Source organism: Rutilus rutilus (assembly GCF_951802725.1).
Source record: "Rutilus rutilus genome assembly, chromosome: 2".
NCBI lineage: Eukaryota > Metazoa > Chordata > Actinopteri > Cypriniformes > Leuciscidae > Rutilus > Rutilus rutilus.
Window position 1 is genome coordinate 29,614,527 of NC_140210.1, and position 72,089 is coordinate 29,686,615.

The 72,089-nt window shown below is 37.7% G+C and overlaps 1 protein-coding gene and 1 long non-coding RNA gene across 2 annotated transcripts; one reads left to right on the forward strand and one right to left on the reverse strand.

The window, feature by feature from the left end:
• The first annotated feature begins 13,784 nt into the window (after positions 1–13,784).
• On the forward strand, positions 13,785–60,167 carry prkx (protein kinase X-linked). Its single transcript, XM_084402022.1, has 8 exons — positions 13,785–14,516; positions 28,355–28,523; positions 31,742–32,005; positions 46,123–46,242; positions 51,989–52,084; positions 54,420–54,477; positions 55,961–56,038; positions 57,234–60,167. Exons 1-8 carry the CDS (start codon positions 14,354–14,356, stop codon positions 57,357–57,359), a joined length of 1,074 nt encoding a protein of 357 aa, XP_084258148.1. The 5' UTR covers positions 13,785–14,353; the 3' UTR covers positions 57,360–60,167.
• LOC311286024 lies at positions 40,089–42,786 on the reverse strand. The gene is made up of 6 exons (XR_014626466.1): positions 42,265–42,786; positions 41,818–41,869; positions 41,556–41,620; positions 41,394–41,455; positions 41,213–41,310; positions 40,089–41,006 (listed from the first exon to the last, which is right to left on the reverse strand). It is a non-coding gene; the product is annotated as an uncharacterized lncRNA (long non-coding RNA).
• Positions 60,168–72,089: the final 11,922 nt, after the last annotated feature.

Consider the following 72,089-nt stretch of genomic DNA (forward strand, 5'->3'; position numbering starts at 1 on the left):
AATTGTGACCAGCTTTTGTGTGTAACACGTCAAGTGAATTGACCTGTAGGTAATATAGCCTCGGTGGATGACGTCATCGGCACACACCCGAGGTTATAAATAGGTGAGCCAAAGGTGCATCGTCAGGATATTTTGTCTGAAGAGCAGTCCTGGGACATCTTCAGCACGGTAATGCAGCGCAGCATCTCATTCTGCTTTTTCAGGGAACAGGTTTACAGTCAAGTAACCCGGATGGTTCACTTTCAAAAGCTACAATCGATGCTGCGCTGCTTAGCTCATTGGGAACGAGAATACCCACGCCGCCATGCTTGAAGGTGTCTGGACCCCTTACGGTTTCGTAGGTGTGCTCACAAGAACACAAGAAGGCCTCTGACATTAGCTTGTGATGTCGACTCAAGGACATGAGAGCCCGGAGTGGCATGAACATCCAAACTATAAAATCTCATGAATGTGTGCAGAGAGGACCAGCCCGCATCACAAACAAGTTGTAAGGGGGCACCCCTTGCCAGAGCACTAGAGGAGGCAACCCCCCTGGTGGAGTGAGCCCTAAGACCCGTTGGCGACCCAATGTGCTGGTTCAGACAATCCCTGACTGCTTGGTGGCGGCCGCCCCTTTGTTATGGCCCCCATAACAGACGAACAGTTGCTCTGACTTACGCCACTGGCTAGTGCGGTGGACGTAGGCCCGAAAAGCACGGACTGGACACAGTCTGTGAGATCTCTCCTGCTCCGGCGTTGTGAATGGCGGAGGGCAGAAGGTCACGAGAGTGACCGGAAGTGTAGTCAAGAAAGGAACCGTAGGCAGGTAGTCAGGATGAGGATGCAAAATCACTTTCGCCATTCCTGGGGCAAAGTCTAAGCAGGATGGCGAGATCGACAGAGCCTGCATATCTCCGATTATTTTTAAATAAGTTAAAGCCATAAGTAAAAACATCTTTAGAGTCAGAAGTTTGTCAGATGCTGATTCTAGAGGTTCAAAGGGGGTCTCAACCAGACCCTCGAGGACTATAGCTAAGTCCCATGAAGGGATCTTGGTTCTTACTGGAGGCCTCAGTCATCTGGGCCCACGAGTGAAATGAGCGAGCAGAGGATGTCTCCCGAGTGGTACCCCGTCAACCAAGGCGTGGCAAGCCGAAAGAGGGGCCACATAAGAGTGAGAGTGGTGGGGCATGTGCCTGTTGATAATTTGTCCTGCAGAAAGTCCAGAACTGAAGCAATCTGGCAGTTGACTGGATCTGCATTATGTACAACACACCACCTTTCAGAGACTCCCCATTTGCTGGTATAACTCTTTCTAGCGGAGGAAGCCCTAGCACTTAGAATGGTCTCAATAACGTCAGGCGAAAGCCCAGTGTCTTTCAATTGGTACCCATCAGGAGCCAAACATGAAGGTTCCACAGGTCTGGTATGGATTATCGTGCCCTCTGCCTGAGACAGAAGGTCCCTCCTCTCCAGAATCGCCCATGGCAAGCCGTCGAGGAGAGATATTATCTCTGAGAACCATACTCTGTTCGGCCAACGTGGTGCTATCAGTAAGAGGCAAGACCCTTGTTGGCGAACTCTGGCTAGAACTCCTGGGAGCAGAGAAACTGGAGGAAATGCATACAGGCACATTTTGGGCCATGTGTGCGCCATCGCGTCCAGACCCAGGGGGGCTGGGTGACTCAGAGAGAAGTAGAGAGGGCATTGCGCTGTCTGATGGGAGGTGAAGAGATCCACCTCCGTTTCATAAAATCTGGTCCAAATCTGTTTCACTACTTCTGGGTGGATTTTCCATTCCCCCATCGATAGTTTCTGTCTGGACAGTAAATCCACTCCCACATTCAGATGTCCTGGAATGTACACTGCCCTGAGTGACAGGAACTTGTCCTGGGCCCAGAGAAAAATCTGCCTCGCTATTCTGTTCAGATTGCATGAGCGCAGAACTCCCTGGTGATTTTTATGTAAGAGACTGCTGCTGTGTTGTCCACCCGCATTAGGACATGACACCCCCTCAACTGATGGAGAAAGTATTTCAGGGCCAGAAATACAGCCATCAGCTCGAGGCAGTTGATGTGCCAATCGAGCTGATGACCCTCCCATTCCCCTTGAGCTGGACGAGCTGCTGGACGAGCTGCTGTAATAGCCCGACTCTCTCTCTGGAAGAGGAACATGTTCTATGGCCTCTTTGCTCAGAAGAGTTTGTAGCTCTTGTGACAGTACATGCATCAGCTCCGGTCTCACGGAAGTGGAGACCACGCCGTTGAAACGCGGAGAATGACGAAAAATAAAAAGCTGTATCCTATTTGTACTGTGCTTAATACCCACGCAGAAATGCCTGGCAGAAGTTTCCACGCTGCCAGACTCTCTGAGAGTGGTATAAATTTTAACACTTCCTTTTGAGGGGATGTTAGATGTTCCGTGTCCTGGATGACAGCAGGAAGCAACGGAACATCTAACATTTCTCTGGAAACCGCTGCCCCCCGAAGCACCAGAGGTGGCGGGGATGGAGAGGTTTTGTGGGGGTAACAGAAAGGGGCGATTAGTTGTTGTACGCGCCCTGTCCCGCGAGGGGCTACCCCCAACAGACTGGGCGCCAGACCATCGGGACTTCCTCTTTCTATTAAAAATAGTCCTGAGGTCTGGCTTGGGAGGTTGCTGAGCGCAACGAGCCTGTCCCCAATCCTTACGAGGGGAGCGTGGCTCGCCACGCTCTGCTTTTTCACCTCCCTGGCTTTTGAAGGACCGGGGAGAGGTTGGGTGGCCGATGGCCCCTCCCCTTGAGTGCGGCGAGGAAGGAACTGAACGAATGCTTCTTGCTTCTTAACCTCCCTGAACCTGGTGACAACAGTATTGACAGAGTCGCCAAACAGGCCAGAGGGTGAAACAGGGGAATCTGACAGAAACACACGATCTTTCTCTTTTTCTCTTGTCAGATTAAGCCACAGGTGCCTCTCTGTGCTGACTAAAGCCGACATTGAACGGCCGATAGCACAGGCCATTTGCTTGGTCGCACGGAGAGACAGATTTGTGCCTTGACGAGGCTCAGAGAACTTCCGAGGCTTTTCGAGGCTTCCTCGTCGATCGTACTGCCCGCACTCAAGTCCTTCAACAGGTCAGCCTGGTACGCCTGTAACACTGCCATAGTGAACAGCGCAGCACCAGCCTGACCTGCAGTTTGGTAAGCTTTACCCACAAGAGCCAAAGTTGTTCTGCACGGCTTTGTGGGGAGGGTAGGTCTCTTTATCGAAGATGTCGACCCAGGCGAGAGATAGCTCACGAGCGTCTCTTCAACCTGTGGCATCTCCGTATACCCCTGCGACTTCGCACCCACGATAGTCGAAAAAGTCGACGTCGAGGGCACAAAGACAGGGGAAGTATATGGTTTACTCCATGACTTAGACAGCTCGTCATGGAGGTCCTCGAAGAAGGGGAGAGACTGATGTTGTGGTCCCCCCTGCCAATGGACAGATACCTATCCTCTAGCTTACTACGTTTGGGGGTCTCTTGTTCGCGTGGCCAGTCAAGCTGTAACCTGGCCACAGCGTGAGTAACCACCTCGAGCAATTCCTCGATAGATTTACTGAGGAACGCTCAGAGTTAGGCTGCTCAAAGTCCGCAGACCCAAGAGATATATCGTCATCCCCCTCGTGAACCGAAGAAGCACCGGAGCGCGCTTCGGGATCACGAGAGGGGATGTCTGGATCTGGTGATACAGCAAGCGATAGGGAAGGACCTGTCTCTTGCTCATCATTCAGGTCCATGCGGGAGCCCCACGATGGTAATGTGGGTGCAGTTTGGAAATAATTCAGGCGAGCACGCAGCATCTTAACAGTAAATAGTTCACAATGCTCGCACTCGCCCTTCCTCAAAACCAAAGCCGCATGCTCCTCCCCCAAACAAACAAAACAGGAATCGTGTGTATCCAAGTCTGACATAGGACAAGAACATGGAGGGACACAATGCTTACTCTTTTGTTGACAATTTTTTTTACTTGTATAAACTCTTTTAGAGACGTTCAGAGAAAATGAGAATTTCTACACACTGCCAGTTGAAAACAAACTCCTCACAAAGATCTGTAGTCAGATATAAAGGTAAGAGAGAGAGAGAGAGTTTCAATTCTATTGACATGTTACACACAATATTCACAGCTGGTTACGATTAATGACGTTCCCAATGCACCAAGCAGCGCAGCATCGATTGTAGCTTTTAAAAGGGAACAAAGGAAGCACATGACAAACAGTAAGCAGGAAACACGACTATGAGAATTTCAAAATAAGTCAAGTCACCTTTATTTATATAACGCTTTTTACAATACAGATTGTATCAAAGCAGCTTCACAGTGATAACATGAATATAATACAATAAAGTTTGTTTCTAGAAGAAAATTGCGTCATCGTCCACCTTAAGTAAGGCAGATCAATAATATTGTTGAATAGGAAATATCCCCAACTAAGCAAGCCAAAAGCCAAGGCAACAGTGGCAAGGAACCAAACCTCCAGAAAAAAAGCTTGGGAGAACCCGGGCTCAGTCGGGGGGCCAGTTCTCCTCTGGCCAACGAGCGAACAGTGTATGATTATGATTCAGGCAGCATTACAGGTCAGAAGTCAGATTGGATCAGAACATTCAGAATATTAATCCAGTTCCATCTGGTTGGAAGTCGGAGTCATCACGCCGGTATGGGGATGAGTTTGTTGAGGATCAATGCCGATGGCTGTTGTGTCGATGAGTCCTTCACAGGGCTGATGAGGCTGGCATCTCAGGGATGCGTCATGGATGGTCCAGGCGCAGGTCCACCATCTGATCTGGATACGGCCTGGATACGGCTGACTTCAGTAAACATTAGCGTAGATGCCATTCTTCTTATGATGTAACGAGTACATCAGGTATTAAAGGAAGTGTGTGTCCCCGGTTCCGGCTGACCTAATCTATGCAGCCTAATAATCATTTAACTGATCTGAATAATAAAAATGTATAATGTTCTATATGAATGCCATGTAAAAGAGATGCATTTTTAGTCTAGATTTAAACTGACAGAGTGTGTCTACTTCCCGGACAATGTTAGGAAGACTGTTCCAAAGTTTATGTGCTAAATAGGAGAAGGATCTATACCATCTGCAGTTGTTTTTGATATTCTAGGTATTATCAACTGGCCGGAATTTTGAGATCGCAGTAGACGTGAAGGACTATAATGCGTTAAGAGCTCGCTCAAGTACTGTGGAGCTAAACCATTTAGTGCTTTGTAAGTAGTCAGCAATATTTAAAAATGTTACCGATGTTTAATAGGGAGCCAATGCGGTGTTGACAGAACCGGGCTAATATGGTCATACTTCCTGGTTCTAGTAAGAACTCTAGCTGCTGTGTTTTGGACCAACTGGACTTTGTTTATTATGCATGCAGGGCAACCACCCATAAGAGCATTACAATAATCTAGCCTTGAGGTCATGAACGCATGAACTAACTGTTCCGCATTTTTCATTGAAAGCATATGTCGTAATTTAGATATATTTTTAAGATGGAAGAATCCGGTTTTACAGATGCTAGAAACGTGGCTTTCAAATGAAAGATTGGTATCAAAGAGCACATCCAGGTTCCTAACCGACGACGAAGACTTGACAGAGCAGCCATCAATTGTTAGACAGTATTCTTGGTTAATACGTGCAGAGGTTTTTTGCCCAATAATTAGAAACTCAGAATTAGTATACTCAGTTTTTTCAGAATTAAGTAGTAGGAAATTACTAGTCATCCAAATTTTTATATCAGCAATGCATTCCGGTAATTTTGTGAATTGGTGCGTTTCATCGAGGCGCAAAGAAATATAGAGCTGAGTATCATCAGCATAACAGTGAAAACTAATTCCATGCTTCAACAACGAACAACAACGGTCCTAGTAATGAGCCTTGTGGTACTCCATATTGAACTTTTGATCGATATGACATCTCTTCATTTACTGCTACAAACTGATAATGGTCAGATAAGTATGATTTGAACCATGCTAGTGCAATTCCACTAATGCCAACATCATTTTCGAGTCTATTCAAAAGAATGTTGTGGTCGATGGTATCAAATACAGCACTAAGATCCAGTAACACTAATAGAGAGATACAACCACGATCGGATGATAAGAGCAAATCATTTGTAACTCTAATGAGAGCAGTCTCAGTACTATGAAATGGTCTAAATCCTGACTGGAAATCCTTGCAGACACCATTTCTTTCTAAAAAGGAACATGGGTGAGAGGATACTGCCTTTTCTATTTATTTTGACAGAAAAGGTAGATTCGAGATCGGCCTGTAATTGACTAATTCTATAGGATCAAGTTGCTTTTTTTTTTTAATAAGAGGTTTAATAATAGCCAGCTTAAAAGTTTTCGGTACATATCCTAGTGACAAAGATGAATTAATGATATTAAGAAGAGGATCTACGAACTCTGGAAGCATCTCTTTTAATAGCTTAGTCGGAGGGTCTAACATACATGTTGTTGATTTAGATGATTTAACGAGTTTAGACAATTCTTCCTCTCCTATAGCAATGAATGAATGACATTTTTCCTCAGGGAGACTACAATGCACTGCCTGATGTGATACTGTAGTAGACGGTAGCATAATTATAATTTTCTCTCTAATATTATCAATCTAGTAAGTAAAGAAGTTCATAAAGTCATTACTGCTGGGCTGTTTGGAAACGTCCGGTGTTGAAGCTTTATTTTTCGTTAATTTAGCCACTGTTTTGAATAAATACCTAGGATTGTGTTTGTTTTCTTCTAAAAGTGTTGAAAAATAAGCAGATCTAGCAGTTTTTAAGGCCTTTCTGTACGCAATCGTGCTCTCTCTCCACAAAATGCGAAAAACATATAATTTTGTTTTCTTCCAACTACGCTCCATTTTTCTGGCTGCTCTCTTTAGGGCCAGAGTGTGCTCGTTGTTGGACTATTTCCTTTAATCTTCTTTAAGCGCAATGGAGCAACTGTGTCCAAAGTGCTGGAAAAGAGAGAGTCAATCATTTCTGTTGCAACATTGAGTTCTTCTAAGCTATCTGGGATGCTGACGAGATGAAACTGATCAGGAAGATTATTTATAAAGCAATCTTTAGTGGCCGAAGTGATAGTTCTACCATATTTATAACACAGAGTTGGCTTTGCAACCTTGGCTAAATTAAGTATACATGAGATTAAATAATGATCTGAGATGTCATCGCTCTGCTGCAGAATTTCAATGGCATCAACATTGATTCCATGTGACAATCTTAGATCTAATGTATGATTACGACAATGAGTAGGTCCTGACACGTGTTGTCTAACTCTAATAGAGTTTAGAATGTCTGTAAATGCTAATCCCAATGCGTCTTTTTCATTATCTACATGGATATTAAAATCATCAACAATTAGGACTTTATCTGCAGCCAGATATCTCTTATAGAAAATCAGCAAATTCTTTGATAAAATCTGTATGGTGCCCTGGTGGCCTGTATACAGTAGCCAGCACAAATGTTAAATGGGATTTATCACTTACACTAGATAACATTACAGAAAGCACCATCACTTCAAAAGAATTATATTTTAAACTAGACTTCTAGAGTAATATTGAAGATATTGCTATAAATTACAGCAATACCTCCCCCTTTTCCTTTTAAACGAGACTTGTGTTTATAGCAGTAATCTTGCGGGGTGGACTCATTTAAATTAATGTAATTGTCTGGTTTTACCCAAGTTTCTGTCAAACACAGCACATCTAGGTTATGGTCTGTATTCCGTAATCATATCATTAACAATACGTGCTTTTGAAGAAAGGGATTGAATATTCAGCAAACTGAGCTTTAACATTTGTTCATCTGCATTATATTTGTTTTTTTATTAGTTGAACATCAAGAAAAAATGTACCCTTAAATGGGTTTGGGAGTTTTTTGTATTTCCTAATTCGGGGAACAGACACAGTCTCTATGTTGTGATATCTAGGTGAAAGATTCTCTATGTGATGGGATTTATCTGACCTCAGTGACGTGAGACAGCTAGCAGAAGGTCGGTTTAGCCAGTCTGTCTGCTGAGCCCCAGATTGTCATGTTTGAGCTAATAAAAGACATGAACGCCAACAAAACCCAAACCAACATGACATTATGTTGAAACACCATCTACATAAGAACCTGCAGCAAATTCCCGAAGGACTGGCCAAGATAAAGTTATTCACAGAGGGTACATGAGCTCTGAATGGCCACTGACGGTCTGGAGTTCAGTCTCTGAAAATGTCTAAACACATTGTCAAATATGCTCTGTGTTTACGTACAAGTCACATATTTGAAGTCTAAATAACTACATTCTTGCCTAAAAAAAACTCTTAAAACTACATTCCGTGACACAACAGCAGTAGTATTTGAAAAAGTATGGTGGTGCCACCATGACACACTAGGTTCCTAGGTATGATACAAAGGTTAGTGCTGATACTGGGGAAATATCACACGGCTAGAAAAGGCTCTCAGCCAATTACATTCGAGAACCAGAACAAACTGTTTTGTGTGTGTGTGTGTGTGTGTGTGTCTTTTGTCTCATTTTAAAGTTTATTTTGTCTTATTTTAAATCATTTTTAAGTCATTTAAGTCACTGCTCTTTACCATCTCTGATATTGCGTGATTGGTACTGCTCAGCCAATGATGTGAGATAATAATGGAACCCTGCCTCATCCACATCACCCATTAATTATATAATTCCTGATACACCATGACCATATTAAATACGATGTAATGTGGAGGACCCTTTGTCCAAGAGCTGTTTCTCTAAGGCTATACGAATATATTTGAAAACGGCGTTTTCGTTTTAAAACGCTCTCTGTCCACACTAGCGTTTTCAAGAGTTTTCCAAAGGTTTCTCATCCACACTGAAACGTCGGAAAACGTTGAACTCACCTTATTGTGCATTCATAAAAGCTCATTGAGATAATACAGACAGAACAGACATAATACAGTTTAAATGCTATTCTTCTGGCAGGATCATTTTATTTATTAAAATATCTCACCACTCACTGATGGGACTAAACCAGTTGCCGTAGTCAGCTGCGCTGTGCATTATGGGATGAGGAGAAATATTTGTTGACAGTTTGCACTTTAAGCATGGCAGCTCGCAGACAAACTTGGAGTTGTGAGGAGGTGCGGAGCCTGATCGAAATTTGGTCTGATGACCATATTAGGTCCCAACTGTCAAAAACCCACAAGAACAGTGAAATCTTCGCTTTGTTTAGCAAGCAGCTCAGGGAAAGGGGACTTAATAGATCTGGGGAACAGTGCCGGGTTAAGACAAAGAAACTTCGCCAGCAGTACATACAAGTGCGGGATGCACTTAATAAAACAGGTAGCTCAGGTAAGGAGAAAGACAAGTTCCCCTGGTACGATGACCTCGACAAAATACTTGACGTTGATCCGGTCGATGTTGTTGAGTCCCATGATAGTTCAACATTGCCATCGTCAGATTCCATTTCGTTTTTGCACTTGCCAATGCCAACCACTTGTTTCAGAAGTTATGGTGTGACTTTAGGCATATATAGTAGTATACTTTGCCTTGCCAATATGACAGCCAGTTAGGTTACTTCACATTAACCAAAAGCAGCTAAATAAAACTGTTGCTTGTTTTCATGTTATATTCTCTTCGTTATACTCACTCTCACACACACACACACACACACACACACACAAACACACGTACACACATAAAATATGACCAGAGATACAATCGTCTCTCCATAGTAAACAGCGGCATGTTGTCTGCCAGATTTTCCACCTCTTTGTTTACTTCCGGGAGTTCTGTTGGAATTTTCCTGCACGTTAATTCTGACCAATCGAAGTGCAGTTATGGAAATGTGTTCAAGACACATCTGGCCAACGAGTGATGTGGATGTTGTCACGTGACTGCATTTTGGTTCGTTTTATCAACTCATAAACTGATTCGGACCAGATCAGTGTGGTGTGAAAAGGAACCTGAATTGTAGCCTGAAAAATGCTACAAAGCATAATTTTTCGCCCTTGGTCTGGACCAAATGAACCGAACTACAGATGTGAAAGCACCCAAAGGCTTGCTATGCCAGTTTCTGTGAGTATGTAAGATTACCAGCCATTTATGTTGCAGCAGTGTCTCAGAATTCTACAGATTGTAAATGTTAGAGCTGACATTGTGTGTGCATGCACTGTAGCTGATTCTAACACTCAGAAATGCAATGTTCCAAGGGCAATGGTGGCGGCAGCGGCTGTTACCCTGTCAGTGAATATGATATGTACTCAGACTGACAGCCTCTGAAAGGCTTAATGGAGTTCTGCAAGCTAACCATGCAAGCCAGCAGTCTATTTCCTCCCCCAAAGACGGCTGAATGATATGACATTGCATTACTTGCTACACAGAAAAGACTCAATCATAGGTTGCAAAATACATACATCAAAAAGACTGAAAAATACGGTTAGTGATGAGCCTAAGCTGAAGACATGCTTTACTTTGATCTGCAGGAATGGTACGTAACAGCTTTCACAGAACCCATCTATAATAAAAATACACTGAGCTGGTTTGAGCTTCTGTGCTTGAGAGATAATAAAAGGCACTCTCTATAGAGTACAAAATGGGCCTGAAAACTCTTTAAATGTAGTTTATTTACAACAAATGTTCACAGAAATGAGGATCTTCAGAAAATGTCAACATAATAATGTCAACCAAAACTTTCATATTAGCTGTTTTATTTTCTGTTTTTCTAATAACATTATTCTAATAACATTTCATTAGTAACACACAACAAACTTTTTTTTTAAACTAGAGAAAATTAAATGCTTTTTTTTTTACTTCCACTATGCTGTAGAAATTTAAAAACTATTATGGGGCTAATATCATATTGTATCATATAATAAAACATCACATCATACAAAACTAGACAATAAGGCATTGGTAATTGATTGAAACTTCTTTTAAAACTAAGTTTTATGTTAGGTTAATTTTATGTTTGATAATAGTTTAGCTAACATATTAATGCATTTGTGCCTCCAACGCAAATGGCAAGAGGCATGACAAAATTGGGAGAGATGCTTGTTTCATGTAACAGGATAAAAACACATTTTTGAAATTCTAAAGAGAAAGTTCATGGTGCCTGTAAACTGGCTTATATCATTTCCCTTAGGCTGTTCAGAGAGCACAGTGCATAAATAGACACTTAAGGTTTGCACATGGGTCAGTGAGTCCATAGCAGTGAGTGTGTGAGTGAGTGGGTCGTAAGTTTTGTCTAGGGTCTAAATGAGTATTCTATTAAGAGCACATGAGTTAAAAAAACTTCATTCAAATTCCCTCCTTACAACCTCCATTTTCAATAAAAGTTGTGCATATAAGCTCTGTTATCATTCAAAATAGATAGGTTGTGGTCATAAAGGTTTACAAACCCCTTGCAGAACCTGCTAAATGTTTCTTTTTAAAGGGGTCATATAATGCCATTTTTGTACAAGCTAATATGATTCTTTAGGGTCTAAATTAAAAGTTTGTAATATACTTTAATTTAAAATTCTCATTAGTATTGTAAGAAAACACTCATTTTACCTGGTCAAAAACAGCTCTGTTTTCAGCACGCCGTTTAAGTGCATGTGTCTTTAAATGATAATGCGCTTTGCTCACACCGCCCCTCTGTTCTGTTCTGTGCGTACACCGTTTTTAATAATAACACAATAACCATAACACGTTGTTCATTATAAACATGGGATTATGAATTATATTGAGAACGTCGTACATAGAAAACATGCCGTAATGTACCCTGAGTGTAAACAGATGCATTCATCGTGAAGCGTGCAGCAAGCGATTTGCAAAAATTTATATAAATATTAATATAAAGGTTAATAAAACGTTACACTCACTTCTTCTTCTGGAGGTGCAGCAGGAACACAAATAGTTGGTACTGATCCTTTTTTCAGGAGCAGCTTCTTAGCAAAACCAGCTTTATACCATGGGCGTCGGAACCATTGTATATGGGTGGGACAAGACCCACCCACTTTTTAAGACCAATGATATTATACCCACTCACTTTTACCGTCTCTAATTCAGCGCATTTGTCTGTTCGTTTTTCAGAGCGCCGTCAGTCAAATCCATTCCACTTGAGGAATTAAAAAAAAAAGTAAAAATTTTTTTAATTAAAATGAATAAATTAAACTACATTTACGCTAAATCGCTACATTATATTTCTCAACGAGCCACAACTGACGAAAGTAACCGCCCGTTGTACCCTTCCAGTCAAATATTGCGTTGCAAACATCAATAACAGAAGTTGTCATTGCTGGCAAATGACCATGGTATTAGGGGGATAATCCTCGGATAGCTGTGCATTTAATGCACGACATGGAGGCAAAGAACCGCCCGACGTGAAGTGGAGTTTAGTTTACTTGTTTAATTAAAAGGCACCAGAATACATGAAATGGTATTTACTCCAGTAACATTTTTTTCTGGGGGACGCCCATCCTTTATACTGACCTCGTTTGTAAAGCAGTCTGGTGTGTGAAATGATTCGCGCAAACATGAAAGCATTGACGTTGATCGTGGGGAATATTCCCTTTGAAAACAAACTCAGCCACTGCGTCTTCAGCGGTTCGGATTTAGGAATATCAAAATGACTGCTGTGTGCCTTATTACACCCAAGAACAGAACACCACAATCGCTTAGACGCCATTCTGCTCAGTGCTCCAGCGTATGCGTATCAACAATGACGCGCGGGCTATGATTGGCAGCTCGCTCACGAGCGAGGGCGGGTCTGTGTTGAAACGCTGCTGTCAATCAACAATCGTGGGAGGTGCGTCGATTTTGTGACGTCACAAAATCGAACGGCTTGATTTGAGATGGGGGAAAACAAATAAGAAGATTAAAAAAAAAAAAACACTGGCTGGATTTTTATCATTATATGATGGTTGTGTACAGGCACTGCCAACACACATTTCAGTACAATCAACTTGTAAAAGTGCATTGTACCGAATGACCCCTTTAAGAAGGATCATAAAAATGACATGTTTATTTATTTTTTTGTAGTATTAGCCTACCCCGAATAAGCTATTCCACATATCAGATGTTTATAGGCTATAGTCCAAATAATAATAATAATAATTATCCATTCATAAGTTTATATAGACTCCATTTTGATATCTTCATGAGTCCCTTTGTCTTGAGCAGTTACAGTTAACACAACAGATAGATAGATAGATAGATAGATAGATAGATAGATAGATAGATAGATAGATAGATAGATAGATAGATAGATAGATAGATACTGTACTAAACTCTAAAGGGTACTGCAAGTAATTTTTAATAATTTATGAAATCGCCATTATAGCAACACTAACAGCTCAGATGAAGGACTGCACCTAGCCTATCTAATGTCAGCTCAGCTCTCTCTATCTATCATTCTTGTATAATTTTGTTTTGTATTATGTTCAGTATTAGACATCTTCTTAGATGCGTGAGAATTACAGTGCTGTGCTATAATGAACGGATATAGTTGGCTAATAGCAAACACGTGTTTTGATTATGTTCAAGAAAAAAAAATATTAAAATGAAATTTATAAATATCCTAGATCTTATCTGAAAGGTGAAAATTCTCATGTCAAAAAGACTCAAGCTACAACGTGTCCTCCTCCCCCAAAATAGCATCCAGTAACCTAGGCGTGGTGATGTCTACGTTGTCTACATGTGCTACAAACCACAGGGAAAATACGTACACTCAAGCTGTCAGTCAAACAGTGCTCCGCCTTTTCTAACGTTCGATTGGACATTGCCGCAAGCGTGCTGAATATGATTGGTCAACACCGCTGCCTGTCTGTTTTCAAGCGTTTCTGTGTTTCCTTGCCGCTGAGCGATGTTTTGAAGGGGAAATGGGTTCCGATTTCTTGATGGGTACGGAAGGGGGAAGTAAATAATTTAAATGTCTCTGTTATCTGGCAATTTACATTGGGGGACCATTAACCAGCGTTTATACCGCATCCTTGCTCCTGAAAATGTTCGACTGGATAAACCGCCTGGATTCGTAAGACTTGAAGTTTGAATCTTGTCCACTCCTGTCTTTGTTAACGTGCAGTAGTCGCACAGGGGACGTCCGTAATAAAGTAGAGAATAAATGACAGTCCCGTTGACATGAATCGCTGAACATTTTAATAACAAGACTGTTTACTAGACTAGTCTATATTCTTCTGATACATTTCTGTTTGCCAAGCGATGGAAAGCAGAGGGTCACAGTCTGGTTTGTGCGAACAAAGGATATGTTAACTTGACCAAAACAGATCAATGTGTATGTTATCGATAGCGCGTTTTCCAAAAGCGGAAATTCTGGACTTGATATCTGGAATTGGCCATTAATGTGGCTAGAGTTAGATTGGTCATATACGGAAGAAGATGGCATCAACTAAAGGCAAAGCTGGAATAAATAATGAAAGCAGTTCTGGTCGGGATAGTGGCAGGACAGACGCAGGCAGTCCCACGATATCCGCAGGGGCCGCATCCCTCACCACCAACAGGACCTACACACTAGATGACCTGGACACCATTGCCACTGTTGGTAAGTAATAAGTGGTCCTTCCGGATCAGATTAAACACGGTTTAGTCAACAAATAATATTCTCCAAAATGTTTTCATATTTCTCTAAAATGTGTACACCCATGTTTGTCCTACAAGTGATTTCTTGGTTTAGCATTTCAAGGTGATCGCTTCTTACCACTATACAAAGAGACAAACCAGAGCTTTGTAGCAGCATAATAAGTTACCCTGGGAATTCCCATGGGAATGCATGCAGTAATGGATTGTCAAGTAGCCTACACCTGCATCCTTTCTTTATAGAGCAAGACCTAAGTTCAAAAATACACTTTTGATATTTTGTTACTTGTTACCAGTAGATTTTTTTTAGCTGATTTTATCAATTTACTTGAGGCCATTCTCTAAAACTAGCCTAACATTCGACTGGTTTTAACTGACATTTTGAAAGTGAGGCTCAGGTGGGAAATCCCGGAAGTAGAGATCAACATTATCATAAGGGTGAAGAAACTGCTAAAGTAAAACTATCAGGATGTATCAGAAGTGCAACCCCTCCATTTATATTTTCAAGGGTGGATGCCATTAACTTTTCACGAATGAACAACACCAGAAAACTTTTTGAAAAAAAAAAAATGGAAAAAAAAAATAATGTTTTCAAAGTTGCATCAGCTGAAAGCTAGTTGCACCCAGTTGCACAACAGTACAAACCCTTTAAGTGTACATGTCTATCTCTCATAGTCTCATTTTCATTCACATAGTATTGACTATGACTTGATAAATTCGTACTGATATTTTTTGGGGGGATAGTCACAAATGTCTGCGTTATATAATTGTGCTGATATCATATAAAGAAAAAAATCCTTATTAAACAAATAACATTTTTAGAAGTAAATCATAATTTGACATGATTCTCATTTTTTTCAATTTGTTCTTCTTGGAAAGAAATGCAGTGAATATTAAAAATTAATAATACTTTTATTCGGCCAGGGTGCATTAAATTGAATAGTGACGTAAAATGCTGTCCTTTTAAACTCCTGTTCATTAAAATATCCACACACACACACAAAAAATCCATAGTTTTCACAAAAATATTAAGCAGCACAACTGTTGTCAACACAATAAAAATATGAAATGTTTCTTGAACACCAAATACACCTGATTTCTGAAGGATCACGTGATACTGAAGACAGAACGCAGGAGTACTGCTGAAAATTCAGGTTTGCCAGCCCATCACAGTAATACATTACATTTTAAATTACATTAGAAAACTATTCATTTATCAATTATTTTATTTGTAATAATATTTTACAATACTGCTTTTGTTACTGTATTTTTTATCAAATAAATGCAGCCTTGGTGAGAGACTTATTTTTTTTTATCTTACCGACCCAAAACTTTTGAATGCTGTTACAAACAGTCATTCACTGATTTGATTTTCCCCCACCTTAGCCTTTTTTTAAATCCAAAATGGCAGATTACACGACATGGTTACACAAACTGAAAGTCCATCCACTCAGCAGCGAGAATGTTTTAGCCTGCATTTATTTATATTTCACATACATCGGTGCAATGCTAATTATACAATTAGTTTGTAATTTACTACTACTTATTTGCAGTTTATGGTAGTGCTTTTCTTGCTTTTAAAACTTAACCCAATAAGAATACTTAGCCTAATACCTTGTTTTTGTTCTTCCTCTCACTTCTGCCCCTGAAGACCTCACTATCTTAGTTCACTCACACCTCTAACACATTTTAATTAGTTTCATTACACACCTTCTCTTCTACTCCCACATTTGGCAGTGAAAAGTAATTTATATATGTACTGCGCACACAAATGGAACAAGGCCTGTCTGACAAGGAGTAAATCTCATGTGACCAAATTGTATCTGTTAAAAGAAGGCTCAGTTTCTAAACAAGCCCCTCTATTTATATTGAAATGCATGGCAAGAACTTGTTACCTCCTATCTGAGCACCACGAACTTACTCGTTCTCATTAGCACCATGTGAGTTCAGGCAGAAACTGGCAGGATTATTACATCATAAGAGAACAACCTACATCAGTCTAGTCTAACTCCACCAGTGATGTTTAGCCATAGGTGAGAGTAAGAGTGCTTGAACACATACTTGAATAAGAATTCATTCATTATCGAGTTATGGTGATCGGCATAGTGGCTGTTTGTCCTGCCACCCTTTTTAAGGCCTGATGTTTTAGTTATTAGTAGTTGTGGTCATGCTATCTACCTCTTTTACCTGGCAATGTGAAACTGAAAGGACAACTCATTGTTTAAGGGCCTCAGGGCGAGGAGGAGAACAGTTCACATTATGAAAACACCCAGGTCAGGTCGGAATGTGTACACAAGTATTTTGCACATGTGTCAGCATGTTTTGTTATTTTCACACATTAAGTCCTTCCAATCCATGTTCAATAGAAGTTATCTGATGATGCATCAATAAACTAAGCTAGTTGAACTTTGCTCATTTAAAACATGATCAAAATACTAATCTATTTTTAAGACAAATTTTTGTGACAAGTGACAAATGTTGGTATCCGAATTAGGGTTGCAAAGGGGCGGAAAATTTCCGGTAAATTTCCAGAAAGTTTCCGGTAAATTTCCATGGGAAGTTAAGCTGGGGAATTTAGGAAATATTCATTACCACGGCAACCGCTTGCGCATCCACTCTGAAAGTAACTGTACACATAAGAGACGTATAGATACATTATTTAAGGTTATTTCTATTCGTTAGAATATTGATATATGAACTTGTTGTCAAGTAAGCCCCGATGCGAGCATGTGCGTCTCTCTAAACTTTCAGTGTGCTGCACTGCTCTAGTTGACTTCTGCGCCTTCCCCCCCGAAAATATCACGTTAATTTTGAAAACGTAATTCCTTTTGTGGATCCTCTTGGTCTTTATTCATGTTTCTTTGACAAATATCAGTGTCTCAGTCTCACGCACGCTGCACGTGAGTTAACCACGCCTACTTATTTACATGTCGCGGTATACACGGAATAAAAAAATCTGTTACGCTGGACATTTTCTTCCGCGGTAACGATATATACCATCATACCGCCCAGCCCTACTTATGTGGTAAATAAAGTTATGCTAGCTTAGCATCTAACCTATCAGCTTGCTATCTACTAGATGAATACATTTGTATGTGATATTTGCAATTTAAACATTTAATCAATATATTTCCCCATAATATCATCAAAACTTACTTCACTTTGTTAAGTCCACAGGCTCAAATGTGTGCCTTCAATAGTCTTGTGCTTTGGGCTTCTGTAGCCTACATGTGATGGAGGCATGCACAGTGCCAGTAGGGGGTGTGGTCTCATTAGCCATGCAGTAAGCAGTGTGCTATGTGCATGTGATTGAGGAATGGCATGGATATTCAAGTGTATTTGAATGGCATCTGTTTCTTTTAGTCAAGATTATGCTAAAATATACTTTCCTCAACTATATTTAAGTTCCCTATGAAGAGCCAACCTTCAACTTTACAAATATTCCCAGTTTATTCCTGTTTATTCCCATAAATTCCTGTTAATTCCCTTAAATTCCCATTAATTCCCATGGAAAGTTTCCATCTTTGAAAATTCCCAGAATTTTGCAACCCTAATCCGAATTGGCCGAAAAAGATTCCTGTCGGTGCATCTCTAATAATAGTATATCAGTCTGGCGAGTTAGTAACCCAAAACATTTACCAGCCAATGCCGATTATATTGCCAAGGTGTGCGTAGAGGGTTGCAACAAAATAGTACAATGACAAACTCACTTAAATAGGCACTTTTACATTTTGCTTTGAAACCAAACCTTCCGCCGTCGTCTTTTCAGTCAAGAGTGAGGCGAAATGTGCAAAGTGAGGTGAAATCTGACTCCTGCTGCTGATTTGTGCTGTGACTTTCGTTCAGCTCACGCTGAATTGAGCACACGTTCAGTTTTTAATTGTAGTGTCTGTTCTCTAACTAAATCATTTTTATTACTATAAAAATTCTAAAGGACGGTGGGGGGCGGTGCCGCGGTGGGCAACACCGACTATCGCAGCAAGCCATGTAAAGAGATTTTGTGTGCAGTGTAGACTGCTTCATTGATTCATTAATGGCCATGCTCATAATTCACTCTTGAAATTGCAATGATTAAAGTAGTAACCATTGCAGTGGATGGGACAAAAGTCTGATATATGGGCACTTAGGGTGCGGGTTTCGTTCAAAGATTTTCCAATTTCCAATTTTTTGAAATCCGTTTTAACAAGATTACATTACATATTACCACAAAACTTTGGGTTTAATTTTTCAATTTGTTGACTTTTTACAGACTCAATGGCTCATATAGGCCACTGGGGGTGGAATATATGCCTCGCGCTCAAGCTCACACGTGAAGCTTGCCGCAAAGCACTGGCAAAGTATTGCATGTTGACATCGCTGGTGAAATGATCTTTTCCATCAATGGGGGTTGGGTTGCTTACACACTACAGCCTCACGTGTGAGCCACGTCTCTGAACGTAACTGGTGTAAACTGGTGTTTTTCTATAATTAAAGTATAATAAAAAATAAAGTATCTTCATCAACATACATACTCAGGTTTAAACAACTAGCACACAGAATAGGGCTGTATATCGAGTTTGTACAATTATCAATATATTTTTATAAACCATATGAGACAGTTTATATCGACAGTAATTTGATCCAATCCAATTTGTCATAAACATGAGGCATGCTTAATATTAAGGGCTTCAAAATAACTTGTAAGATATAGTTAACGTGTACATATTTAAACGCTACTTGCCCCATCAGATGCTCTGACAGATAGGCTATTTGTGCTGTTTAGAGATCCGTTTTATGCGATATTCTCCATCTGTAAATGTTAGAAAGTTGTGCAAATATTTCCATTTTGCTGTCAGGAGTGGATGAGCCTTATTCAAGCTAGTCTCTCCTAAACTTCACCGACTTCAGTGAACTAGCGCCGCTGCTCACATAACTTGACAATACTTGCACGTTTTGTTCTATAACGTATTAATTACACACACATCCCACCCCAAATGTTCTTATATATTTATAGAAAGTTTTTTTTTTTTTTTTTTATATATAAACATTACAGCTTCAAAATTTGATTTCGATATGAGTGTGTTTAATTTACGTTGAAGAGCAAAATGTGCAAGTATCGCCAATATATGTTTACCACAGACCTTATTTTACTCATAAATTGAAAAACCTTGTTATGAAACCCCATGGGAAAATCCTGAGGAAACCAGTGGCAAATTAGTCTTCCAGGTTTTGATGTCATCCCTGAACCACTAGGCTATATAGAATAGACCGCAATAATTCTGAATAAAATATACATTTTGCTAAAATATTTCTTGTTTGACATTAAATGTGCCATATGTAGAATTTTAAACCTACAATTGCATATTTATGATAGCAGGAACTGTATGTGACTATTGTAATGGAGTAATCAGATGTCAGATGAGTAAATGTGTGTGCCTCTTACTTAACACTTTAATTTTTAATTTAGTGATTTTAACTTTTACTTTAAAAAGATTGTTATGTTGTTTCAATGTTAGAATGTAATGTGATTTTTAACCCTTTCTTTGCACATAATATACAGTATTATAGCATAGCCTATTCTATATGGTTACATTTTTACATATTTGTTTTCATAGCCTTCAATATGAACATTGTTTGTAGAACAACATTGGGCAGGATGTAAAATAATGTTTTTTTTATAAATACAGGAAAAAATAATCGAAATAGATAAAAGTAGAAATTATCAAGATATATGTTGTATATCGCTATTCAGCCAAAACATACAAGAAATATGATTTTTTTATTTGTAACCATATCACCCAGCCCTAACACAGAATACAAATCCTTAATTTGCACATAATGATCTGGGGCCTCATTTATAACTGTTGCGTGCGGCACAAAACAGGCCCTGAAAGAGGCGTACGCCACTTCCGACGTGTAAGTTGTGATTCATAAAAACAAACTTTTCTGGAAAATGTGCGCACCTGCACGCAAACTCTGATTCATGTTTTGGAGACGGAGCAGTTTGGCGACACCGATGGTGAAATGGAGTTAAATGGCTTTTTGGTCACTTTTAGACAGAAAATTTTAAGCAAATTACACATAGGTATACAGCAAGATAATACATATAATTTCACTCTAGCCTATCACTTGAAGCAAACATCCATCCCTTCTTAAATGCCGCTAGCGAACGCGTTGGGCTGTTTAGTGAAGCTGATCTAACGGCAGATGAAGGAAAACTGTAAATCTTCATTATGAGTCCTAATCATAAATACAGTGCATGTTCACAATAACAGTTTAAATAAATAAAATAATGATTTAAACTATGTTTTACATCTGATATACACATTTAGATTAAATGTGCCATTCTCATTACTGGAGTTAAGCACTTAAATTACATGAAAAATTATATTATAATAGAAATAGAAATATTTGCTGTGGATGCAATGCTTTTGAACACTTTTTCTGTGGCATGCTGTGTTTTAATGTTTTAACTACAGCGAGGATTGCTTACCATGATAATAGCAGATTGTCTGAGAAAATATTTTCGCACACATAATGCACAAAAAGGCCTATCTGTTTCCATTAAAAATATAGCCTAAATCAATTAAAAATACTATTTGGCCAGTGGAAAAGATTGAGAAAAACTTTCTCTGAAATGCATTTTGTACTATTTGATTTAGCTATTCAAAAACAAGGCAAGGATAGTCTACTAAATGATTTTTTAGCAATTTGATGATACGGCATATCCGTATCTCATATTTTCCTAATGTCTTGTACCGTTAAACATGGTATCACGTGGATGAATATGCATATGCAAATGATATGCAGATAAGGATATGCATAGTAAAACTAGGTGTTGTAAGCTCCATGTATGGTTATTTCGGGGAGACGCATGTGCGCACAATCTTCCGCTCACTGGGATTTATAAAGGGAATTTTGCACAGGTTCTGGCGTACACATGGTTTTATAAGTCTGAATATTTTTTGCCGTACACCATTTTTGGCTTTCGTGCGCACGTACACTTTTGGTAAGGATCCTACGCACAGTTTTATAAATGAGACCCCAGAGCAGCCTCACAGTTTTTATTGGAGCGGAAATGTACTATTTCCGAGAAACAATGATCCTTATGTGATATCTGTGATTTACTGTACAAGGAAATTACTTTTGTGGTTTAGGGGAAAATTTTACTCATGACATTTTAAGAGGCGATCTCCTGTATAAAAATGGATAGCGGGGATGCGAAGTGTATACTATAGCATTAGGCCCAGCATAAATAATCCAATTTGCAGAGCTTTTTGTGGGATGGTAGAGATTTACGGTCTGTGACGAATGGTTTAAGCTCCTATCTGAATGCTCTTATCGTTAAATTGTCATTAAAATAATGAGGAAATCATCGTCAGAACTCACTTTTTGCTCTAATTTGATTTATGGTAGAAAAGTGACTGAATCTGGATAATATGGCACAAGTGTTCTTTTGTTAAGTAATGGCAAATACAGCTTGGAACATTTTCTAGTGATTTTAAGGCATTTGATATATCACAGGTTAAATGCAGCTCAGTGAAGGTTATTTCTGCCCACCAGTGTAAAGTCAGATGTATTGCCAGACTACTAAAATACGGGTTTCATAGTGAAAGGCTGAAATCGTGCTTTACTGAGACTTCTATAAAAATAAATAAAAAATAAACCTTTTAAAGCCTTTATAAAGACCAGCTGTAAACCAGCTGTAGAAGAAAATTATTTATTGAGAAAATCTAATACCACACATCAATTAATCCATTAATGATGCCTTCAATTAGGTGTTCATTAATGATTTAAAATAAGGTTGGTGTCTCATAATCATGATGATGGCCAGATAATCGTTAAAGGTGCAAGTTGTAATATTTCTGAGGATCTATTGACAGATATGCAATATAAGATCCATAACTATGTTTTCAGTGGTGTATAAAGACCTCATTTAATGAACCGTTATGTTTTTATTACCTTAGAATGAGTCATTTATATCTACATAACCGCGGGCACGCCCTTCTATGAAGGTCGACATATTGTGACGTCATGTTTCTACCGTAGCCGACAGCGAACAAACAGCGCTACAGAGCGCGTTTCGTCACTAACTTGAATGAGAAGCAGCAGAAAAAGACGCAGCAGAATACTCAGGTTGTCCCTGCCTCTGCAAACGTGGAGAAAAACATGCTGTCTGAACGACGCCTCGGACATCGTAACGTTAGCTATTTCCCCTTACCTAGCTGCTTTGATGCTCTTATCCATAGCTCTTATCTTATACTAACTTGCATGGAAACAAGCTATGGTAAAGTCAGTGAATAAAAGACTAACACAGTGATGAACAAGTAAAAATAACAATTGCAATAACATGTGGTTTTACTGAATAATTAAGTAAATATAATTTACTATAAAATATAATTAAAGAAACCTCATTGCTTGACTTGCTACTCTCTGCTGATGACGACTCAGACTCAGACGACGACATCTAAGGAAACTAAGGAAAAGGGATATGTAGAATTGCACAAGTGCTACTGCTAAAGAGTGCAATGTCAATACAGCATGTTACCTTGATTCAAATTTCTCATTAGCTTAATTGAATTTTATAATTGAAAATTATAATGAAATTTTTTGTCTAAAGACTACATATAAAATAGCTACCAAAATTAATGTCGGTAACTTCAGTTTGACTTAAAGTAATGACTAAAAGTTGACAAAAAATGTAATGACTTTCCGTCAACTGAAACTAGACTAAAATTATGAAAGACAAAATGACTAAGACCAATTAGCATTTTCGTCTGAAGATGAAGACTAAGACTACATAAAAAATGGCTGCCAAAATTAACACTGCTATTGTGTCGTATAGTAAACTTCTCGAACAAGAAAAAATGTGGGGCGGAATAAGTTTGTCCATTGGGATTGCATTGGATCGCTGAATCGTTGTCTATTGCTGTGATCTAATGTGAGTGACTGGTTGTCCCGCTCTTGCGCCAGTGAACACGTCATCAGAGAAGAGAAGAGATGCCGTTGCAAGAGAGAGGGTGGAATTATTTTGATTAAAGATTATGAGGGTACATACATGAATTTTAAAATATATAATTATGTGCACACTGCACAGATTAATGATTTATAATAAATTATCTAATATTACAAAAAAATAAGAATTGTCCATTTTGATTTTATGGTGTCTTTAAACTTTTATGTGGTTGCTAACAAGTGGCTTAATAGGACCACAGAGATTTTCTGGGACATTAAACGGCATTATGCCGAACAAGGAAACACTTATTTACTAGACTTTTACAGCTTTGTTGTATTTATAGTTTGCACTTTTGCAAACTATTTTAACTCAAACTTTACAACTTGTAGATTTAAAAAAATATATATTGAAAGAGTCATCGAAGCTTAGTGGTAGTGACGTTGTAGCAACCATGGTGTAGTTTATAACGTTTATAGCTTATTTTTTGCTTCTGGTGAATGTATGTAGTCTTCAAAATTCATACAAGTTGTGTTAATTTGTGAAGATTATCTTGATTAACTAAATGTTTAGGTTGAAGTCACTGTGAAGTTGCGACGACTTTACTTCAGTATTGTGACATATTTCGAGTGAAATGAAATAGGCCTATTAAATGAGAAAAACAGAGGGTGTGGCTTTTCTTTTTTTTATGGATTGGGAATTGATTGGATCTAGAAAAGTGTGCATTCCATCAGCTCATTGTCAAAGCTTACAGCTAGTGGTTGAAAACCTTTTGCGGTTAAAACTAATAGGGCTGGGCAACAAACTCAAGCACCTCCGACATTTCTCTTTAAAAATTGTTGTTTTAGACTTCTAATTCGTGACTGGTATTTTGTTTTGGTCTATCCTCTGCGCTTCCGCGTTCGTCATTACGTGTGCGTCAAGGGTTACTCTTTCGCGTGAAATCAATGTGTACGGCCGTGTGCCGGCAGCTAGTTATTTTAGTCGATAACGTTTTAAATATGGATCTTTTTCTTACATGAACGCATCTCTTCACTTCAGAAGGCCTTTGTTAATCATGGGGGAATTTTCATTTTTGGGTGAACTATCACTTTAAATATTGATATGGAACTGCTTAATTTGTCCCCTGTTGCAAGCCTGTGCATTCTCTAAACTGTCCTGGTGCTGCAATGTTCTTTGTTTTGTTATTAACAAACGTTTAGAATTAAAGATTTTTTTTTATTTATTTATGAATCGATTTGAATTGTTAGAAGATAGAATCGCGATTCATATGTTAAAGGTACCTTAAAAATATACAGACTTTTGTGTGCGCACAAGAAACACGAGGAATTTCCGTTACAATTTCTGGTTTATGTAGCCTATACTATAACCTATTTCTTTGGTGTGTAAAAATTTGGCTTTCGTTAGGGCAGTATATAATATCACAGGCTTATGTCCGCTTTAACACATCCTCTGTGATGGCCGAGAAACCGTATCGTGAAATGGGCTAATGGTGCAGTACGGCTGTGTGCGCTGACCTATTTGCCAATGTTTCTTGTGCGCAAGCGAAAGTTTGTCTATTTTTTTTTAAAAATTTTTTTTTTTACACAGTTCCCTTTAGGGGCTCCGTAGTTCGAAGTATAGCCTAATCTGTTAAATACTTCCACAAAGTACATTTACTCTAAATCCATTTGTGGTTATATTCTAAATGAATCTAAGTAGAGGGAAAGCTCATATTTCTTGTCTTATTATTTTTTCAGTGCATTGACACTGTATCAATCCTCCAAAGAACCAAAGAGTTGAATAGCCTGTAAAAAAAACACAAAGAAACTAAAGCTATGCATATTTTTTTAATGCATAATGTCATCACGTTTTCTCTGATATCTGAGCTGCTGAAATATTATTTGTATTTATTTTATGTTCCTTGAAACATGATTCATATCATATTTTTCCTTTGACACATGCATGGTTGCTGTTGGCTTATCAGCTAAACTATGACTAACTCACAGTCACAAGTTATTTGATCATGGCACAAAAGTATATTTCTGAGTGTGCATCCATATCAAAATTTTGTAGAACCTGAATTTGCATTTTAAGGCAGTCCTCAGCAAGGTTTTGTACAAACAAAATACATCATTAAGTCCATGCCTTGAACCTAAAATGGCACTATTATGCTTTTTTGGATATTACCTTTTATGTAACGATGTAACTATACATCGTTAGATCGAGATATCGCAATATAAAAATGTGGCGAAATGTTTGAAGTTTTGAAAATGTAGCCTAGCTAGCTGAGTAAGATTTCCCTGTAACTGGCAGGAAACATGATCTAATAATGTGTCATCATCACAAGTGTCTTACTTCACGTTACCAATCCCGTCTCCTCCCTACTGACAGCCAGGGCATTTGTTTTCTTCCATGGTTGTGTAACCATGTCAACATAGTTGATCATAGACATCTCTGAACAAAGATTCCTTGTGTGAGGTAAACGTGTTGAATGCCAACATTCCATGTCAGTTATTCCATCTGTGTTGTAGCTCGAACGCAACTACAAGGAAATGTAGGTCGTCTGAAACTACCCTGTTACGAATACTTAGAGCATAGCTTAGTTCCGTGATCAGTACAACATTAAACATTTTGCTTCTAGTTCTATTTTTTTGGCTTGTGTCATGAAATATAACTTTCTTTTGACATTTGCACTTTCATTGTTACTGTACATGGAATAAGAGCCATGAGTCTCAGAACTATATTGTCCTTCTTCTAATATTACTAGGCAACAGTTTTATGAAATAGTTTTCAGAAATTGCATTAATAAATGTTTTTAGAAATGTGGGAAAATGTTAAGAATCTTTTATCAAATATCAAACTTAAATATCTTATCAAGTTAGTTTTAGTTTTAGTTTTTATTTAATTGTATACATTTGTGAAATGTATTTATGAATATAACTTTTTATTGTGTGTATATAGCTAAAAATACACTACTGTTCAAAAGTTTAATAAATATAATTCACAAGAATAATATGACATTATTACAATTGAATAACTGTTTTCTGTTTTAATATATATTCAAAAGGTTTTTTCTATTTATTTTTTTCCTGCACTGTAAAAAAAACAAAACAAAAAAACTTAAGTTCTGTTGCTGCCTTAAATTTGTAAGAACAATCAGCTGGGCTATACAGTAAGTCATCTAAACTTAAAATATATTAAAGTGATAGTTAATTACTTTCATTAACTACTCACCCTCATGTCGTTCCAAACTTGTAAGACTTTCGTTCATCTTCGGAACACAAATGAAGATCTTTTTTTAATGAAATGAAATAAATTAATGAAAAGTAAATAAAGAGATTGTAAAACTAATCCATATGAATTGAGCATTTTAGTCCAAATTTTCTGAAGAGACACAATCGCTTAATATGATGAGCAGACTGAATTTAGGCTTTTATTCTCTTAAACTTCATCAGTTGTGGTAAACGTAAGCTCAAGGATGTTCGCTTGACATGCAAGAACCAATTAGGCCTAGGTTTATTTTCGTGTTACGCCGCACATTTGAGCTTCAGCAAGAATGAATGAAGTTATAATCAATGAAGTTTGTTCTCGTGCAACAAGCAGCTTCGGTTGAGCTTCTGTTTATGTTCGCTGATCAATGTTATATGTGAATAAAAGCCTAAATGAAATCTGTTCATCATATAAAGCGATTCTATCTCTTCAGAAAATTTGGACTAAACCGCTCAATTCATATGGATTAATTTTACGACCTCTTTATGAACGTTGTGTAGACTGTCAGTGGAGGGACAGAGAGCTCTCAGATTTCATAAAAAAATCTTCATTTGTGTTCCGAAGATGAACAGAATTTACAGGTTTAGAACGAGTAATGACATCATTTTCATTTTTGAGTGAACTATCCCTTTAATTACATTAAACTGCTATATATATATATAACTGACTGAATTTTCAGCAGCAATTACTCTAGTGTTCGGTGTAAAAAATACATTTCTTCTTATCAGCAATGTTAAAATCTGCTGTGCTATTATTTATTTTTTTGATAAATAGAAAGTTCAAAAGAACACTTTGAATGGTAGTGTCAATCAAAAGGCATTTTCTTCTTTTTTTTTAAGAGATCTCTTAAATTGTTAGGGATGTTTGTTCTGTCTCAAGTCTGCATACTACTTTAGAAGTAGCCTATTTCTCAAGCGGAAGTTTGGTTAAACAAATAAAACACAAGCCTATTTTCGGTATCTGCATGATCCACTTCATGCCCCTTAAACCCAAACTACCACTCCACAATTGTGGTTTTCCGCCTCTTGAGCCGAGTGCTACTCCACACGTACACGCAACAGGGCTTTTTTTTTTTCTTACCATGATTAGTTAAGCATTTAGTGTGAGGCTTCGGTCTAAGAACATATAATAGGATGTATTGGTCCAAATAACCTGTCGAGTTGTATCCTGTTGTTGTTATTGATCTGTCAAGCTTGTAACAGCGCTCCGGTGAGACTGAGTAGCCTGTAATTTGGTGGGTGGTTAAATGTGCCCTGCTCTCTCAGCTTGAGACCTCTCTCTGTTGCCATTGATCATATGTGTGTAGTGTAAGATATTTTACCCACTGAAACAAGTGTCCCCATACAGTAGGAATGAAAGACTTCTTTGAGGTTGGTCATCTTTGAAAGTGTTAAGCTCCCTACTCTGAGTGCCATTCATCTGTGGAGAACTGAGCTCTGTGGAGAACAAACACAAACATGCTTCTGTAGTCTCAGTATTTAAAAAATGGGATAGTGGTAGTAAGTAGCTTAAGTCTTCATACATTTTGGGTCCAAAGTGAATTAAGTTTCTGTTGAGGCTATTATGTAATTTTTGCGTTATAGCCATTCTCATTATGTCATTTCTCCACATTGTTGCAGGTACAGGAACCTTTGGAAGGGTTTTTCTGGTGAAAGATAAAAAGACAAGAGGTTTCTTTGCTTTGAAGGCGATGAAGATCCCAGATGTTATTCGTCTAAAGCAGGAGCAACACGTACACAATGAGAAAGAGGTTTTGATGGAGGTGAACCATCCTTTCCTTGTCAGACTGTGAGTGAACACTACACAACATTAACTAGGCTAACAGAATTGAGAACACTGTTTAATACACTGTTATCTCATAAACATACACTGGGTTATGATCTGTATTGTAGGAAACTCAGAAGCGAAGATCAGGAGACTTGGTTATGTCTTCAGCAGGATTCTTTATTGAGAACACGAGCTGTCGTTAGCTGCAGTCATCAAGTCTAACTAAGGCAGTGTACATTGTAGTTTATATACAGGGTGGGCCATTTATATGGATACACCGTAATAACATGGGAATGGTTGGTGATATTAAAGTCCTGTTTGTGGCACATTAGTATATGTATATATCACCACCCATCTTGAGGAGTTTGCCCCCTCACATATACTAATGTGCCACAAACAGGACTTTAATATCACCAACCATTCCCATGTTATTACGGTGTATCCATATAAATGGCCCACCCTGTACATTAAGAGGGCAGTGCTTAGAAATGGAGACAAAGCACCTGGGTGATGACCTTAAACAAAGCATGTAAATGAAGTATCCAGCAATAAGAAACTCTTCAAAATGAACAAACTAGACTCTAGAGTGTTGCCAATCCCAATCCAATCAGCATAACTATTCAAAGACTGGGACAGGGGCTCCAAGAGCCATTAAAGACAAAGGGTGAAAGTCTCAGTAATCTGACTCATTTAACTTACAATAGAGAGAACAGGACTGGCAGGAATCTCATGCTGGAAACGTTGCTTAACAGCTGATATTAGGGTTGGGCGGTATTACGGTAATATCGGATACCGCGGGATCTTAAAATAGCACCGGTATCAGTTTCAATACCGTCATTACCGGCACTTATATAGCCTATAATATATATCATTTATTTATTGGCTAAAAAATGCTTATGTGTGGTTGCAGTTTGGCAATATTTCTGGTTCCAACCGAATGAGAAGGGAGAGGCGGTAAATACTGATGAGGCAATTTGTAAATTGTGCAATAAAAAGGTGACCGCGAGAGATGTAAACACCTCTAACGTCGCATCTCCGAAACAACCCCCACTCACTGCTGCCAGGATACAAAAGCGCATTAAGTTTCGTATTTGTTAAAATATTATAATGTTATTTTTTCCATCTTTGTTGATTATGAAAAGTGAACAGCACAAATAAGATGGGATGCATCGGGAGTCAGACGATTTGACCACTTCAATAAATTTAGTTTTGTAAAAGGCCTCTTTAAAACGAATTTCGTTTTGTATAAATTGTATCTAATTTTTTATAAAATTTTCATCAACCAATATTGCCTGGATTTAAAATAATCATGACATGATGGGCATGCCGCTGTCACTTGCATTGGAATCTCATAAAAAAGGCTATGCCTCACAGACATGACAAATAAATAAAGCTTGAAATTTCTTTAAACGAAACAATTAAAAACGAAAGAAATAGGTAACTATCACTGATTAGGCTAAGTAATCCATGATGTGCATTTCTCTCGTTCATACAGAGATGCAATCGTCAATTTCATTAAACGAAACAATTCAAAACGAAAAGAAATATAGTCTGATTAATCAATGGTGTGCATTTCTCTCTATAGCGTTCACTATTGAGATGGCGATCGTCAATTTCTTTAAACGAAACAATTCAAAACGAAAGAAATAGGCTACTCACTGATTAGGCTAAGTAATCCACGATGTGCATTTCTCTCTAGGCGCGTTCATACAGAGATGCGATCGTCAATTTCAGTAAACGAAACCATTCAAAACGAAAAGAAATATAGTCTGATTAATCAATGGTGTGCATTTCTCTCGAGGCGCGTTCATACGGAGATGGCGATCGTCAATTTCTTTAAATGTAACAATTCAAAACGAAAGAAATATAGTCTGATTATGTGCATTTCTCTCTATAGCGTTCACTATTGAGATGGCGATCGTCAATTTCTTTAAACGAAACAATTCAAAACGAAAGAAATAGGCTACTCACTGATTAGGCTAAGTAATCCACGATGTGCATTTCTCTCTAGGCGCGTTCATACGGAGATGCGATCGTCAATTTCAGTAAACGAAACCATTCAAAACGAAAATAAATAGACTAGCCTACTCTCTGTAATCCATGATGTGCATTTCTCTCTATAGCGTTCACTACGGAGATGCCGATCGTCAATTTCTTTAAACGAAACAATTCAAAACGAAAAGAAAAAGGCCACTCTCTGATTGTGTAATGATGTGCATTTCTCTCAATAGGCGCGTTCACTACAGAGATGGCGATCGTCAACTTCCATCTTTGCAGAAAAGTTTTATTAATAAAAATCAATGGACACGCGTCACCGGATTACAAAGGCACTTCTTGCTTGTTGCACGCACACAGATATTATGTTGAATAATGGTGGGCTCCGGCTCATAATAACAGTTAATGCCGTCGGCCTGACTCAGACACAACGTGCAGGGGTTGGGCTTGATTTTTTTGTTGTTGTTTTTTTGCCCGATCTGGCATTCAGTTTCTGAACGGTGTAGGCACAAGCCAACTGTTTGGTGACGCCGTCTGAGCCCATTATGTCATAATTTTTAATTAGTCACGGTAATACCGTATACCCCGGTAAAATAGGGAGGCGGTTTGACGGTTTCAAAATTCGAATACCGCCCAAGCCTAGCTGATATCTTCATCATAACCTTAAATGCTAAATTCAGTGTACACTACCTTAGTTTTTCATGTTATGTTATGTAAGGACATAAGATCAGCAGATCTTATACAGATTCTTAAATGTGTAACTCCACAGTATAAACATTTCAGTGTGCTGTAAACCTTTAACCGTGCTGAAGTACCAAACATGTCCATGTCAAATGTTGTTTGACCTGCTACAATCACTTTAGTCAATTCAGAACATTGAATTTGCTATATTTAAACCTATTAGGGTTAGGGTTATTATTATTACTTGTGGTTCTCAGCCGGGGGGGGGGCTCAAGAAAAAAATCAAGATATTTTTTTATTTTAATTCAACCCCTCAACAACTTTTTTCTTTTCTTTTTTTGAAGAACGAGGGATATATTAGAACAAACCGGGATATATGAGGTAGCCTAATTTTAAAAGTCTGATTTCTAGACCTGGAAAAGTTAATACAATTAATTAATAAAATTGTATTAATTTAATTGTGTAATGCTTTAGTAATTTAAGTCCAGGTCTTATAATGTATAGCCTGTCTGCCTCCAGACTCATTGCAAGTACTTGTAAATATGATGTGGACATTTTTTCAGGTACTGGACGCATCATGATGATCGCTTGCTGTACATGTTGATGGAATACGTGAATGGTGGTGAACTCTTCAGCTATTTACGCAGCCGAGGACGTTTCAGTAACAGCACCGGAATGTTTTACTCAGCTGAAATCGTGTGCGCCATTGAATACCTTCACTCCAAAGAAATAGTCTACAGAGACCTGAAACCAGAGAATATACTGCTGGACAGCGAGGGGCACATTCGACTGACAGATTTCGGGTTTGCTAAAAAGCTCACAGAAAGGTATGTTTTCATTGGTTACAATATTTGTGTACATGTGATATACAGTATATATACTGTTAAAAAGTTTGTGGCTGGTAAGATCTGTTTTATGTTGTTGAAATAAGTCTCTTATGGTCACCAAGGCTGTAGAATATAAAATTTTTGTTTTCTATTTTTTTATTCCTGTGATGGCAAACATACATTTTCAGTATGTAAAATACTGACATTTTTTCGGTGTCACATGATCCTTCAGACATCATTCTAATATGCTTTGGCACTCAAGAAACAATAAATGTATTATTATTATCAATGTAGAAAATAGTTGTACCATTTAATGGTTTTGTGGAAACGGTCATAGAATTAATATAAGGTTGAATTATGTGCTAATGTGCTCGTTAAAGTGCTCAGAGTCCAAAAGCCAATACCGTGAAGGATTAGAGCTGCAGACAGTTGTGTAGGTTCTCATATTTAGTCTCTAAAAATGGCATTGGTGCATTCCTACCTCAAACAGTCAACATATTATGGAATTTGACTGCAGATATCACACCTTTTTTCTGTTTGTTGAATTAGTACATTGAAGTATACAATTTCTGCTTAATGCACTCCTAACTTTGTTGGGTGTAATGCATAACTAAGTACTTTTCCTTTGAAAAAGTAAAGCAAGGGACTACTAATATTTTTTTCTGTAATTTAAAGGGTTAGTTCACCCCAAATTGAAAAAAAAAAATTGTCATCAATTACTCACCCTCATGTCGTACCAAACCTGTAAGACTTTTGTTCATCTTCGAAATGAATAAAATCTGAGCGATTTCTATCCCTCCATTGACAGTCCACGCAACTACCAATTTGTTGCTTCAAAAAGTTTATAAAGAGATCATAAAACTAATTAATATGAATTGAGTGGTTTAGTACAAATTTTCTTGATCGCTTTATGATGAACAGATTACATTTAGGCTTTAATTCACATATAAACATTGATCAGCAAACCTAAACAGAAACTCAAACCTGCTGCGTAACAAAAGAATGAACCTCATTTTCCGTATTTGATCTGTGTGTTGATGAATGTTTATATGTGAATAAAAGCCTAAATGAAATATGTTTATCATATAAAGTGATCGTGTCTCTTCAGAAAATTAGGACTAAACTACTAAATTCACATGGATTAGTTTTACGACCTCTTTATAAACTTTTTGAGGCGTCAAAGTGGTAGTCGATGGAGGGACCAAAATCTCAGTTTTAATTAAAATATATCCATTTGTGTTTAAAAGATGAGCAAATGTTATATGGATTTGGAACGACGTGAGGTTAAGTAAATGATGACAGAATTTTCTTTTTTTTTCAACTATCCTTTTAATTACAGTTACTTCTGATATAATCGCATTAAATCAACCATCTACGGACACACTGAAGCTTGAGTCGCCGTTGGCTAGTACATTTTTTATTTTACTCGCCAGACTTTTTACATGAAATGCAAGAACAATGCAAGTGAATTTTTTTTTTTTGACATAAATATAATATAAAATATACATTTCAAACACTATTAAAGACAAGTAAACAGTCCGTAATAAAATAAGAACAAGAAATCAAACTACAAGCAATAGCACAAATAAAAACAATAGAATAAAGATACAAATTGTAATTGCTTTTCATGTTTTTCAGGTAGATCTAACAGTAGTTAGATACAGATTAGGTAGATTAGTAGGTATATTAGGCTGCTGTCACTTTAAGACATCATGCATGGATCCTGTACACTGATAATGTTACACATGCGTTTTCTATCAACTGTTTACGTTCACAAGAAGACGTGAAAGAGCTCAAATCAGTATTTGCATCCTCTCAGATGCGTGTGAGTTATCTTTCTTGTCTTCTTGAGCTTGAATGTTTAAATAGGCAAGTCTAAAAAACATGTGCAAATGATCAGCTTTCATGACGATGCAGCACTGGCCCGATCAGCGCCGTGACAGTTCTGTCAACTCTTGGTCATCAGGCAGTCCTGTCGAGCCCTGCACTTAGATCTAGCGTGTCAATTCTCTTTACATGGCATGTGTAAAAGCCTCATCTCTTGTGTGAGAGAAAGCGACAAAGGGTGTTCTGCTCTCAGCCAAGCGATGGTGCATAAAGCTCAGCTGACAATGAAAATTTATTTTCCCTCTAACTCAATCACAGGTGACTGAAATCATACAATAAATAGCCAATGGCTTGTAAAAAGACATTTTTAGTCACCTAGCATGAAATTTGGTCGCACATGTGAGTAATTTACTTTCAATGTAGAAGGTTGTAAATGCTGAATAGACTATAGAACAGTTCTATATAAAACACTATGTGATTTAACATCAAAATTTCATGTGTAATGTTAAAATGTATGTTTTTAATTTAACCTTCTCCCTTTAAAGGGATACTTCACCTCTGGGAAGATGAATGTGTATTTAAAATAGGTCATTTAAGTAGAAGAAATGTGAAGAAATTTTTTAATTTGGAGCTTTCTTGACTGAGAAAAGCCAGAAAATGTATTTTTGGCTTATGTGGATGAAAGACAACAACTCCCAGAATGCACTTGCTTCGGTGTCTTAGGAGGCCACGCCTACCGGTAAGACTACCGGAGACTACCGGTGAGTGCGCAGTTTAAAACAACAAAGCTAGCCTACGTGATGAGTTTGCGAGGGATTTAGAGATAGCCCAAAATGTCCGGGATTCGGCTTTTGCGTTCTACAGTCGCCATTCATTCATCATGTTTACTGTGGCGAGCAGGACGAGGCTGACGGCCGCGGGAGAACAGCGCGAGGCCGGTGGCATGATTACTGAGACGCGCCGGGTCTCCCATCTCTCACGGAGGAGCGGGAATTTTTCTTAGCAATGGTAAAACGCACATCAACCGATCACTTGTTTAGCGTTCATGTAAACACTACATTCAAATTCACCAATCGGAATGAATTCAGTTAGATTGAAACAAAAGGTGTGCATGTAAACAAGGAATAGCGACCGCAGAAAGCAAAAGCTGAATCCCGTACATTTTGAACGATCTCGCCCGCCGGACAAGTCCGGGAAAAGGAGGATGGTTACTTACTCAGCTTTCTCCTACTATTCAGCTTTCTCCACAGAACAAGAGCCTGCTAGCTTAGCTTCCAAAGAAAGACGGCTGACACCGTGTACATTCTGTGAGTGAGATCCCTCCCTCTATGGGCGGGCTGAAAACATGCGGAACAACGCCATCTACTGGCTGTAGTCTTTAGCCTCTGGCCAGAAAATCCTCCGATGACGCAAAATGACGATTTTTGCGTCATCGGAGGATTTTTTCCAGACAAAAAATACATAAATCTCTCGTCTCAGGGGGATATGAGGGTGGAAAGCATGGTAATTCGAAAATACTACAGGTTTTCTACTAATACAAAGCTTAATGCTAAATCCTGAAGTAACCCTTTAAATACTTAGTCAGTTCAAAAATAATGTTTGCAATTTTATATTATTTTATTTAAAATAGTTAAAAGAGCAGTTTCATGTTCCTTGTTCAACTGGTCGAGGTTGATATGGGATTTAGAAAGTAAGTAATAAGTAATGCAATACTTTTTAGAGAGGGTAATTAGTACAGTAATCTAATTACACTGTTGAAGATGTAATAAGTAGCTAGTAGCTATTACTTGGTAACACTTTAGTTTAGGGTCCAATTCTCACTATTAACCTGTTGCTTATTAGCATGCATATTACTAGGATACTTGCTGTCTATTAGTACTTATAAATCATATATTAATGCCTTATTCCGCATGACCATATTCTACATCCCATAATCCTACCCAATACCTAAACTTATCAACTACCTTACTAACTATTAATAAGCAGTAATTAGGAGTTTATTGAGGCGCAAGTCGTAGTTAATAGTTAGAATTGAACCCTAATCTAAAGTGTGACCATGTACTTTTTTTAGAGTAACTTACCCAGCACCTACTCCTGAGGTTTACTGATGTTGTGAAATCTTTTGAAATTATTTTTAAATTCATAAACCAGGGAGAGAAATAGCTGAGCAGCAGTTATCTGAAGTGTGCGTCCTTGATGATTATAGTTGATTTTAAGATTGGCATGCTCCAGAATTTTTACATTCTTTTCATGGCATTTTAACATTCCTAGTGTTTTCATTGTCAAATTAAATGTAAACCATACATCCTGCATTGCTGAAATTCTGTAGGCGATTAAATTCATTTCAGTTGTTTTTTTCAGAATCTCAGCTGTGATTTTTAGGGAATGAATATGTAGAATGGGCTCAGAAACAAACCGCCACGTCACTCTTCATCCTTCAAAATCCCTCTTCTTTTATTCTTCACTCATACAGTGTGACTTCCCCTACAAAAGTCTTAAAGAAGTGCTTCTCTGTGGGTATTAAAGCTGTCCTAATATGAGCCTCTTTAACAAAAAAGACGGCTTTGTTTGGCCCCAGAGCATCCACCAACCTACCGTTATTAATTCTGAATGAGAGCGACACAGACCAATTGTGAAAAAAGAGAGTAACCTTGTTGAAATTGAAAATCCCTCTGGTTGTGCCCTCTTATATTATCTTTCAAATAAAAAAGAATGAGAGATTGTGTGTGTTTGTATGTTTGTGTGTATCCATCTGCAGTGCAGAGTACTGCAGTCAGTGCTTTTTCAGAGCAACCCATGACCCCTCTGGTGTGTATGCATAATGGGTCACGATTCTGTTTCTCTGTACATGGGGAAGGGCCACAGTACAACGAGGGCCTGACTGTGATGCGCAAGTGACCCACATATAGAAACTCAAACCAGTGCCACTAGTCTAGTGGGGAAGACAGCGGTCCCTTCAAGCAACAGCTTTGGCTTTTCCAGTTTGAGTAGATAACATTTAGATAGATTGTCATGTGGCAACAATGCCATCTGGTGGCTATAGTTGCATTTGGCATTACAGACTGGGATATTTGCCTTGATTGATGGCCATTTAAAGTGGCTGTATTGTTAAGATCAGGACAGGATGAGGACTTTGGAAATCTGGTCCTACAACAGGCATGACAGGTTTTTTTTTTTGACCGCATTATGGCATTTTCATCTGTTTTTCTTTTATCTTGTCAGATTGTCTGCTCAAGATGAGCGCTTATTGTTGTACCACAGTTTCTGATGAATTGCAGGGTTCTTATTGTGGTCGTATTTGTAGTTGAAGGAGGGAATTTGTCAAACAGTAGCTGCACAGCTTTGAGAGGCCAATCAAAAAGAAAACATAAAAAGGAATAGGAGAAAAGTCACTGTCACAACAGCGTTGACATCCTAAAGGTCCATTTAGAAAAATTCGGCTGTGAATTTTGAGATGTTTACACACTTGTTTCAGCTAGGACAATAACAAAGAGTTACGGATAAAGGTAGGGTAGGCAATTATTTTCATAAACACTTTTGAACCCACTTCTGTGGAAGTCTCAGGACCAAAAAATGTTTATCCAATCATTGCATTCGTTTCGATGATACGATGTCCTACCTGCCTGTCAGCATATGTCATCAGTCACACGTTCCATGAGGCTATGCAGAGTTGTAGACAGACAGTCACTGAGCTCTGCAAACAAACAGCAGCCACCTTTTAAGACCCCAATATACTTCAAGCGATACTGAAGAACAAACTGATGTGGCGTAATTTCAAACAAAATCAGGCCAATCAGAGTTAATTTTGGGTGTTCAAAACATCGTCAAAGTAAACTTTCTGGAAAAGTTTGCTACTGTCTGGAAAAGTGCTATATAAATAAACGTGATGTGACTTTACTAGAGTGCCGAATTGCAGAGCTCATGCAAACATATCCACTTTGCTATGATCACATGCTTTTCTTATGCTTTATTAAAATGCTTGCTGTTTTCTTAATTTTGTTGTGTGTTTATTTTGTTATTGAGAGGAAAGCATGCAGCACATATTTACATATTCTATACATAATCTAAACACTGCTCTCAGCGGTGTAGGCATCTTTGGATGGTCGCTAACAGTATATCACGGGTCATGTATTTCGAACGTCGTTTTACCACTATAAGCGAAGAATGAAAAAAATGTATTATATTGGGGCCTTTACAGTTCCTCCTGAACCAAAACAACAAGCTTATGCTGTGTTCACACCATGTTGTAACTGTAATTACAAGATGGCAACCGGTGAAGTTCTACCCAGAGCTGTTCACTTCCTCAGACTCGGATGTATGCGTTTCTCTTGCAACACTATCAACGCCTAAATTAAACTGCAGCCGTCAGGTGGTACAAGTAAGAGCTCTATACGTTGTTTACGTTCATTAATACTGTAATGTTATGTGCTTAGAGAAATGAGGTAATTTAACGCTGTCTCTCATGACGCTTTGCAGACTACTGTGCGCGTTCTTTTGGTGGAGACATGGTTTTGTTGACTACCCTACCTTTAAATAAAACAGGCTTACATTTTGTAGTCACAAAGACGCACAACCACAGCCATACAGGCAAACATATTGTTAAGTGAGTCATCAGGTGTTCTTATCTTAATAACAGGAACTGATCTTGATAACAGGATCAGTTTCTTCACTGCTCCTATTAGTATGCAGTCTGATATAATTAGTGTAAACATAAATCATCAGAGCCAATTGAAAACCATGTCACACCAAACTTCTCTTGCGGTTCATTGAAATGCTGTTGTGAACTGACACTGAGAGGCTTCAGTTAACACAAGGGAGACTAATCCTCTCTATTACAGAGAGAAGGATTAAAAGCATGCAGCTGAGCACAGAAAGATAAAGAAAGAGACTAAAATAGCTAGCAAGAAAATAAGGAAAAGAAATACTGTGAGAAATATGCACGCAAGTTGTTCCAGACTCTCTTGCGTTTAAGTTTCCTGCTGTCATCATGGCAGTTTTAGGATAGCATCAGCAGTAGTATGGCCCGATGAGCATATATATATATATATATCCTCCTGGGACCCAGAAAAAAAAAGTTTTTTGAATTTAGTTTTTTTCCATGTCATCACACTGTTTAGAGCACAATAAACAAATGGTAAAAAAACATTTTTGAAAAATAATACTTTATTCATACGTTATGCTATGTCCTCTGTAGTGGACGCCAGGACTAAGTTGTTTAAAAAATAAAATGACATGAAATTATATGTATAGGCAAAAACAATGGGATTTTTTTTCAATCACCAATAAATTTGGGGGTTTCAGGATTTTTTCAACCAAAATTTGTATAAAGATGATTCTCAACTATGTTATGAAAGAAATAACGGAATGAATTGATACACCATTTTACTTTATGCAATATGTGGGTAAAATGTCCATAAATTAATATTCCCATTCAATGCAATGTATATATAAACTGTATCTAATTTGCACCTTAATGTGTTATTGGAGCAACATTTAATGAAAAAAGAAGTGTAATAATTGGAGTAATAATTGGCAACATTTTAATAATAATATCTAATATTTCATAGGAATATTGATGTATAATTTATTTCCATATTCACTTGTTGTGTCTCACAAAATGCCTGATAAACATGATTTAAGTCCTGATGTCCTCTATAGTGGACACGTATGAAATCAACGCCCTGTTCTGTAACAGAAAGTAATTTTTTTATCTGAAACCCCTTAACATTTTCCTGAGATGTTGTTTTATGAAATACAATTTGAAAAGTAGTCCAATTTAAATTATAATTACAATATATTATCATATTTCCATAAGAAGGCTACATTTGATCACTAAATTAATGTCAGACATTTTTAAAGACCAAGGAGTAGTTGTTTTCATGGTGAAACCTCCAAACATTTGGTATCTCTGAAAAGTCCTGAATGTGCTCTTTACAGGACACCCAGGTTGTGTCATGTGACATGTATGATGTCAGAGAAATTCACTAAAATATAATGTCCACTACAGTGGACAAAAGTCTATTCTTGGGTCCCAGGAGGATATATATATATATATACACTGTTAGACTTTTCAAGGGTTTTTTACAGTAACTTACTGGCAACACTGTTGCCAGTAAGTTACTGTAATTAAGAGTTACAGTACCAAACCGTATTTCAGTTTTGTGTAATACAGTGCATTACTGTAAAAACGAAGCTAATCAGTACAGTGCATTACTGTAAAAACTAAGCTAATCAGTACACTACTGTAATTATTTTTATTTGTACTAAAAATAAATTAGATTTGATAATTTTGATATATGATTAATTTTATTTTTATCCTACATAAGTACTACTTTCATACAAACCAATTAGACAACGTTATCACAAAATACCATTTTTTTATTTAAAACATTTCATATATATCACAAAATAAACATGCCAATGCTGGAAATGATGTGTGAAATTTTTACACATTAATGGGTGAGTTTAGAGACAACATTTTTTGTGTTAATTTTAACTCATTCATTGTGTTAATGATTTTAACAAAGTAAATATGTCAGAGAGGTTAGCACAAAGATGTGTAAACGTGTTAAATTAACACATTATGTGCTGTCCTTCACTGCAAACATTTTTGAAAACATACATAAAACCATAAACAAAACATTAGCATTTGACTAAATGAATGTAGAGTCATTGGTTGTTTAGCTTATACAAGTATTATAATGAAATATCAACCATTACATTCATCAAACTGGAGAATATAAATACATTTTTAAGCATTCAAAAAGGAAATGTCCAAAACAGGACAAAACACAGTTCTTTTCACAATACAAGACACATAACCCCACCTTAAAAATAATTTCACTTATTTCCAAAAATGTGTTGGATTCATGTACTGGTGGCCAAAAGAAGTATTTAAGTGTCGTAATGTTTTTGAAAGAAGTCATTTCTTATTATTATCAATGTCTGACTGTCTACTCCATATTTTCTACAGCATAGGAGTAAAAGTCATCATCAAAATAATCTTTAAAAAGCCAACACAATGTTTTTGTCCACCTTTGTGAATAAATTAACTTCTCCAAAGATTGGTTCCTGTTCAGAACTTGATTGACAACATCAGAGTGTTCCCTGGTCTGCATGCGTGTCCACAAACACAAATGTACTCAGTCCTTCAGAGGAGATCCCGGTTCCAAAACTATATGAGAGAGAGAGAGAGAGAGAGAGAGAGAGAGAGAGAGAGAGAGAATATTAGTGTCACATTATTTTTAACCTCCTTTTTTGTTCATTTTTATTATTATTTTCACAAAAACTTAAGAATATATATTTGTAAACAGCTTTTGTCAATAAATAGCATACAAAAGAACTAAATTAAATTATGCCAGATTAAATTTTAATACTTACAAATCCTAAATTCTGTCCAAAAATGCTGAGATCCATAGAAAGAACGACTGAAATAGATGATTTTAGCCCATTTCAGCTTGTCTGCAGTGAAGGAGTACCTGTTTGAGACAAATACACACTAAGATACATGCAAGAAATCACTGTGTGATGATCGTTCTCCTTCCTAAAGTAGTTAACCCACCTGTGCGCTGATATTAGGACCTTCCTAGTCAGGTGGAACTGCAATGGTAGAGAGTCTTCTGGCTAATAAAATATAAAAATAATGCAAAAATATAAACTTAAGTTGTTTAGAATGCTAGATTTGGTCTGAATGAATTAGTGAGAGTTTTACTGCAGTGCTTACCTGGATACATTTAATCTGGTGAGACTGAACAAAGACAATGGTCCATCTTCTGATTGGTTCATTTGCTGTGTAATAAAGTTAGACATAATGCAAAGGTCACTTATTTGATATATAAAGTTAGCCAATTTTATAGAGATTTTATAAGATATTGTAAGCTACCTAGTCTGCACCAGTGGCTCAAAAGCAATTTTCACATATCGTATGCTAATCATTTCAGCAAACTTATATCAAAATATATCACAAATGGGCTGGCCTAACTTACCTCTGGAATCTTGCTAAGTCACTGGCGCGAATTGGCGCTTTGTTGCAGTTGCCTTTAAACACAAAAATGGAAGTAAATATTAAATTCCATTAAAAAAAAAACTATAATATGGTATAGTTTGCAAACTAATGCTAAAACTATAAAGGTTCTCATCAGTAGGCCAACATTAGGCTATAAACAGAATTTCACATTAGTTTATTCACATTTATTGTTAATGTAAACGCGTTGCTCGTTGGCATATTTTAACTCGACAATTCAATAATCTAACAAAGTGTGTAAAATGAAACGTTAGCTCAGTTTACCATGGTAAAGTTCGTTACCGCCATGTTGACGACGAGTAGGCTAACTTTAACGTTAACACGTTAAACTGGGCACAATCCTGTCAACAGCCAGTCTATGGTCAACATACACAGAAGGTTTTTTTTTTTTTTTTTTTTTTTTTTTAACCTTGCTTGCTGATCTCTCTCTCGGTGAAGTGAATTCCGTCTCTTCCCCGGGCCAGACACGAACGTCGCGATCCAACAAAAGACAGACCCCATTACCTACACTGGATGTCTGTCTGACGCGACACGACAAATCCCAGACAGTGAAGTGATGCGCCGCGGCCGTTATATTTCTGACGTAGTCCGATACGAGTCCAAGTGCTCGCGCTAGTTCTTACAAGGGATAAACAGGTTTGCATTTAAAGGTCCGGTCGCTTCAATGTGTCCAATATAGACAGCCTCTGGCTATTATAGCGTTGTAGACACGCGGTGTAAGGCAAAAATTAGGAAATAAAAAGCACGGTGGAATGGTGCCAGCCAGAGAGGCAGTTACGTCAAATACAGTAGTATACAGCAAATTTAAAAAATACAGTAAGTCTCTGTATGTGGTGTTAGACGTCACAGAAAATTCCCATGATGCAATTGGAATCACAGTTATTTACTGTAAAGAGAAATAGCAGTATAATACTGGGGGATTTAAAGTAAATAACTGTAGAAATTACAGAAAAGTCTAACAGTGTATATATATATACTCACACACACAGTGGGTACGGAAAGTATTCAGACCCCCTTACATTTTTCACTCTTTGTTATATTGCAGCCATTTGCTAAAATCAGCAAGAAAAAAGTATTCAGACCCTTTGCTCAGTATTTAGTAGAAGCACCCTTTTGATCTAATACAGCCATGAGTCTTTTTGGGAAAGATGCAACAAGTTTTTCACACCTGGATTTGGGTATCCTCTGCCATTCCTCCTTGCAGATCCTCTCCAGTTCTGTCAGGTTGGATGGTAAACGTTGGTGGACAGCCATTTTCAGGTCTCTCCAGAGATGCTCAATTGGGTTTAAGTCAGGGTTGTTGTGAAGCCACTCCTTCGTTATTTTAGCTGTGTGCTTAGGGTAATTGTCTTGTTGGAAGGTGAACCTTCGGCCCAGTCTGAGGTCCAGAGCACTCTGGAGAAGGTTTTCGTCCAGGATATCCCTGTACTTGGCCGCATTCATCTTTCCCTCGATTGCAACCAGTCGTCCTGTCCCTGCAGCTGAAAAACACCCCCACAGCATGATGCTGCCACCACCATGCTTCACTGTTGAGACTGTATTGGACAGGTGATGAGCAGTGCCTGGTTTTCTCCACACATACCGCTTAGAATTAAGGCCAAAAAGTTCTATCTTGGTCTCATCAGACCAGAGAATCTTATTTATAACCATCTTGGAGTCCTTCAGGTGTGCTTTCATGTGTCTAGCACTGAGGAGAGGCTTCCGTCGGGCCACTCTGCCATAAAGCCCCGACTGGTGGATGGCTGCAGTGATGGTTGACTTACTACAACTTTCTCCCATCTCCCGACTGCATCTCTGAAGCTCAGCCACAGTGATCTTTGGGTTCTTCTTTACCTCTCTCACCAAGGCTCTTCTCCCCCGAAAGCTCAGTTTGGCCGGACGGCCAGCTCTAGGAAGGGTTCTGGTCGTCCCAAACGTCTTCCATTTAAGGATTGTGGAGGCCACTGTGCTCTTAGGAACCTTAAGTGCAGTAGAAATGTTTTTGTAACCTTGGCCAGATCTGTGCCTTGCCACAATTCTGTCTCTGAGCTCTTCAGGCAGTTCCTTTGACCTCATGATTCTCATTTGCTCTGACATGCACTGTGAGCTGTAAGGTCTTATATAGACAGGTGTGTGGCTTTCCTAATCAAGTCCAATCAGTATAATCAAACACAGCTGGACTCAAATGAAGGTGTAGAACCATCTCAAGGATGATCAGAAGAAATGGACAGCACCTGAGTTAAATATATGAGTGTCACAGCAAAGGGTCTGAATACTTAGGACCATGTGATATTTCAGTTTTTCTTTTTTAATAAATGTGCAAAAATGTCAACAATTCTGTGTTTTTCTGTCAATATGGGGTGCTGTGTGTACAATAATGAGGAAAAAAATGAACTTAAATGATTTTAGCAAATGGCTGCAATATAACAAAGAGTGAAAAATGTAAGGGGGTCTGAATACTTAACCACTGTATATGAGAAAGAGAGAGAGAGAGAGAGAGAGAGAGAGAGAGAGAGAGAGAGAGAGAGAGAGAGAGAGAGAGAGAGAGAATAGAAGGGCCAAGCACTGAACCCTGAGGTACCCCAGTTTTGTGATGCGATTTAAACACCCCTTGAAGAATCTATCTACCCATCAGATGACCTAAAATTCAGCACTCGTGCAATATGCTTTGTCCCTCTACCAAATGATTCATGAGCTGAAAAGGTTGAAGACCTGAAAGCTATTACTATCAAAAGGTTGAGCAGAATCTATTTTTTTCTGTCAAAACTGCAAGCGCAAAATACATTTTTGTTTTACAGATTTTATACAGAATGATTAGTCAACAATTTTCTGATCTTTTACATAACTCACAAAGCTCTTTTACATATTTACGTATCCTTATTGACATTTTGGTATCAACAGCTACAATCTTATAATTCTATTACAAAACCAGGTCCAGACAAAGAAGTAAATGGCAGCTATTTGCTAAAGGACAGGTCAACAGACTCATTTATTGACCAGCCCCATGGCCCCAAACAAACACAGATATGTCATTTAACCCCATGGAGCTGCAACTTCTCTGTGTCATCAGAAACCCTCTACTACAAATAAAACATGGTGTAGTGGGCTTTCACCCTGGCTTCTAGCTCAATATACAGTTACACTTATAGTGTCCTTGGCTTGAAGTGGATATGCTGTCTCTACCTTACACCAGCCAATACAACCCGTTCCAGATAGCCAGCTGTCATAAGGTGTACTGTAATTACACCCCTCTGTGTGCTATCTCAGCAGTCACTGCAGTGGCTGGGCTATGTCATATGGCCATGGTTATATCTCTATTTTTTACTGTGTTAAATAGGCATTATATATATATATAATTACCGAAATTATATATATATTATTACATAGATAATTACCGAAATTATATATATATATATATATATTCGTGCAAAGCGTCATGGGGCGTAGGAATAAGGTGGATAGAACGCTTAGAGTGGAGAGAGAAACGTGCTTTTGCTCCACTCCAGGCTTTGATCACATTCCCCTAAGCAGGGTGAATACACCTCGTCCTTCCTTAATTGAAGGACTAACGGTCATGCAAGTAGCTAAACCAAACAACTGTTTACAATAGAAGAATTAATCAGTTTGCAAAGACTGTATCGCTCAGCTTTGGGAAGATAAGATATACAGGTAAAGATTAGGAGACTGCGAGAAGAAGAAAGAGAGAATGTGATGGAGATGAGAGAGGAAGAGCAGGTATTGCATACTGTGCCCATGAGATTAACATTATTACAATGCATTCCTATTTAACACATATACATGTTCTTTGCTAATTACAGTGGAACATATTTAGCTCAATTTAACAACACAAGCACCTATAAAATATAACTCCATAATAGTAGTATTGTATAAATATTAATATTTGTATATGGTCCTCGAATATGTTATATTTCACCAATATCAGCACTGGGAGTTTTCACTGTTTGTATCACTCCGTTTTGTCTGTGTTTACGCAACTTGCATCCTTAAGCCAGTAGGTGGCGGCAAGTGACTGCCTTTATGAGTGAGTAATTGAACCATTAAATTAACAGATTAGTCCAAAAACATTGATTAATTAAGGAAAAAACAAGTTGCTGAAACCAATCTTTCATGCTCATATAAATTGCTCATTTGCCTCTGGATACTGTATGCATGCCTTTTTAAAGTCTTAAAACATTCAGTTTTTTCCAAGTCTTTTGGGTCTTGTAGGATTTTTATTTTTTTTTCGCTCTTTCTGTCCATCACTATTTTATTATTTCTTTCTTTACAGGACCTGGACTCTATGTGGTACTCCTGAATATTTGGCTCCTGAAGTGATCCAGAGTAAAGGTCATGGGCGAGCTGTGGATTGGTGGGCTCTCGGTGTGCTCATCTTTGAAATGCTAGCAGGGTAAGACCAAATGTTCATTTATATTTTACAGAGTCTGTGTACCCCTGGAAGTTTGTAAATTACTGAAGGGGGTCCAGAGAGATGAATAAAGCATATTTTTTGGCTAAACATTTGCAAATGATCTGAGTATACATTTTATATATGTAATAGTTTTAGTTGGTGGTTTTTAATGAATCCTATTACTAAGTTTTACCCACCTATATATATATATATATATATATATATATATATATATATATATATATGCTTATTTTTTTCATCTATAAGTGACTTCCCTTACATTTGTTCTTAAAAAAATTGAGAATCTAAAATCCTGACAACTACTTTCCAAGTATTACCAAGTATTTTCCAAGGCCAACTTAACTGGCCTTCAGCTAATGGCAACTTTAAAAAAAACAGTGATGAATAAATACATTGAAATAAATAACAGTTGCCATTCCATCATGTATGGCTCAGACTGTATTTGTATTGGTGTGTGGTCAGGAGGGATCGGCTCTTGTCAAAAATACACCACTAGAGGGCAGCAGTGGAATATTGAGCTCTGCCAAGGGCCTAAACCTCCTTGTGCATGTCTCAGTATCCTCTTTCAGTGCTGTCTTGAAATGTATCCGTATTGTGATATTTATCCTTATTTGCCTTGACATTAATTCCTGCAGCCTATATTCAGCATGCACAAGCTGGCATATTTAATATGCACACAGATAATCTGCTCGCATTTACAGTATCTCAGGGGGCGGATGTGTATCTTGGAATAGATCTTGTTTACAAAAAGATTACATCCAGATTAATCTGTTATTACCAACACATGTGGGCATAAATGTGTGGCAGAACAGCATGTAAAATTTGTAGATACATTTTTGGCAAATTATATTTCTCGATCAGCAAGTTCCACACTGCTAGCCTAGAAATCTAGACGCACCCTAGCGGCAGCAAATGTAATTTGCAGCCAGGGTCGTCTAACAACTCTCCGTTGGAAATATCAAACTCTAGTCAGGCCAATCACATCGTGTATAGAGTCAGTGGGTGGGCTTAACATAATGACGGCAGAGTTGCGACGGTTCCGCGTGAATTCCCTGCTACTTGAAAACAAAGAAAATGGGTCTTTCGAATCGGCTTTGGCCGCGACTCTGGAGGACTTGGAGTTAAGCTTTTCTTTGAGAAAAGAACAAAGAACGACACTGAAGTCATTCTTAAAAAATAAGATGTGTTCAGAGTTTTGCCGACCGGATACGGCAAAAGTTTAATCTAACAACTAGCTCCGCTGGTGGGAAAACGCTCTGGTTGGTTGTAGCGCTATCCTATTGCGTGCACAGGGAATTTGAAAGACAACTGTTTATCCCGCCCCTCGGATTGAGCCCTGCCAATGGTGTGTTCCCAGACCCAACATTTTGATGTGGCTCTGGCTTGTCAGGCTACCACACAGCTGCACTTTGTGCATAATCTTTGCACAAGAAAATGTGTTCATTTTGTCACATGGACTCCAAAGCCGGTGTGAAAATAAACTTCTTCCCTTCTGGTATAATTTTGGATGCTGTAGTGTATATCCATTCCAGACTGCTCCATTCTCCCACCTGCATGTTGCTGGATCTAAATCTGCCCTAGAGCTTTCACAGGCTCTCGTCTGGAGGAAAGAGTGACCCACCCTCTTCATTCATCCCAGACTTCTTTTGAAGTATTTGCTTCTGCAAGTCAGTGAGAGAAAAATACCTGGTCCCTTAGTTTTCCAAGAGACAGACACACAGACATAGGCTCAGCTTGCCCAGACATACAAGAGCTCTCTTCAGTCGTATCTGGGACTGTGTGTTTGTCTGTTTGAATGTTAAAGGTTGTTTGACTCTCCTTTACAGGAAATATAGCAAGAGTTGAAATAGTTCCTCCAATGGGATAGCAACCTCAATGTAGTGACCGACCGTGTAAGTGGGTGTGAGCAGATGTCTTGTGGGTGTGTTCGTATTTCTGTCCTAACTACTTTTAAGGATAAAATTGGTGAAAATGTCAGCCAAGTCTGAGCAAAAACTTTTAGAATTGCATTAAAAAGCTAAAATTGTTCACAAACCAGGGTTTCCAGAAGATGTATTTTGAATTAAGGATTGGGTTAGGGTAGGATTGGGTATCGTTTGAATTGAAAATAACAATTCCAATTCTGCTCATCGATTCCTAATTTCGATTTCAATAAGATAAGCCTTATTGCAAAACATTTCATTGTAGCTGAATACCATGAACAAAAATCAGCAGGCTAAAGAGCACTTAAGGAACGTTTGCCTATGGTTTAAAAATATCACAGCAAAAACAACTAGCCTAACTAATAAACATTTCAAACATTATACAAAAAAAAAAAACAGTAGTTAAAAAGGAACACATTTTTACTTAGCAATTGCACAAATAAATACAACTGAACAAAGATACGATTGAAATAAACAATGTTTTAAGATTTACAGGTATTCAGGTACAGAAACTGTAATCAAATGTAAAATAACACTGCACTTTATGAATAAAATATAGGCCTAGGCTACATTACAAATATAGTTACAAAAGTTTTTCAGTCAAGAACAGAGGGTTCATTTTCTCTTTGTCTTTTGTTGTTTGATTAACGTTATTATAGAGACAGCAGCAGGAATATCATGCTGTTGTCACTTTAAGAGCTGCACTGATCCAATATAATGTTACACATGCATTTTCTTTGTCAACTGTTTATGTTCACTTAAGACATAACCAACTGTGTTTACGAGAATATTTTGACATTTTTGTGTGTATTTGTCCGTTTAAGTGCAAAAAGATGCAGGAGGAACTCGGTTCAGTATCGCGCACCACTATTCAGTATGAGAAGCGACTTTCTGTGCGCACCGTTTAAATGTGACTGGCAACTCTTAAATTTCTGTTTGGCTTTTCTTACCACCATGCTGATTCACTTTAAAAATCTACATAATTTTGTCATTGAAGGAAATATATATATATATACACACACACACACACACCAGTATATATGTGTGAGTGTCTTAGTTATAATACAATAGATGTTATAAGATCCAGAACTCTTCAAGAGCACAATTTTAAAGGCTTCTCCTTTTGTATTCTCTTTCTCAGTGGAATGTTGGCGACACCTGTGGTGTTATGTAAAAGTTTTGAGTTTTATAATTCTCCTTTTTTCCCCTGTCACCAGCCACTGCTTACAGTAACACTATAGAGACGAATATGCCTCTCTTGCTCTCTCTCTGTCTTTTATTCTCCTTCACCCTATCTCTCTTTTCCATCACCCATGAGAAGGAATAGCTACAAGTTATGCTCTCCTGGATTCTCTCTCTCTGTTTATGGTTTCCACACTCAGTCAATACTGTCAGTCCTGCTCAATCCATTAAGTTGAACCACCTTATTTTACTTTTTAGAAGGCTGCAGCCAGAGGTCTGTAAAGGAATACAAAATGATGCCATCGTTTACTTACCCTCATGTCATATCAAACCTAAATGATAATTTTTCTTAATTTAAACACAAACGAAGATTTTTATGTTTTTTTTTCCATTCAATGAAAGTGAATGATGACCAGGTGCTATCAAGCTTAAAAAATTCACCATAAAAGAATAATAACGGTAATGTATATGACTGGAATATGTGTGCTATAGCCTATAAATTACAGTTATGATTCATTATGCATCATATTTACTATTACTATTTACTATATATTTACATATATTATTTATATAGGATATAATCGTACTGTGGCCATTCTGTGTACTGCTCTTTTAAACCATCACACATGTGTCATCCCCGCTTTGCAACTCTGAGCTAATGGCTTATTCTGTGTCAAACGCTGCAGGGTCTTTCACTCTATATTTTGCTGCTGATGTATGTCTCATCATCTCATCTTCACTGTTGACACTTGAGTTCTGTCATTGTCAGTGATCTGTGCCCTCATGCGACTTCAGGTGGTCGCCTAGTAACAGGCTCATTGGCATCCCTCACCTTATCTATCCCTCATATTTAATGGCTGTTTGCAATGCCACCTGGACTCAGGTATTAAACACAAGCTCATTGCTTGGAGAGTGAAAGGATGTTTGATGGCATGTTGGTTGGGGCGTAGCACGAATGAACTGGAAGTCTGTAATGGAGTAATGGATTACACAGCATGAGCTGGAGAATCACATACCAGACATTAGAGAACACACATCACATGGACAGAAATGAGTAGAAATGGCATTATACTGAGACACCGCAGTCATTCAAAGGCCTAAACGACACATTCAGCAGTTGCGCTTCTCCTCCAATGCTGCTACTTTTGGTGATTTAAACAAGTGCAGATCAGGAATGCATCTGTGAAATTCAAATTCAAAACTTCAAGACTTTGTTTAGTTAACTCGCTGTAGATTACATTGGAATATTTGTATTAACTCTTTCCCCGCCAGCGTAAAAAAAAAAAAAAGTTGAACAGTGGAAAAACAGTGAAAACACAGAAAGCCAGAAAATTCAGTCAAGTGGCGGGGAAGCGGTTTCTCATAAATGACGGAAAATTCCTTTACCGGCGGAGAGAGTTTAGCAAAAGTAACGTAATTGAAGAGGTCTTTTATATTAAATAATTCCAAGTAACATACTGACAATAAAGCACTACAAAATGACAATAATAATAATAACAGGGTTTATTAGTTAGTTAGTTAGTTAGTTACTTACATTTGCCCATTATTTAAGATAATGTAAACTTACATGTAAATGTAAAAAACTTAAAAGCATATTCATATACAAAACTTCTGGTTACATGACCCTAAGCTCTTTTAAAAAGAAATCCATGCAAAAGTTAATATTAGATCATTTTAGAATACAGTATAGCTTGTACCGAATATTCTTCAGTTTTATGTAAAACAGAAATATGACGAATAGAATATCAGATCTCTGTCATGTGGCCAAAAATAAATGCAAAAAAAAAAGAAGCTTTTTTGCATAGTTGTGTTTGACACATGAAAACTGTAACAATGCATCTTACAAGGTAACACAATGAGTTTTTGAGTCCTCGAATTAAGTCCCCACCTTAAGTCCTTGAATTTGAGGGTATTGAACCTGGAAAGTCCTTTATTATTATTATTATTATTATTATTATTATTATTATTATTTTAAATGTCCTTTATTATTATTATTATTATTATTTTAAATGCATTTATGTAAAACTTCCCTAAGAAAAAATATTAAAACAAAACTGAATGGGTAATTATATCTTTGGTAAACCAGATTTATTTATTTGTTTACCAATTATACATATGACGCCTAAAAACAATGCTACAAACAAAAGTGATCTGTTGTTATTGATTTTATTCCAAGCCAATATTAAATCTGCACTTATATCGAGTTGAATGTCAACTTTTTTGCTATCTAGTTCAAGTTTGGTCCTTGGTGGCTTAAGTCACAGTTGTTTTGTGTTCATCTATGTGCTTGTCTTGTCTGTAGTGTCCAGGTCAGGTCTTAAATGGTTTTTATTAGACTAAGCTGACAGAGATAAAGTCTGCATTCATTTTGGGCATTTCAGCATTAAATTCAGCTTAGCTGTCAATAAGATGAAGGACAGTAGTATACATTTTTAGAGACTTTTTCTGCTCTCTGTTATACTGACATATTAATTGATCATTATTTTAAAATGTCTTTGTCAGCATTCAAATATTTCAGTCGATACATCTCTGGTTGGTACATCTTTTTAAGGTTTTGGGATCTTGGATTCATCACTGGCATTTAAGAATCTCTACTATTTTACTGTCTTTCTCTGTCTAAGGTATCCACCATTTTTTGACGATAATCCTTTTGGCATCTACCAGAAGATTCTGGCTGGAAAGTTGGAGTTTCCACGGCATCTGGATTTCTATGTAAAGTGAGTTTGATAAAGAAAACACAACCAAAAAAAATGACACATGCCATATTTATAGCATACATAAAACACAATGTCTAGTGAAATCATGTCAGCATAAACAAGATATATTTTATTTTTGTCTAAAAAAAAATGTTTTGGTTACTGAAACTTACAAACCAATTTTAATTTGGTGAAATTAAGCTGTATTAAAAATATAAAATTATTAGATGAAAAAATGTAAACTTAAATGAAAATGAGAAAATTACTAAATCTTTAACATTAAAATGAAACCTGAAAAGATTCAAATTATTCAAAATATCAATAAATACTGTAATAGTATATAAATAATGCTAGACTAACTCTGGTAAAACAAAAATACATCAAGTTAAATTGAAAAAGCTAAAATTCCGTTTCATTGCTCCTCCCACATTAAAATATATTAAGTTAAATAAAAATGTATGTCTTTGAACATCAATAATGACTATTTTAATAACTTTGCAACAAGTATTTAAATCCATTAATATGGTAGTAGACCACACTTAAATTGTTATATTCAGTGATAACAGGCTCCCTCTCTCTCCAGCAAAGGGTCCTTGATATGAAAAAGGTTGAAGACCCATGTTTTAGGCAGTTCATAGTTCAAAGAGAGATGCTCTCATAGATTCACATAACACATGTCCTCTAATGAACCCATCTAAACTTGTCAACTAAGCACACTGGCAGCTGCAGGAGTGGAGGCATCCTCTAGATTACAGACAGATGGGTCTGTTTACTCCACTACTCAGGGTGCTTTTGAACTAAAGGAGCTCAGGATTTAGCAAACAAGCTGCTGTTTCATCTTGATTTTCAAAAAATACAAAAGTAATCCTTAATGATACAGAACAATATCCTCTCTTAGTTGTATCATCTAAGAAGTCATTGCAGCTGTACAAACATGTACACAAAAGTGCATCACAGTTGCATTTCCTAATATGACTTTAGTCCACTAACTGTTGGGGCTAACTGCTGTTTACTGCTTCAAACAGTCTGCACTCCAGAGACAAAGACAGCTTAAGAAAGCTTTCGGAAATAGAGACAGACAGTCACTTCAGGCAAAGCAAATCCGTGTTTCCTTTCGACTGACATGTTTACTCTAGTTACAATTGTGAAAGTAGCCGAACGACGTCTCCTGTCACTAGGGGTTTAACAAGCTTGATAAGATAATAGTATCGTGAAGTCAAACACACATGATCACTGGAGAATGAATAACATCCGCCAGGGAGGCTAGAGTGAATGGTAAGGTCATCTGTAGCAAGATCGCTCCAGGCGTCTCTCGTGTTAGGTTGAGTGAGAATATCAACGCCACAGCAGTCAACATGCTAATGCGCTCGCCTTCGCAGCTTGAAGCGTGTTGGATCATAGATACAGATTATTTTAGTCAGTGCAAAGATTTTCATGTTTGAAGAAATTGTTTTTATGTTCATAAGCTGATTAAAGTTTTTGCACAATGAATAATCTCTTTAAGATAGTGGTTCTCAAACTTTTCAGGCATTTGTCAAAATAAATTTGCATATCATGTAACGATCTGTATTGTGCAAAGCAGGCCACTCTTGTATAGGGACACAAGATATCAGCAAAAATGAGATATTTTGCTTTTTGTACATTTATTGATACATAGTGTGATGGTGGATATTAGATTCCTTAAATATATTTCCACATGTTTTAATAGAATATAGATTTACATTTGATTTATATTGTAGTGAAGATTTAACCCTTGAAAAAAAAAAGTACAAATATTTACGTTTACTAGACGCTTTTATCCAAAGTGACTTACAAATGAGTAATACAACAAATGCTTCATCTTAAGCAGGCAATAAATACAAGAAGTGCTAGTAATACAAAGTTCCAGACATTGTTCAGAATAGTACAAGCAGAATAGTTCAAGTTTATTAATGTTACATATTGAAACGTGCCATAAACTGTTTCTGACCACACACATTCCTAGATCATTTTTTGAAGACTTACTTTTATATAGTATTTGTATACTTTTACTTTTATTTAGCAGATTTCAATACTGCTCATTTATAATGCTGTGTTGCCAAAATGTAGCATACAGATCATTTATTTACGTTTTTTTATTTCATTTTCTTTTCTTTTTTATCAAAGTAGTACAATATTAGTATTTAATATTAGCCATTTTATCGGTTATCATAACATTACAATAATTATTGGAATCAGACAGAATTTAAATAAGGAGTCTTCCTAATCTTAATTTCTGCCTTGTGCATCTTAACTTTCCTGTGTGTATTGAATAATTAAATAATGTGCCTTTTTTTTTAACCATAGTGATTCTCATCTTCTGTCTTCGTTTGTCTAGGGACCTAATCAAGAAGTTTCTGGTAATTGACCGGGCAAGAAGGCTTGGGAACATGAAGGTAAGCAAGGTGTTAGTAACAGATATGTTATATAGTGCTTGTATGGTTGAGCAAGGTATTTCTGCAGGAATCAGCATCTGAGATATTTCCTTTGAGAACGTTATTATTTTGATACACTCTTCTTTCTGTCCATATGGACTCTTTATAGTCATATCACATTCAGGTTGAGAATTGAGAATTGAGAATCCATGAATCATGCAACATATTAAACTTTTCCTTGGCCAGTTTTGCATCTTAATAAGCAAATAATAAGACCTTGATTGAGTCCTGCGAGATTTTTCTCCCAAAGGCCACAGTTGGCCACATGTTTCCATTTATGAAAAGGAGGCTGCCTATCTGCCTAGAGGGGATGAGATGAGGCTCTGGAGAAACTCCCTGGACACTCACAGAGTGATTCTGACACCGGGAAACTCTCCCACCATACCTCCCTTCCAACCCCCATCAGTCGAGGTGGAAAGAGAGGAGAGAACTGCAGACAGAGTCCTTGTGCAAAATGTTTCTGCATCTCCAGCTTGAGTAATTCAAACAGTTGCGGTTTAATGGCGGTTACTTTTCTAAATTGTCCTCTGAGAGGAAATAATTCAATAACTGGCGCCAGATGAGGTGGCAGCAGTGCGCCAGGCCTGTCACACCTAATGTGATGCATATCGTGACGGTGATGTCATGGGAAGTGTGTGAATGGTTGCGTCATTTTCCCATTAACAACAGTTAATGCTGTTATTATAATTATCCGCATGTGAGGAACGAGCTGTGCTAAAATGTATATCTCTGTTTTTTTTTTGTTTTTTTTTGATTTAATAAATTGTGATTTATTCAGATTTACTTTTTGTTGTCAATGCATATTCAGAGTAGGAGACAAAGAAATGTCACATAGGGTGGACTTATCAGGCTAGATGTTTCTATTGTTAATTTAGCTTTCTTTCTTTCTTTCTTTCTTTCTTTCTTTCTTTCTTTCTTTCTTTCTTTCTTTCTTTCTTTCTCTCACTCTATTCTCCTCTGACTCTTTATGAGAGTTTAAGAGCCGGCAGCCCAATCACAGCTGTGTTTGCACTGTTTCCACAGCAAGGCCAGGTCCCGCTGGCAGCGCTCATTCACAAGTGCAGATATCTGTTATTCCACTTGAGTGGATGTCTATCTCTCATAGTCCCACAGTGCAATGCGTGGCCCAAATTCTGAGGTTTCTAGAAGACTTTGCATTGTTGCCCCACTTTTCTTTTCCTCTCTAAGAAACTAAAAAGACAACACGGTGGCTGAAAAGACTGTTCGGTATAAAATGGATTCAAATGAAGAGTGAAATGTTCAATATCAGATCTAAAAGTGTTAATAGATATATTATTCATTGTAGCACATTTAAGGTTTTTATTCTTGTCACAGTTTTAACTGTGATGGTTTGTCTCAAAATGTAAGACTTTATTCTACTTTAATGTTCATTTAGCTATAGTAATCCATCACATTATTGTGTATTATATTTGTCTTCTTCCAGAATGGGGCTGATGATGTGAAAAAGCACAGATGGTTTAAGTCAGTAGACTGGGAGTCTGTGCCCTGTAGAAAACTCAAGGTAAGCAGCGCAGTTCTGTCGTATAGAGTTTTAGGAGATTAAAGATTCATTTAATACCACTAATCATTTTTGTACGATTTCCAAGTCATTGCTGGCCACATAAGTGTCAACGCCTCTTTAAAAAGTAATTTTACTTGCTTTATTGTTAGAATTACAAAGCCAGAATATTCCCCAAGGTTTACTGGACATATTGCATAGTTTCCCAGAAGGCCTTGGTAGCTGGATAATGGGAAGTACAGTATACACTACCAATAGTCAATTATGCTTACCAAGGCTGCATTTATTTGATCAAAAATGAAGTAAAAACTGTAATATTGTGAAATATTATTACTATTTAATAGAACGGTTTTCTATTTTAATACATTATGTAATTTATTCCTGTTATGACAAAGCAGAATCTTCAGAACTCATTAATCCAGTCTTCAGTGTCACGTTTTTCGGGAATCATTCTTAGACCCAATTCCGATTTTCTTTTTTTTTGCCTCCCATGTGGCAAAGATGACCCACGAACGTGTAAACAGGAAAAAAAAAATAACACATGGATTCTGATTCTCAGATCGGTTTCAGACATCATTCATATGTGGAAAAAATCGGATATGAATCGGATATTTGCGTTTGTGTCTACCGTGTAATCGGACAGATTGGATATTCCCCTGTCAATGCGAGTCGTACGTAATTGAAAAAGTGACGGTGGCGAGTTGACTGTGGTCAACTCAGGTGGACGCCAACCGTGATCACATGACTCTTTTTCAGTGGGTTTATCAAAACCCAACGTTTTGATGATCTGGTATCATTTTGTCTGCGTCCATCCGCCTAAGCTTTTCCGGGTCAGTATGTCTACCTTGGGTTGTTTTGCCAAGTGTAAAGCATAAATGCAGATATCGGATATGGGTCACTTTTAAAAGAGGATGTAAGCTGGTCGTCAAAAAAAAAAAAAAAAAAAAAAACGGATATTGTCAATAAATGGTGCTCAAGAAACACATTATTATTATTATTATTATTATTATTATTGTCGATGTTAAAATGGTTGTACTGCTTAATATTTTTGTGGAAACGGATAAATTTCATCAGTTTAATGCATCCTTGTTAATTACAATTCGTTTTTTTTTTTTTAACCCCAAACGTTTGAATGCTAATGTATATTTAGCTGTATCTGAAGCTTTGTTAATGAGTTTCTCTCTCCTTCCTGTGACAGCCACCCATAGTTCCAAAGGTATCTCATGAGGGTGACACATCTAACTTTGACACCTATCCAGAGGATGAGTGGAAGAAGGACACACCTGTACCCGCTAAGGATCTGGAAATTTTCAAGAACTTCTGAAAGGAATATTCTCTTTAATGACACAAACGACAGGACTTGGTAGAAGATATTAATAAATTGGAGCTAAAGGTTTAACTTAGCCATTCAGGGGACATTAAAAGGTCATAGTTGCATTATTATAGGTATGTCTTCCCTGCTTGTCCCTGAGTCCTGCACACTTGAGAAACAGAAATAGACTTCTTGTGATCACCATTATTGGCATCATAATTATCATCAAACGAATACGGAGGAAACAGTTTATCACTTCAGCATCTAATAAGTGATGAATAACATCATTCTTCACTGTCTGAGTCTCTTTATATTATGCAAAAATATCATTTAAATTAGCAATAATAACAAGGTTCTGTTCAAGGTCCCTTTTGCGGGATCTATCCTATTCTAGACAATGTCTTCGCTTATACCTGATCATGTATGGTCATGCTTTTGTTATGACTATATATCTTGAAAAGCTTGCTGAATCAAAACTTTAAGCCTGACAAATTTTCTTTTCTGGTTATCTAAACTTGCTGTGTTGATCCTTTCCTCCTACATGGTTTATCTATATAAATTTCATAACATAAGGCCTGTTTCACACCGGACACTTGAACAGGCACATAATCAAGCAGCAGTCTAACTGCAACACGCTTTTACTCTCACAGCTTTTCAACTGCGTAACAAAACTGCCAGTCTATACTAAAAAAATAAGTAAGTAAATAAACAGTCCAATTTTGTGGTTACTATTATAAATATTTCCTTTAATAACGGCCATACCTTTTAAAATGGTAATTTTTTTATTCAATACAAATGATTACAAAAATGTATAGTCTGAAACGTAATTTCCATGAGGTTGTGGGCCACATCCAAATAGTCATTAATCTAAACAACAGAACCCAAACTGCTTAAGTCTCCTGAATTCAGTCATATTTACTGAACAGAAAGTGCTGCTTGTGTCTATTTATTTTAGTTTTTATTTTATTTATTTTTCCTTCCGACAATAGGTGAATAGTTTGCCTCCGGTATTCTATTTGAAAACTATAACCTGTTCATATGAATTATGGAAGCCCCTTTCCAACACATTTGGGAAAAAATGCTTTGGTAAATCTTAATTTTGACACAGTAAGTCGTAACTATGACAAAAATTCGAAATTATGTTTATGTAAGTTAAAAAAGACTATTCATTTCGTCATAATTATGACTTTGTATCTCAATTTTGACTGTTATAATTGAGATGAGTCATGACAAGTCAAAATGAAGATGAAAATTCATTGACTTCAATTTTGACTAAGAGATTATTTCTTTTTAACTTGTCATTTGACTTATCTCATGACTTATTTCATTTGATTCATCTAAATTTCGACTTTATCTCATTATTGTTTGATAGTTTAGACTTTTTGTAATCATTTCTACTTTATCTCTTTTTTTTTTTTTTTTTTTTTTTTGAAGTGGTGGGGGAAAAAAAACGTGTTCTGTGTGAACGGCCCCAAGTATCCAAAGAGCTTTTGAACACATTTCTGCCAGGATGTCATACTGAGAATAGCAGGTAAAATAGAGGTACAGTAGCACTTACCTAATCGAACATGACCTCACAAACCTGTAGGTAACTAATAAATCGGCATTAATGCTTGTATTATCAAATGCCTGTTCAAATACGTTGGCTGTTGTGCTTTATGATGTTTTATATGTGTTTACTAATTGTTAAATTGTTTAAAGTGCATAAACACTTAAAATTTTATTAGCCATGTGTTTTCTAAAGTTGCCTTGCATTTATATGGGGGTGAATTTGGCGAACACTGTTTACATTGCTTTGTAATGCTACTTAATACATGGTTGGCACATGGAAGCCTTGGGAAGAGAACTGAGTATGGTGTGAAATGCCTACAAAATGTAGCTACTGTGTGTATGTTCAAAATGGTTCTTTTTTTCTGGACTTCCCTAGGTTTTTTTTTGTAACTGCTTTTGTTTGAAGCGGTTGTCTATCATCGTAAAGTGTCTACTGAAGATCATTTCTTGAAATGGCTGTTCTTTTTAAATTGCAAATGCAATTTTATACTGAGGAACCTGCAGATTTCTTATGGACTTTACAGCTGTTACCATCTTTTGGATTTTTCTGTTATTGTTTGTTTGTATGTTGTTGTACCAAGTGTGGATCATTTTTGCTGTATTCTCAATTTTTTCTTTTTTTCTTTTTTTTTTTTTACACTTGTTTGAGAAAAGATTGTATTTTATATTGTTTGCAACAGCAAAAACTAAAATGAAGTTCTATGAACTTAGAAATTGACACGAACCCAGCATAGGATTTTATACTTGTTTTTGATTACATTTTGTTTTAAGTTTAAGTACTTTCCTTTTTTTGCCTTCTGAACATTGATGGTGTATTTGAGATGGTACAAGTGCAATGTTACCTTCAACCAAGCTGTTATGAAAATCTGCAAGTACTATAATCATGAAAATAAACCGAACTTTTCATGTGGGCAAAACAATTTGACTAATACACCCTACTGCCTGTTATAACTTTTCAGTGTACTCTGACCAAACTTGTTGAGGTCTTATTTAGATGGGTTGGACTCTCAGTCTGATGGCGCCAAGCCATACCCTCTTAGCAAACTTTTTCAAACCAGCCTCTGTAACCTTTTAAACTAAAAGTTATTAGGCCATTTACTGTTAGAGTCTTGGTATATTCTCATTTTGTAGTGTTTTTTCCACAGTTTCATATGCTTGTATTTCCTTCTTTTGGTCCCTTTATAGCTTATTTTCCTTAAGTATTAATGTAAAATGTATATGAAATGTACATTAGCAGTTAACAGAACAAATTAGCATCCCTCATTCCCTGCAAAAGCAGATGAATGATCTCATCCATTGAGACTATTGCATTTTTAAGAGGTTATTTCATTCTCTAACTCCTGTGGTTAGACTTCACCCGTAGTGAAATGTTCAAACATAACTTTCTTTCTTCTTTCCGCTCCTTGTAAAATTCGACTACAGTTGAAACATTTTAATGACATTTAGTCCTGTCAGACACACCACTGGGACAGACTAATTTTACTTAATAGTTCCCTTACGGTCTTCTAAATGCCTGCACAGTGGATCTGTCCCCAACCTGATATGAAATGGTTTTTAATGTATGGTATGTATTTGTGTGCACGCCTCTGCACTTTGGCAGTTCTGCGCAATATATTCCCACATGTGACAGGAAAGCAGAAAAACATTTAACTCGTAAGCTGTAAATGACATTTCCATTTAACACTAAGACTATGGTGTGTTCAACTTTGTGTACACTCATCTGTGTATGTTTGGGTTGCTCAAATCCAACAAAATTTTGATACATCACCCGTTGATATGTATTCTCTGAAGCTGCGATGTGAAAAGTTGCAGCTGCTGTTTTAATTCTTCATACTGTCAACGCAGCACTTACCTGATGACACTTTTTGGCTGAGTCAGGGGTGCTGACCGATGTTCTCTAATCTCACTTTGACCCGTAGTGGAATTGTTGGAATCGTAAAGAAGACTGTTTTTTTTTTATATATATATATATATATTGCATCAGAGTTACTTTATTTATTAGGAAAAGAAATTACAGGATCAGTGCTGCTGTGTTGGAAATAAACCTGATGTGAATTTGTTGCTTGGAGCAAAGAACCTTGAAAGTTGCTGAGTGTGGTGGAGTCTACTTCATAAATAAAGAAAAAAAGACTACAAACCTACCATTACGCCCTCGTTCCCCTGCATGTCGCTCACTTAACCCCTCACCTACTGGAGTAAACAGGTCAAACCACCCCAAAAACCTCCATTTAGAAATGTGGGGCGACACCTTGTAATAGCAGGTAACCACAGTGATCAGTGCAGTTCTGATCACATCAAAGAGTCCTGTCATCAGAACGCCACCACACCCACAATGAGATATCATAGAGGAAACCTCACCCACCTAACAGCTACACCTCATGCTGCCTTCACGTGCTATCAGACATCAACAGCCTCTCAAGTTGTTTTTTACTAATGGGAAACTTCCTAAACTTTAAACATGGTGGAGGAGAGTATTGCTGTAGTGACTAGGTTTTATTTGTTTTTTCCCGCAACATCTACATTGCTTTCTCTTGCCGTTACAGTCGTATATTGGCATATAAATAACCATTTGATGTAAATTGAATATATTTTACAAACATTTATTATACAAGAGTTTCTTTTACCGAACCTTATAAATGAGCAGTACAGTGAATGCATACAAAAGCGCAGGTTTAAATGGTTGCCAATGAATGGGACGCTATATTTTATTCAAAATCTGTCGGATATTGACTAAATATCTTCAATACATTTTAGCTTTAATAAGTTTCCCCAAGAAATGAACCTGGTGTCCTCCATGATTCATATTATTTTCAACAATAAAGCACTTGAATGCAACAAACTCGTAATTACAACTTCAGAAGTGGGAAGTAGGACATTTCGGATAGCACATGAAGGCAGCATCAGACACCTTTTTGTCTTGCCAAACTAATTGTGATATACAAGGCAGAAGCTGATGCTAAATGACACTTTCCACATTACAGGAACAATTTCAATGTGTTTTGTTGTGAGAACTATTGGATGTGTTGGATAACCTTATTAGCATAGTCTGTGCCACTTTAGAAGTCTTGAACTTCTCAACTGTGTGTGTCCAACAAATAAAATCATGCATCGTATTTTTGACTAAATAAATATTCAATAAATGAATATTAAATTCATTATAGTAAAAAAAAAAAAAAAATCACTTTATCGTGATGGTCCTTTTAACACATTCTGTTGACTGTAAGTAATGTAGCACCTACATGTCTACTAGCTCTCATTAGAGTGTTAGTAGACTGCAGGGTTAGGGTTAGAATAAAATGTTGTTCCAAAGTTACTAATAGTCTGTAGAATGTCTATTGGGGGACCATCATAATAAAGAGTTAGCAGATATTAAGCAGTCTACTAATACTCTAATAAGAGTTAGTTGACATGTAGTTGCAATGCTACTTATGGTCAACAGAATGTTCAAAAGGGACCATCAAAATAAAGTGTTACCAATGTTAATTTACCAACTAATTTAAAGACCAAAAATAATATTTAAGTAGATGTGTTGCACACTGTGCATACAACAAAAAGCTATTAGCGAGCTACACCATGTAATGTCCGTCTTTTTAAAGAGAGGAGTGTGTATGTGAGTGAGATCAAGCTGCACTGAGATACTGGATTTGGTTTGTATTTGACTCTGATATGAACTTTTTCTCTGCAGATGTATTAAGTGCAGGTCTTTCACTGATACACACCTGTTAGTACTTAGGAAGGGAAGCTCGCCGTCTGAGAGTTTGTGTCTCGGTCAATAGAAAAACTGATGGTTTATCTCAGATTTGGCACAAAGTCAGTCTCCTGGAGGAGATTTGCCTTGTTCAGACCCAGCACTAGCACTGAGTCCTGCAATCATCCCGTATAGTTCATTTGGTTGTTTCTCTATTTTAACTTGGGGAAAAATATATATACTTAACATTTTAACAAGCCCAGGTTGATATTTCATGATTTTCCTATTCTTTCTCTAAACTAATGAATTATAAATAAAAATGTAAACTTTATACCATGATTTGCATGTCCTCCTTAGGACCCTATATACTGTATATAGGACGACTTGGGAGTAAGAACTTGTTGGAACAGCAAGCTCCTGGCAAAGAATTAACTAAGTGCAAAACAAAGTGCATCTGTTTCTAAGGGATAGTTTAGTATCCCTTTAAATGCTCGGGAGGCTTCTTCTTGGCAATTAAAGGTGCTGTACATGGTTTCAGGCATTTTACTAGCCTCCACCATTTTGATAACTTCAATTACATGCACTTACTCCAAAACTAGGCCTTCCAAAGACATGTCAGCAAACCCGAAAAATGATTCACTAAATTCCAAAAACATCAGTGAAACACAATGAATCAGAAGACAAACAAGTCATCAGAAGAAATGTCTTCATTTCAAGCTTGGTTGGGAACATACTCCCTAGAGATTTGTTTCAAGTAAACAAAGAAAGCAGGCAGCTGGATAGTGTAACAGGAATAATTCAAAGTGCATCTGTTTCCAAGTCATGAACTAATTGCATTTCTCTGCTCATAATATCAATATCCCTGTGCCCTTAAGCCGGTCAAGGTAAACACATAATCTAATGTAACTGCTTTTGCAGATTTGGAGAGGGTTACTGATCAAAAGAGGATCTAACGCATTTATATTCAAACACTGGGCAAAACACTGAGATTACCATTTCATAACCATTACAACTATGATTAACATTTACATATGAAATGATAGTAAGATTTTTTTTTTTTATTATTATTCATATATCATTAAATAAAATTGATTATATATTTTTAAAATAAATCACGCAACTGCACAAAATTACATATTTTTGCTCAGTTTGGGCCTCTAAATAAAACTATTTTCCTCTTCAAGTATGAGCTCCATCTTCTCAATACATAATGTTATATGTGCACAAGATAAAAATTATTTGTATGTTTTGTTTATAAAAATCATTAAAGATTGCAAAAGAACACGTGTACCACAACCTGAAGATTGACATTTTTACAATTATACTAGAAGGACTTTTACTTGCTAAAAAAATATTCAGCATCATTTTTTGATCATGTTGATAATTTAAAGGTCTTAGTAATTTGTGTATCAAATATGAAACAGGCTTTAGGGATAAAGGGATAGATCATCCAAGAAAAAAAAAGAAAAAAAATCATAATTCAAAGTCATGTTGTAATGCTGAAATTCACAGACGAAGATGAAGATAATTCCAAGGTTTATTAAAGAGGAACTTGGCAACTATTTCAACTTAATAAAACCGTTTAGAAATCATTTGGATGGTTAAATAACCTGTTCTGGTAAAAATGGTGACTTTCCTCGCTCGCCCTAGCGTTCCCAGGCGGAAAATCAATCTTGCAACATGGGGACTAACGTCCCGGTAAGTTGGAAATAGGAAGTCTCGTGAGAAGCGAGAACGAGCGAGAAACACAACCTGCTTTACGGCAATTCCACATAAACACACACGCCATATCATACTATGTATGATGTATTACCCACCTTGGTAGACATAGCTCCACACGATAAAGGCTCCGATAATAACAAATGCACATGAGCAGAGGTAGAGGGGGGGGGGGGGGGGGGGGAATTGTGCTGCAAGTGAGTTTTTTTACGACAGTGTTGTGAAATATACGGCCCACAGCTGTAAGAGGAGATCGTTGAGAAAACATGCGACAACAAAAGTGAAAATCAGCGAAGAAATGTCTAGAGTTGCCAAGTTCCCCTTTAAACAAGTAATAACAAAAAGAGCCAACAACACGAAACAGTGTGCTATGCACAAACAATACCGGACACTGAACTGAAGACAAGCAGGAACTAAATACACAGATGATAACGAGACAATGACAGACAACTGTGAAATAGTTAGTGTCCACGGTGATTGATGACGTGCAGGTGATCAGGTGATGGCTGATAGTGTGCAGGTGGGAAACATGAGTGATGCTGGGAAGTGTAGTGCCGTTGAGGTGTGTGACAGTGCCTCCCCCTCCCAGAAGGTGCGACCTCGCGCTGTAAATAAACCAACTGCGGAGGGAGGGAGAGGGCTCAGGAGGACGAAGAGCAGGTGAAGGGCAGACAGAAGGCAAGATGGACCAAGGCGGAGCAGACGTTGCAGGTGGCCAGGGCGGAGCAGGCTGTGCAGGGGGCCAGGTCGGAGACGACCCTTCAGGCGGCCATGGGTGGAGACGACGGAGGGAGGAGCCATGGTGGAGAAAAGGCAGATGACTCCAGGGGGCAGAATGACGGAGGCGTAGCAGGTGGAAGAGGATACCCGGATGGAGCTGGAGAGCCGATGAGCCAGGGCGATGCTGAGGATCCCGAGGGACATGGCGATGCCGATGGCTCTGGCGACCAAGGCGCAGGCAGGGATCCAGAAGGCCGCAGTGGTGCCGGAGCGACAGAGGACCAATGTGGAGCTGGAGGGAGTGAGGAGCCCAACGGAGCCAGAGGGATGAAGGGACAAGGCGAAGCCAGAGGAGTGTAGTCCCGAGGCGAGGGCAGCCCGACGAACGACCAAGGCGGAGGACGAGGGAGCCCGACGGAGCTGGTGGACTGATGGGCCACGATGGAGATGAGGCAGGTAGGAGCCAAGGTGGAGCTAATGGACCGACAGGCCGAAGTGGAGTCCTGGTCGTGGGGGTCGGAGGCGGAGACCCACCGACCCTTATGGAGTTGGCGACTGGCAGACCTGCGGCGAACCCACATCACCGAACCTGAAGGTGAGCTGAGGGGCTGACAGGAAGCAGTGAAGGCAGGGATGAGAGATGGATGATAGGAGGAGGTGGGAGAGGGAGGCTGGGTGGGAGTTCAGAAACAGGCTCAGGTTCTGGAACAGATTCCGGTTCGGGAACAGACTCAGGCTCGGGAACAGACTCAGACTCAGGCACAGGCTCGGGGACAGATATAGGCTCGGACATGGCGTCTGCGGCCATTGTTGGTGAGGACCCAGGCAGTGAGGCGGCGGCCATCTTTGCCAAGGGGTCAGGCGGTGAGGCGGCAGCCATCTTAGCCGAGGGTTCAGGCGGTGAGATTGCGGCCATCTTTGCCGAGGGCTTAGGCGGTGAGGCGGCGGCCATCGTAGCCGAGGGTTCAGGCATGAGGTGGCAGCCATCTTAGCCGAGTGCTCAGGCGGTGAGGCGGCAGCCATCTTGGCTGAGGGCTCAGGTGTGTGACACATGTTGACCAAACCTGTATGACAAAACTAGTTTTACCCATACAATTTAAGTCAGTGGGCTCCAATGTTGCCCTTTCATTGGATCTTCTTTTGTTTTCCACATCTGGAACAACATGAGGGTGAGTATAATGATTACACAAATTACATTTTTAAGTAAACTAAGGTGTCAGTGACTATCAGGCACAAAACCCTGTCGGTACAGGGGGACAGTTAAGGTCAGCAGATACATAAAGACCATATCTAGGTCAGCCTAGTCCCCATTTTAACACTGGCAATGCTGTAATATTTCTTGATTAACCAGCTGTTGAGTGTAACAGCAACTGAATTTGGAGCAGGCCTCTCCGGTGATGGTCATTTCACAAATATGCTTACTCAGATCTAAACGTCCATTTGCAGAGCCTCTGGGGAAGGAGTGAACTCTAGCTCTCGTGATTACAGTCTAACGGTCTGATTAGAGGGGAAGATGTTGCACGGAAATGAGAATCAAATTAGAGAGGATCTTCTTGCATGGAGAAGTAAAAGATCTAATTGAAATGATATTGCACTGGGTCTGTGTCTTATTCAAGAGGTGGATAAAAGCAATAGAGGAGACTTTTAAGTGAACATATATTTATGATTCATGGCTGTAACTGTAAGAATGTATCAGTATCATTATGGTTTGGACTCGTACAAAAGACTAATCTGAAACACTTAGCGCTTCCACTTAACTGTAATGCTTTTATTTAGGCCTTATAGGTACCTTATGTTCATCCAGTGTTGTTTTGTGTTAATTGTTAATGGAATTTGATCTGACTTTATTTAGACTTTTACAATAAAGCAGACACACATGTATGACACAAACAAATCATTTTAATGGTTGTTTCTCCAAAGTCTTCAAATAACTGCAAGGCTCTTTGTAAATGAATTACTTGGTGGTCAGACTGACTCTGCTTGGTTTTTATTCAAAATGAGGAACTGATTTATTTGAAGATTTGTTATGTCTCATCTTTGGTCTTGTTTGTGAGTAATGGCGTCAAATATTTTGCCTATGAAAACAAGGTTTAGGATCTAAACACAAAAATCTAATCAGATGCCTTTGGGTATTGCGCCTGACTATTATTGTAATGCAGTGAGTGCTACGCTTTTTAAAATGTCTAGTGGAAAACAAGAAGTGCCTTGTAAAATGTGTTGCAGACCGCTGCATTCTGTTCTATTCCATATTGAAAGCAATAACACATCCTATGTTAAGTGTGGTTTGGCAAGGTGCGTTGCTTGTAGTAGCAGAAAACTAAAACATATATGGATGGCACTTCAAGCTCGAATTTCTCCAATAGAAGGATCAACCCTTATTACAAAATCCGTGTTATTTTGTATATAATTAATTGTCCTTGACGTAAGTATTTTTTGGTACAGTTGTATCATCCATGTAATTTTTTTTTTTTTTTTTTTTTGTGCACGCCACTTGAGGATGTTGTGAGGATCTAAATGCTGTTTTATTTCATCACAACAAAACACAAAGATAATCTCTAGAGAAGAATCCAAAAACTCTTCAAACAAGAATTGAATGGAACAATCATTTGACAGAATTATGATCTACAAGCACAGCATCTGATAGTAAAAAATGTAAATGAATAAAAAAAACAAGTACTGTACATACATTAGGCAATTTGCTCATAGTTTTTAATCAAAACTTCTTGCTCTAATTGTGATCTGCTCCCTTATCTCTGTTGGCATGCAATGCAGTTTAGCCTATCATACTGTATTTAGATCTGCCTTAAATCCAGTATGCAATGCTCACTTTTCACAATTTAAACAATAACTAATGAATATTATAAATTCCCAGTCTACACTATTTATATCTAAATTATTTGCAAATACAGATCATCACAGCATGGAAGTAAAGTCATGACTTCTGCTTTGTGCCAACTAAGTAACAGAGACAATACAATACGATAGAAAGCAGAATTTCAAAACAAGAGCACTTGAATTTTTCAAGGGTGCTCCAATCTGTCAAGAACTGTGGTCTGTTCAGGCTGTAGGGTGTACACAACACGTGTTGTCTGGCCATGTGGATGTGGCCACATAATGCACCTAGAATGACTGGCCTTTGGTGTGATGTCATTATAATCTATGTTGCATCAAGCTTGTTGATATGGCTTAGAAAAATGAATGAGCTGGCAACATATTTCAATACTATATGCAAAAACAGAATAATATGAATGTTGCAGTATAAAGTGTGATAAACAATTCTAATATACAATTCGATTTGATCATGGTGAATTCAGTGTCCCAGCTGTCATTCCTTTTATAAGCCCCTAAAGCCCCTCAGTCATTGACGCACTGACATGCTCATCAGGCACCAGTAGACGAGTCAAGTGAGTCATGTCCTGGCAGAAGTGAAGTGTATTCTGGCATAGTTTCCAGGAGATGTCTTAGCTTTGAGAGAGGAAACATAAAACTAAAGCTCATGGCTGAAAGACAATCCAAAGATTTATCATACCATCAGCACACACTGCAAGTTTGAGCACTGCCTGAGGCCTTCCTATCAAAACGCATCTTGTTACTGAATGCAGTTTCCTTTAAAATCGGTTTAGACATTTCCAGGTCAGTGACAACAGGTTGATTTAATTTCTTAACAGAAGTATGTGTATATGATGACAAGGTATTTGATACAAACACTTTATAAGGAATAATTGAGTGATTCAGTTTTCTTCAATTTTACTTTAACGTACTAAATAGCTGTTGTGCCACATTGAGGAGATTCAATGAAATCAAGAGAAGAAAAGAGCTATTAATTTGCTTATACCATGAACCCTTTGAAACTCTTTATTATGCAAGTTATTATGCAAACATAGACTCCCATAAAGGTCGACCCCTGTCATCACCTTGTTATTACTGCCTTGCAGGTAAACTGCTATTAGTTCACCATCTCTTCCCCTTTGAAGTGTGACCAAGGACATCTTAGCAAAGCCTTTGCTGTTGTAGCTTTAAACATCAAAACAGAGGTTAGGAGTAACTAGCTATCTGTCTGGCCTTATTCTTCATCCAACAAATAATAAAAGTGAAGTTAGAAAAGTTTCTTGTTTGAGAAAGGTTGGTCTGTGCCATGAATTGGAAAATAAATCACCAAGTACATTTAAGGCCCATAAACACCAAGAAGAATATTTGGTGAGATATTTGGCACAATTAACATGTTCATTTGAATGAATGAACATGAAAATCCACATGCTTTAAAGGTGATCTTTTAGTCACATTTTCAGAACTTCTGATGTTATTTAACTCACAAACAGATTATGTTGCTATGCAATAGTGAATAGCAGAGGAATAATCCAGAACTGACTTTTCTATAAGTGCCACCTACTGTCAGAGAGTGAAAGTGCATTTTCATTCTGCCCCCTTTCTGTTTTTGAACATTTGTCTAAACAGACAAAGAGCATGTGAAAATCAGACACATTTTCATGCCAAACAGGACACATTTTTGATTGTGTGACCAGGCCTTTTAAGAGCCTGATTTCAATTGGACAAAAACTTGAATTTTTTTTTTTTTTTGTCTTTTTAATATGTTGTGAATGCTTTAGTCTGACTTAAAATCGTATTAGTCCTTGTTTTGCGAAGTTGGACTTACAGACCTGGATAATGTGATAGTAGTCTGATTAACAAAGGTGAGCTACAATCGACATTTATGTTGTCCATTTGCTCAAGTAGGCAAAAGTGACATACAACATGCAACACGTGCAAAACAGTAACTGTAAATGCAATCGTAAATGTGCATATAATTGTAATTGATTCCAAATAACAGTGAGATGATTCCAATGGATTCAAATCTGATGATTGGACTGCTGTTGTCATTTTTAGTTATTTTTCTTATAAATATTCTGGGCTGCTGTTGATGGACATTCTGATAGACGTCTTGCTTTCTCACTCATTAAACAGACATCAAGTTTCTCTCATTCCAGAAGCAAAAGGTCAACACAACTTTACTTCAACACTGGCTGTCAAGTATGATATGGCAACCACATTAATGTCTGCCACATGAGGAGATAAAACTAATAATGTAATGTTTGCTTCCAGATCGTATCGTAATGTCATCATACAGATGATCTACTACACTAATGAGCAATATATGAAATTCACTTAAAAGCTCTGTAATTTAATTACTCTCCCATAGGAGCCCCTCGGTGTGTGTGGATCCTCCGGTGTGTGTGGATCCTCAGCTGTGTGTTGATCCTATCAGGGTCTCTTCCTCTAGGGGTCAAAAACTTTTTTCCACATTTTTGCCTTTCACTACATTCCTCCAAAGGAGTCCATGTGGATTTGTTTAGAGGCACATCTGTTAAAAATCCAAATTCTCTCAGTTACTATATGACAAGACTTCAAGACAAGAAGTGTTTTTAAAAAACTTGGGGTGATATCAATCTTTGCAATTTTAAACATAAGCATTCAGAATTAGGGATTGCAGATTTATTCACTAGAGAAAGATTCAAACCTATACAGTTAGCAATCAGAGAACTACTGTATTAGTATACCATATCCAGTGCACCCCAACCATGTCTAAGAAGTTTCAGAAATCGTTTAATCAAAATCACAATTTAAACCAACTGCTCTGGAAGCACATCTGAAAAAATTCTCACTTGATCACACTTTGGTGGGCAGGTTGATCTACAGCAGATGGTAAATCTTCTTAAATCTAAAGTTCGATTTGATCTCCTGGAAATATCTCATGCCTCTTACTGATTTCACTGGGCAGAACAGCTAAAGAAGTGTCCATTGATCTTTGAGGTGGTTGTTTTGAAATGCATTCCTTGAATGTGTTCTACAGCTGTTGAGTTAATTATGTGAGCAGGTTTGTGTTTAAGTCATTACTGTTGCTACAGGTACAGTATCTGTTATATAATCCTGCACTTACAGTAGAGCATTTTATGTGCTTAGCATCTGTTTGTGATCTGTGCCAGACATGTTGAAAATATGTTACACTGTGTAATCTGGGGTTTCTAGGATAATCCTGATTTATACTCTGGCTTTGACCTGAGAGGTTTTCCAGTCACTGGGGTTCAACATTTGCATCAATTAAGTTTTGTTACCTCAAAAAGTCCAAAAAGTCAGAGCTGTAAAAAGAACAATAACTAATACAAAATGTTAATTCTTTCAATATCAATTTGTATTATCTTTCAAAAGTTGTCTACTTTACATAGCATCACTTAAGAGAGTTCATTTTTAGTTTTCCTTTTCTTCCTTCTCTTTCTGTGACAACCTGGAAAGAAAGGTATTAATTTCAGTGCCATTCCACAGATGGTCTTCATTAAAGTGTTTTAATCAGAATACCAGGGGTGTGCTTCCGTCTCTGGAGACTGGATTTGTGAGAAAGTAAAATCTCTCTAGAGGACACAAACTAATGTAAGACCTGGATAAGGCTGGAGATTTCCATGATGCCTTTAACCTGTAAAGAAAATTAAGAATGTGCCAGGGCATGTTAGGTTTAGTGTGCAATCACATCCAGTAGTTTCCACATACCTTGGCCATGATTTCTCAGTAGTACACACAGTTATGTGATTTGCTGTCATCTTATATCACAGTAAACAAGGTGTTATGTTACAACTGACAACATGTGATTTAGCTGTTGCAGGAAGCTGTTCATTACTAAAAGTAGGGCAAAATGCATTTGTGAGTAAACTCATATAAAGTTTGCCTGCCTGGAGATTCAACTGCTGTTTTAATGTGTGACTAGTGAGATGCAGAAGATCTTTCCTGCCTGCTACAGACAGATGTGTTGGTCAAGAGATCATCTTACCTTCACTGCAGAGAGATTGCATGCGCTGTGTCTATTTGAGATGTATTCATTTTTCTTTTTTTTTTCTTTTTTTCTGAGCAAGATTAACGGTATTAATCTCTAATATGAGGAATATTTATCAAACCAGCTTTTATATGACAGATAAGTGTGCACACTAAAGGAGTGCTGTGCATTTTTCTGTGAATCATTTGCCTAAAGCTTGATTATGTGACTTAGATACGCAGTGTTTTCCTACAGTTTCTGGATA

Coding starts and splice junctions, on each gene's coding strand:
- prkx (XM_084402022.1), top strand. CDS start 14,354: ATGGCATCAACTAAAGGCAAAGCTGGAATAAATAATGAAAGCAGTTCT. Junction 32,006..46,122: donor GCTAAAAAGCTCACAGAAAG/GTATGTTTTCAT, acceptor CTTTCTTTACAG/GACCTGGACTCTATGTGGTA. Junction 52,085..54,419: donor CATCTGGATTTCTATGTAAA/GTGAGTTTGATA, acceptor TCGTTTGTCTAG/GGACCTAATCAAGAAGTTTC.